The sequence below is a fragment of the Melanerpes formicivorus genome, unplaced genomic scaffold (genome assembly GCF_026170545.1).
Source record: "Melanerpes formicivorus ecotype bairdi unplaced genomic scaffold, bMelFor1.0.p_v2 SCAF_34, whole genome shotgun sequence".
Taxonomy (NCBI): Eukaryota; Metazoa; Chordata; class Aves; order Piciformes; family Picidae; genus Melanerpes; species Melanerpes formicivorus.
The window spans coordinates 4,753,773-4,822,927 of NW_027142386.1; the positions used below are offsets into that span (position 1 = coordinate 4,753,773).

At 52.8% G+C, this 69,155-nt stretch overlaps 1 protein-coding gene across 1 annotated transcript; it reads right to left on the bottom strand.

Moving 5' to 3' along the window:
• Nucleotides 1-7,802: 7,802 nt before the first annotated feature.
• Nucleotides 7,803-44,403, bottom strand: ADAM28 (ADAM metallopeptidase domain 28). Its single transcript, XM_068156559.1, has 24 exons — nucleotides 44,327-44,403; nucleotides 40,034-40,134; nucleotides 38,884-38,960; nucleotides 36,016-36,094; nucleotides 33,162-33,238; nucleotides 32,113-32,308; nucleotides 31,235-31,297; nucleotides 29,350-29,421; nucleotides 27,014-27,183; nucleotides 26,750-26,834; nucleotides 24,813-24,943; nucleotides 24,041-24,218; nucleotides 22,986-23,075; nucleotides 21,600-21,795; nucleotides 18,696-18,798; nucleotides 16,225-16,381; nucleotides 15,254-15,334; nucleotides 14,039-14,117; nucleotides 12,951-13,041; nucleotides 12,031-12,130; nucleotides 11,690-11,755; nucleotides 10,658-10,735; nucleotides 9,453-9,521; nucleotides 7,803-8,822 (listed from the first exon to the last, which is right to left on the bottom strand). The coding sequence occupies exons 1-24, from the start codon at nucleotides 44,376-44,378 to the stop codon at nucleotides 8,790-8,792; spliced, it is 2,424 nt and encodes an 807-aa protein (XP_068012660.1). The 5' UTR covers nucleotides 44,379-44,403; the 3' UTR covers nucleotides 7,803-8,789.
• Nucleotides 44,404-69,155: the final 24,752 nt, after the last annotated feature.

The window sequence follows — 69,155 nt, forward strand, 5'->3', positions numbered from 1 at the left end:
AAGAGGACACAGTCTCAAGCTGTGCCAGGGGAGGTTTAGGCTGGAGGTGAGGAGAAAGTTCTTCCCAGAAAGAGGAGTTTGCCACTGGGGTGTGCTGCCCAGGGAGGTGGTGGAGTCCCCAGCCTGGGAGGTGTTCAAGAAAAGCTTGGATGTGGCCCTTGGAGCCATGGTTTAGTTATCAGGAGGTGTTACAGGATAGGTGGTAGGTTGGTCTTGATGATCTCTGAGGTCTTTTCCAACCTGGGTGATTCTATGATTCAACTATGGGCTTGAGCACCTCCCTGGGAGGCAAGTGAGGACACCTGAGTCCTGAGTGCTGAGGCAGATGGGGAGAGGGTAGAGGAGCTGAAGTCCTTGTTTTGAGCATGCAAAGCTGAAGCATGAGGAACTTAAGCTGGGATTGAGTTTCCAGGTGGGTGAGCTTAAGGTTCTTGGCAGGGTTGGGGGGGTGGAAGATGCTAAGCTCTTCTGAAAAGCCAGCCCTGGGTGGCAGCTGCTAAGTGCCAAGGAATCTGAGCACTGGCACGAGAGGCAGTCCTGTGGCACCATCTTGGGAATCCAAGGAGGTCTGTGGTGGCCTTGAAAGCTGGCTCAGAGCTGCAGGAGCAGTGTCAGCAAGTCAGTGGGGCCTCTCCTGCTGGTCTCAGGCGTGTGTCTGGAGGGAAGGTGTCGTGAGCAGAGAATGGAGAGTCTGACCTGAGTCAGAGGTGACCCAAGTGCCACACAGTCCCACCCCAGGCCATCAGGAGATGGTCAGAGGTGACAAGGGTGCAAAGAGCAGAGAGCAAAGTTTGTAGGTGTTGAGTTGCTGTCTCTGAAGGGAGGGACTCACAGTATCACAGAATCACCAAGGCTGGAAGAGACCTCAAAGATCATCGAGTCCAACCTGGCACCACAGACCTCATGACTAGGCCATGGCACCAAGTGCCACATCCAATCCCCTCTTGAACACCTCCAGGGATGGGGACTCCACCACCTCCCTGGGCAGCACATTCCAATGGTTAACAACTCTGTCAGTGAAAAACTTTCTCCTCACCTCCAGCCTAAACCCCCACTGGCACAGCTTGAGACTGTGTCCTCTTGTTCTGGTGCTGGTTGCTAGAGAGAAGAGACCAACCCCTTCTGCCTCAGTTCCTTGGCTGGCAGGCTGTACTCTCAGTGTCCATCCTCTGCTGTCTTTAAGTCATCTCCTGTCCTGAAGCCTCAGCACAGGATGGGGCTGGGGTGGCAGGGAGTATTGGGTGACAGGGGTCTTTGGGTGCAGGGATTTTGGGGTGTAAGGGAGTTTTGGGTGTCAGGGATTTGGGGTGTCAGGGATTTGGGATGTCAGGGATTTGGGGTGACAGGGATGTTTTTGGCCAAGCTCATTTCTGGAAGGTATTTAGCAATTCACTGCAGCACTCTTGATGAGAAGCACCCACTGATGGGATTCAGGGACATGTCTCTCAGTGATAGCTGGGGAAAGGAACATGGAAAATACATTACTGCAGTGCACTTGAGGACAGGGGAATAGAGGATGCATGGCAGAGAGCAGCTCATTTTTCTCTTCTTGCATGGGCAGATGTAAAAGAGAGACCTTTTGTGTATCTGAGCACACAATAAGTGTGCCTGAGCTCTGTCCTCACCTGCCTTGAGGTGTGCTAAAAAGGTTCTTCAGGCTTTGATCATGAAGATGATGAAAGGGCTGAAGCACCTCCCCTATGGGGACAGGCTGGGAGAGTTGGGGCTGTTCAGCCTGGAGAAGAGAAGGCTCCAGGGAGACCTTAGAGCAGCCTTCCAGTACCTGAAGGGAGCTCCAGGAGAGCTGAGGAGAGACTTTGGACATAGGCTGGGGGTGACAGGGTGAGGGGGGAAGGGTGTCAGACTGGATTGAGGTTGGACATTAGGGAGAAAATCTTCCCCCTGAGGGTGGTGATGCTCTGGAACAGGCTGCCCAGAGAAGCTGTGCAGGCTCCAAGCCTGGAGGTGCTCAAGGCCAGGCTGGATGAGGTCTTGAGCAAGCTGGGCTGGTGGGAGGTGTCCCTGCCCATGATGGGGAGGTTGGGGTAGATGAGCTCTGAGATCCATTCCAGCCTGAGCCATTCCATGGTGCTATGATTTTGAAGGTCTTTCCCATCCAAAACAATTCCTGTGACGCTCTGAAGTCACAGCAAAGCAAGGTAGGAGGAAGGGTTTGTGAAGATGATGGCATCATTGCTGTTCTGGGGAGCAGCAGCTCGGTCTGATAGCCCAACCTGGGCTGCTGGGAGGTGTCCCTGCCCATGGCAGGGGATTGGAACTGGAGGAGCTTGAAGGTCCCTTCCAACCCAACCCATTCTGTGGATCTTCCACAGTGGTTTTTGGGTGCTGAAGGGTGGAGCCTCCATTCCTGAAGGCCCTGATGCTGTGGCATTATTCCATCTATCCTGTTGCTTGGTGCTCTGCACCCACATTGATTTTGTCAGGCGTGGGACCAAGTTTTCCCTCTAGCCCTGGGTGCAGAGGCTCAGAGCAGGCCCATGGAGGCTGCTTCCCTGCTTCAACAGCTCCTGCAGCCATCTGACAACGTTTCAGCCTCTGATTTTTTTGCCCCTAGACCTCCTAAAGGCCAGGCCCACGCATTAAGTGGAATCAGTTATGGATCTAATGTCAGGAGCAGCCTGTCAATATCTGTGCCACCTTTCTGAAGACTATTTGAAAGTGATCTGAGGGCCAGGGCACCACAACAGCCACCCCTGCTCCTTCCTTAGGGGTTTCCATTGCCACAGCCCCAGAGGAAGGTTGGAAGCAGTGCCCTACTCAGGACATTATCAATAAGCTGCTGCTGGAAACCTGGAGTCTCTCAGTCACTGATAAGCCACACAAAACAGTTAGTGGCTGAGGGCCACATTTATTGATGTTGCCAGTCAGTGGCAGAGGCCCTGGCTCTAAGAGCCCTTTGTTTGGTAGCACTGGAGAGCCATTGGGTCCAGCTGGACCTGGATTCTCAGGCTCTGTCAGCTAGGAGAGCTTAGAATCACAGAATCATTAAGGCTGGAAAAGACCTCCAAGATCATCTTCATCTTCAACCTCACCTCAGTCTCATAGTATCACAGTATCATTCAGGGTTGGAAGGGACCACAAGGATCAGCTAGTTCCAACCCCCCTGCCATGGGCAGGGACACCCCACACTAGATCAGCCTGGCCAGAGCCTCATCCAGCCTGGGCTTAAACACCTCCAGGGACAGGGCCCCAACCACCCCCCTGCACAACCCATTCCAGGGCTTCACCACTCTCATGGTGAAGAACTTCCTCCTCACTTCCAGCCTGAATCTCCCCACCTCCAGCTTCATTCCATTCCCCCTAGTCCTATCACTGCCTGAGATCCTGAGCAGTCCCTCCCCAGCCTTCTTGTAGCCCCCTTCAGATCCTGGAAGGCCACAATGAGGTCACCTTGGAGCCTTCTCTTCTCCAGACTGAACAGCCCCAACTCCTTCAGTCTGTCCTATCTTCAACCCAACACTAAACCACATCCCCAAGTGCCACATCTCCATGCTTTTGGAAGCCCTCCAGGGATGGTGACTCCACCACTTCCATACCTTCAATATTCCCCACAGCTCCTCACTGCTTTGCACATCAGGGCACTCAGCCTGCAGCCTTTTAGCCACTTCTTTATTAGGGTGGCAATGATTTATGCAGCGCTATGGAAGACCTCCTGGTTCAAGGAAGCAAAAGGGGGGAAGGGAATGCTTCACTTCATGTTAGAAGTGACATTTATTATTCATTCTGCTAAGGGCTGGTAGGAAAAACGTTTGGCACTCTGGTCAGTAAAACCTGAATCAATTAGGGGCTGCCTCTTGCTGCCTGGAGCTTAAAGCATCTCCTGGCTGTGGTGTCATGTTTGAAGGCTTGGGTTGAGCCTATTTATTAGTTGTCTGGTGCCTGTGTGTCTGACAAGCTGGAAGGGCTCCAGTCTCCCCCACTCTTCCTGCTGGCTGCTGGCGTCCTTGTTAATGTCTCCTGAATCCATAGCCCAAGGTCAGGGGAGGCAGAGAATTCCGAATCGATTGGGCTGAGGCGATAGCACTCACCCGGGAGCCAGCAAGAGGAGCTTCTCCTCCATGCCCCATTGCCCTCTAATGGCTGGAGCTGAATTTGCACAGCTCACAAGGCCAGCCAGGAGCCGCTGAGGACATCTGTCTGTTGGGATGGGTGTGTGGCCCCGTTCCCCCGTCCCCCCACATCTGGTCCCAATGAGGTTTGGTTTAGGAGCAAAAGGTTTGCTCTCTCTCTCTCTCGGTAGCAGCATCGCTCAGGCAGAGGAAGGACAAGGACAAAAAAGAGTGGGGACTTCAGAGACTGAATAGGAACAGGATAAAAAGGGGCACTTTTGGTGTCTCAGGGAGTAAAAGGAGGTGGGGAGCAGAGTGATTGCTCCTACTGAAAGAGCCAAGCCAAACCCAGGGGTAAACTGCTCTGCTTTGGGGCTGGGGGCAAGGCAAGGATCCTGTGTGGCAAATGCAGGATCAAGCCAGTGCCACCTTGCTGGTGGTGACTGCACTGTGCCAAAACCTCCTTCTGTGTCCTCCTGCCTAACGTCAGCAGATGAGCTTGGGCTGTGTTCCCCCCTGAGCAGGGGACACCGAGCTGGGAACGAGGGGAGAGCTGGACCAGAATGGTGTAAGGTGGTGAAAGGTGTGAGGCTCCAGAGGGGTCTGAGGCTCTCCTGCTCCTCCAGGTAGTGCAGGTTGCTGGCAATAGGAGGGGTGAAGATGTCTTCAGCGCTCCTGGGCTCAAGCTGCTCCTGCAGTAGAAGCCTTTGGACAGTAGATGTCACATTTGCATCATGCACCAGGAGATGGCCCCTGTCAGGAAGCCTTGGTGGAGGACACAACTTGTGCCCCATCGCAGGGCTGTACCCTCCCAGAGGGAGGCTGGCCCGAGAAAAGCTGAGCATCACAACCTGCTGTGGGTCTGGGATCTTAGGGACTGGTCTTAGGTTTCACAGAATGTGAGAAATCATTTTCCAAGGATATTATAGACTGGTGGAATGCACTGGGTTGGAAGGGACCTCTGAAGATCATCCAGTCCAGCCCCCTGCTAGAGCAGGGTCACCCAGAGTGAACCACACAGAACCACAAGGTCCAGGAGGGCTTTGAACTGTAGAATCATAGAGTGGCTGAGGTTGGAAGGGACCTCAGAGATCATCTACTCCAACCTCCCAGCCATGGGCAGGGACAACTCTCAACTGCACTCAGCTGCTCAAGGCCTCATCCAGCCTGGCCTTCAACACCCCCAGGCAGGAGGCAGCCACAGCCTCCCTGGGCAGCCTGGGCCAGACTCTCACCACCCTCACAATGAAGAACTTCTTCCTCAGCTCCACTCTAACCCTGCTCTGCCTCAGCTTCAAACCATTCCCCCTTGGCCTGGCTCCAGACCCCCTCAGCAAAAGTCTCTCTGCAGCCTTCCTGCAGGATCCCTTCAGGTCCTGGCAGCAGCACTGAGGTCCCCCTGGGGTCGTCTCTGCAGGCTGCACAGCCCCAGCTCCCTCAGCCTGCCCTCACAGCAGACCTACTCCAGCCCTTGGCTCATCTTTGTGGCCTCCTCTGGCCTCACCCAACAGGGAGGTTGGACTAGATGACCTCTAGAGCTCCCTGCCTACCCAGTGCCTTCCACCATTCTCCAACATCCTTGGAAATTTCATTCTCACAAAGTCAAATGGTTGGAAACTACAAAGATTGTTTTAGGTGGCAGAAAAATTGTGCTGTGTTACCTTCTCAGCCCTTATCCCACCTTTAATTCAGCTTTGCAGGCTAAGTTGGCAGGCTTTGGCTGGAGCTGGGATTGATCTTAGAATCATAGAATCAGTCAGGGTTGGAAGGAACCACAAGAATCATCTAGTTCCAACCCCCCTGCCATAGGCAGGGACACCCCACACTAGATCAGCCTGGTCACAGCCTCATCCAGCCTGGCCTTAAACACCTCCAGGGATGGGGCCTCAACCACCTCCCTGGACAACCCATTCCAGGGCTTCACCACTCTCATGGGGAAGAACTTCCTCCTCACCTCCAGCCTGATTTCCCCCCCCTCCAGCTTCATTCCATTCCCCCTAGTCCTGTCACTCCCTGAGATCCTGAGCAGTCCCTCCCCAGCCTTCCTGCAGCCTCCTTCAGATACTGGAAGGACACAATAACGTCATCTCAGAGCCTTCTTTTCTCACAGAATCACCAAGGCTGGAAGAGACCTCAAAGATCATCAAGTCCAACCTGGCACCACAGACCTCATGACCAAACCATGGCACCAAGTGCCACATCCAATCCCCTCTTGAACACCTCCAGGGATGGTGACTCCACCACCTCCCTGGGCAACACATTCCCATGGCTAACAACTCTCTCCATGAAGAACTTTCTCCTCACCTCCAGCCTAAACTTCCCCTGGCACAGCTTGAGACTGTGTCCTCTTGTTCTGGAGCAGGTTGTTTGAGTGAAGAGACCAACCCCCTCCTGGCTACAACCTCCCTTCAGGGAGTTGCAGAGAGCAATGAGGTCTCCCCTGAGCCTCCTCTTCTCCAGGCTAAGCAACCCCAGCTCCCTCAGCCTCTCCTCACAGGGCTGTGCTCCAGACCCCTCCCCAGCCTTCTTGACCTTCTCTGGACACCTTCAAGAATCTCAATGTCCTTCCTAAACTGAGGGGCCCAGAACTGGACACAAGACTCGAGGTGTGGCCTTACCAGTGCTGAGCACAGGGCACAATGACTTCCCTGCTCCTGCTGGCCACACTATTCCTAATGCAGGCCAGGATGCCATTGGCCTTCTTGGCACCTGGGCACACTGCTGGCTCATGTTCAGGCAGCTGTCAATCAGCACCCCCAGGTCCCTCTCTGGCAGCTCTCCAGCCATTCTGACCCCAGCCTGTAACACTGCCTGGGGCTGTTGTGACCCAAGTGCAGCACCCTGAAGAGCCCCAACTCTTTCAGCCTGTCCTCACAGGAGAGGTGCTCCAGCCCTCTGCTCATCCTCCTGGCCCTCTCTTCTCTAATCTTTTGGGGTCCCAGGTGGTAGTTTCAGGGATTTGGCAATGCTGCTGCTGTGGCCTCCTGTCTCCTGTGCAAATGCTGCTCTTTGAAAAACCAAACCAAGCCTTGAGAGAATACTTTTAATAAAGAAATCTTTCTATATACATTAATTACAGCTCATACAAAATAAGTCCTGGACCTTTCTGTGGCAGTCAGACACAGACTGAGATCCATTTGTGACTCCCAGAAGCAGTTATCCCAAGAGGAAGACAGTGAGGCTCCTCCAGTCAAACCTAAAACCAAACCCCCACTTTGCTCCTGGAATTTCATCACATCTGTGCTTGCAGAGGATGCTTGGATTGGTAAACTCAAAGCAAGCCCAGCCCAGGACAAGAAACTGCTGTTGTCAGGATTCATTTCTGCAGCAGAGAGGTTGGGTCTGCCAGCTCCTGTCGTTAAGAGCAAGGGACTGGACAGTCGTGTGCTCAGCGCCCACACGTCAGGGATGTATCCAGAGCAGCCATGGCCCAAGGGTTCAGCAGCTCTGCTCTGCTCTGCTTCACAGGCTTGAGGAGAAGGTTTCACAAAATCAAAGAGTGTTAGGGGTTGGAAGGGACCTCTGGAGATCAGCCAGGGCAGGGCACACAGGAACTCATCCAGGTGGGTTTGGAAGCTCTTCAGAGAAATAGAACCCACAACCTCTCTGGGCAGCCCCTATGAAATCTTCACTACTTTGGGTGCAGGGCAATTTTATTCCTCCCCTCCCCTCCTCTCCCCTCCTCTCCCCTCCCATCCTCTCCCCTCCCCTCCTCTCCCCTCCCCTCCCCTCTTCCCTATCCCATCAGGTCTGTGTCCTTCCTGTGTTGAGGGCACCATAGCTGGACTCAGCACTGCAGGTGAGGTCTCCCCAGAGCAGAGGAGAGGGGCAGGATCCCCTCTCTCATCTGCTGGCCACACTGTTTTAGATGCAGCCCAGGCTGCCAGTGGCCATCTGGGCTGCAAGCTCACACTGTTGGCTCATGTCCAGTTTCTCATCCCCCAGAGCTCCAGTTCCACCTTCTCAGCAGGAGAGTCTTCTCCAACAGGTAATCTAAGGATGAATGAAAGAATCCCATCCCAAATGATCAATGCACTTCCAGTGTCCAATCTCGTTCCAAGGCCAGCTCCAAAGGGCAGGAAGGACTTCTCTTTTTCCAGAGCTTGCCACCAGCAGGTGAAGGAGAAGGGCTGAGTGGTGCTGGAGAGAGGGCTGGCAAAGAGCCAGAACTGGAGCAACAAGTTTACTGATTTACATCTCCTAGGAGCCCAAACTTTCCTGAGGATCTCAGCTCTGTCCCCAGCACAGCAGGGCAGTCTCAGGACATCCCAGTGCAGCCACAGCCTGTGGGGGTGGTGGCCTAAGAGTTAGGATGTATCAAGCAGCTTCCATAACTTACTCCCAGTTTACACCTCAGTGCAAGCAGCAATTCTACTTCCTTTCCTTTTGGACAGAAGCTTGAAGTCATCTCCAAAGAGTTCACAGATTCACAGGAGGGGTTGGGTTGGAAGGCACCTTCAAGATCATCCAGTTCCAATGCCCTGCCATGGGCAGGGACACCTCCCACCAGCCCAGGCTGCTCAAGGCCTCATCCAATCTGTTTGAAACCCAACTGTTGTTTTTTTCTCCCCCTTCAAAGCAGCTGCCAGTCAGTTGTAGTTGCTTTGAGGGGAACAGGAAGAGTATCTTGGTTGCCTTTGCCGAAAGTGGAGGAGTCAAGGGACAAACAAATTGCCCCTGCAAATTTCAGGCATCTCCATCTGCCCTGCCTCAGCTCCTTCATACCCTGGGGTTAGCTGGAGGTTTCAAAGCCTACGTGACAAAAGAAGAAGTTAAATCACAATCTGTCTGGTGCACCTTCAAGGGGTTGCATGCCAAAAGAGCTGCTCTCCACATCAGTGAACACCAGGTCAGTGAACACCCTGCAGTGCTGGGTTGAAGGTGGGACTAGAGGCCCTTGAAGGTCCCTTCTACAGGCTCACAGGATGTTAGGGGTTGGAAGGAACCTCTGGAGATCTTGGAGTCTAAGCCTCTGCCAGAGCAGGAGCAGAGAATCCAGCACAGGGCACACAGGAACACAGCCAGACAGGGCTGGAAAGGCTCCACAGAAGGAGGCTTCACAACCTCTCTGGGCAGCCTGCTCCAGGGCTCTGTGACCTTCACAGTGCAGAAGTTCCTCCTCATTTGAGGTGGAACCTCCTGTGCTGTAGTTTCTATCCATTGCCCATTTCCATCCATTGTTCTGTTCCAGGGTGCAGCTGAGCAGAGCCTGTCCCCTCCCTCCTGCCCCCCAGCCCTCAGCTCTTGAGAGACATTGATCAGATCCCTCTCAGCCTTCTCCTCTCCAGACTAACCACCCCCAGGGCTCTCAGCCTCTCCTCACAGGGCAGTGCTCAGACCCTTCAGCACCCAGCCAAAGATATTCTGTGTTCTGTGGTTTACCTTTGGTGGGGGTGGAGGTGGAGGCTTGCCCTTGGGAACTGGGGGAGGAGCAGCTTTGCTCTCTGGTATCTGTAACAGAAAAGCAGTTTCAGTGTCATGAGGCTTTCCCACCTGAGCAGCTGCAGAACCTCTGCAGACCTCAGCTGCTGCAGAACCTCTGCAGACCTCAGCTGCTGCTGCTGTTACCTCCTAGGGGAAAAGGCAAAGGTGAATGAATCTGTCACAGGATCACAGGATGTTAGGTGTTGGAAGGGACCCAAAGAGATCATCGAGTCCAACCCCCCTGCCAGAGCAGAACCATACAATCCAGCTCAGGTCACAGAGAAACATCCAGACAGGCCTTGAAAGGCTCCAGAGAAGGAGACTCCACAACCTCTCTGAGGAGTCTCTTCCAGTGGTCTCTGACCTTTACAGTAAAGAAGTTCCCCCTTGTATTCAGGTGGAACCTCCTGTGCTGCAGCTCACATCCCCCTATTGCAGGGAGCAAGTGAGCAGAGCCTGTCCCCTCCCTCCTCACCCCAGCCCTCAGAGATTTATAAACATTTATTAAATCCCCTCTCAGTCTTCTCTTCTCCAGACTAAAAAGCCCCAGGCCCCTCAGCCTCTCCTCACCAGGCAGTGCTGCAATCCCTTCATCATCCTCATTGCCCTCTGCTGGACCCTCTCCAGCAGGTCCCTGTCCTTCCTGAACTGAGGAGCCCAGAGCTGAATGCAGTACTCAAGATGAGGTCTCCCCAGGGCAGAGAAGCAGAGGGAAGAGAACCTCCCTGGATCTGCTGGACATATTCTTCTTAATACACCCCACTTGTATGTGTCTGGCCACACACAAGAGGACACAACAGCCCAAGGGTATGGGGGCCTGAAGAGCTTCCTCTTTCAGAACACCACTGAGCTCTTCTCAGTGTTTAAATTCATCTGCACTGAGTATCCACACTCAGCTGCTTAGGAAGCCAAAGGTGATTGTGTGCCCGAGGTGGATGTCAAGGAAAGCATAGAATCATAGAGTGGTTTGGGTTGGAAGGGACTTCCAGAGGACATCCAGTCCAACCCCATGCAGTGAGCAGGGACATGCTCCACTATATCAGGTTGCCCAGAGCCCTGTCAAGCCTGACCTTGGATATTTCCAGGGATGGGGCTTCAACTAACTCCCTGGGCAACTTTGTCATTTGCAGCTTGGCTGTGAGAAGTGGCAGGGTGGTACTTACACAAATCTGTACTGTGTGTGAAGAAGTTGTCTTGCTAGAAGGCACAGGAGGTGGAGGACCCTTTGGCCTCATGACAGGCTGTAAAAGAAGAGGACATGAACCATCCTGACCCTAGAGACATGCTGGGATATTCATGCTCCCATGGGAACCTACAGGCCTGTTAGAATCATCCAATGGTTTGGGTGGGAAGGGATCTCTAAAGCTCAGCCAGCCCAACCCCCCTGTAGTCAGCAGGGACACCCCCAGCTAGAGCAGGTTGCTCTGAGTCCCAAACCAGCTGACCTTGAATATTTCCAGGGATGGGGCAGCCCCCACCTCCCTGTGCAACCTGTGCCAGTCTCTCACCACCCTCATGGGGAACAACTTCCTAACATCCAATCTGAAACTCCCCACTTCTAGTTTTATTCCATCCCCCCAAGTCCTATCACTCCCTGACACCCTAAAAAGCCCCTCCCCAGCTTTCTTGTAGCCCCCTTCAGACACTGGAAGGCCACAATTAGGCCTCCTGGGAGCCTTCTCCTCTCCAGACTGAACAACCCCAACTCTCTCAATCTGTTGCTCAAGGTTTCATCCAACCTGGCCTTAAACACCTCCAGGAAGGGGGCAACCACAGCATCCCTGGGCAATCTATTTCAGAGTCTTATCACCCTCATACTGAAGAATGCTTTCCAGTGCTTCACCACCCTCACTGGAAAGAATTTCTTCCTTCTCTCCATCTAGATCTCCCCCTGTTTTACACTGACCCCACCACCCCGTGTGCCATACATAAAATGCATCACTAGGGTTAAAAGGCACATTGGCTTCAGAAGCAGAGATGCTTTCTGCTCTCTGGCCCTGAGAAAACCTGCAGGGCTGTGTCTGGAGTGCAGAGATCTCACAGAATCAACCAGGTTGGAAAAGACCTCAGAGATCCTCAAGTCCCAGCCTTTGGGATCAGGCCATCAGTGCGAGCCTCCACCACGGCATGTGCTGCTCTGTGATGCTGCCCCCAAATCCAGAAGGAAGGCAAAGAAATTCTCTCCAGCTACTCACACTCTGGAGCTGTGGTTTGGCCTCCTGTGGTGGAGGTATGGGCAGGAGAAGTTTCTTATCATGGATCTGAAAAGAGGGAACAGGTGAATTGGATGGAGCCCTTATCTCCTGCCTTATCTCCGCCTGCCCTTTTACTGCAGCGCCTCCAGGACGCAGTGCCACGTGCTTTCTCCACTCCCTCTCCACGCTGAGATTCACAGCACCATTCCCTCAGCCACAGAGAAGTGGTTGGAAACCCTGGTGGCAGGGCAGCACACTTTGCCTGAGCAGCTCTGATGGTTCAACCCCTCGCTCACAGTCCCAGGGGGACAATAGCCAAGGCAGTGCCTCCCTGCTCTTACCTTCTGGGCAGGTACTGCCAGCACAGGCTGTTCTCTGTGTCTTTGTTCTTGATCCACAAAGACCTGGTTTGTGGCTCCAGGTCCCCTTCTGGTCTGGCAGCTGAGCAAATATTACATAGAAGTGTAAATCTGACCTGGCTGAGGTAAAAAATCCCAGCTGGTGTGTTACACAGCCAGGGCCTTTGCGTCTCCCCTCTCTTTCTTTCTCCATCCCTTTCTTTTTCCCCACTCTTCCTTCCCCCCTTTCCTTTTTTCTTTCTTTCCTTCTTCCTTTCTTCCTCTTTCTCTATTTCTCTTTCTCTCTCTCTCTTTCCCTCTCTCTTCCTTTCTCCCTTCCTTTCTCCCTTCCTTCCTTCCTTTCTTTTTCTCCCTCCCTTTCTTCCTTTCTCCCTTTCCTTCCCCCCTCCCTCCCTTTCTCCTTCCCTCCCTTTCTCCCTCTTTCTCTATTTCTTTCTCTCTCTCTCTCGCTTTTTCTCTCTCTCTCTTTCTCTTTCTTTCTTCCTTCCTTTCTCCCTTCCTTCCTCCCTTCCTTCCTTTCTTCCTTCCTTTTTCTCCCTCCCTTTCTTCCTCCCTTTTTCTTTCTTTCTCCCTCCTGTTCTTTCTCTCTTTCCTTCCCCCTCTCCCTCCCTTTCTCCTTCCCCCCCTTTCTCCCTTCCCCCCTTCTTTCTCCCTCCTTTTATTTTTCTCTCCCTTTCTTTTCCCCTCTCCTTCTCCCTCCCTCCCTCCCTCCCACAGTTTCAGGACTCCACTCTTCTCCCAGCTATGACCTTTCTGAAACATCTCCCCAAAGATCACAGCCCAAATTCCTTGGCTTCCCAGTGCCTGACTCCCTCCATTCCCTTAGAAAACCCCTGGCTAAAACCTGGGTGGCAGCTGCTTGGCTTTAGGGCACTTTTGGCTCTCTGGGGGCAGCATTTTACCTCTTCTGGGACACTCTGCAGCGGATCAGCAGCACAGCTGTGGTTGCTGTGGCTGCAAGGACAACCAGCACCCCGATAGCAACAGCAAAGCCTGTCAGGAAGAGAGGACACAAGCTGCTGGGTCCTAAATGTTCCACTCTTAATGAGCAGTTTCCCATTACAAGCTTTTTTCCCCCCCTCAAGGTCTAGACCCTCTGTGTCCTCAGGCTTAGGGCTTCTTCTCCTGCCACAGGTGATGGGAATCATAAAGGTTGGAGAAGAACTCCAAGATCATAGAATCAGAGAATGGTTTGGGTTGGAAGGGACCTCCAAAGGTCATCTTGTCCAATCCCCCTGCAGTCAGCAGGGACAGCTCCAACTGGATCAGGCTGCCCAGGGACACATCAAATCTGATCTTGGATGCCTCCAGGGATGGGACCTCCATCAGACCCCTGGGCAACCTGTTCCAGTGTCTCACCCTCCTCACTGTGCAGAACTTCCTCCTGATGTCCAACCCAAACCTGCCCTGCTCCAGTTTCAAGCTATTGTCTCTCATCCCATCCCCACAGGCACTTCTGAGCAGTCCCTCCCCAGCCTGCCTGTAGGTCCCCTTCAGCTATTGAAATGCAGCTCTAAGGTCTCCCTGGAGCCTTCTCCAGGCTGAATAACCCCAACTCTCCCAGCCTGTTCTTGCAGGAGAGGTGCTCCAGGCCTCTGATCTGCTGTGCACAAAGTTACTTTCCTTCAGATGTAGATCAGCTAAAGGCCAGCTCTGTGCAGATCATAAAGGAATGAACTTGCTTGGCTCCATGACAGCAAAGCCTCTGGGAGCTTTCCTGCTCTCAAACCTGACAGTCTGTTTGTTATCTCAGGATGGGGAACAGCAGAGCCTGCTGCTCTGAGCAGTCTCCTGGGTGCACCACTTCTGTCAGCTCAGAAAGAAAAATTACTCACTCCAGGCATTCCTTAAGCTGCAGCAGCTTCAGGATGCACAGAAATCAGAGCCCTGGATGTTTGCAAAGGATGTCTGGCACCCAGTGCAGGCTCAGGCTGCCTGATTGAGGTTAGAGGGGAGGACAGGCCCCCAGGTGTGGCCACGCAGCACTTACTGATGAATGTGGATGAGCTGTCACAGGTTGGTGGTGCCCATCCTTCCTCACACTGGCACTGCAGCTCGTGGTTACACACCTAGGGAAGCACAGAGAGGTTCAGGCTGGAACAGGAGTGAAGGTCTCATGCCAGAAAGTTACAGTGGTGGTCAGGGTCCTGACAGACTTCTTGAAGCCAGGTCTGGAAACCTCCTCTCATTTTCCTTGGGCTGAAATTCAGCAGACAGAGCAGCAGTTCTGGGCTGCAAAGGGCAGGGCTGAGTGTCTGCTGTCTTATAGAATCATAGAAACACAGAATGCTTTGGCTTGGAAGGGACCTTTAAAGGTCATCTAACCCAACCCCACTGCAGTCAGCAGGGACATGCTCAACTAGAGCAGGTTGCTCTCAGCCCAATCAATCCTGACCTTGAATGTCTCCACCACCTCCCTGGGCAGCCTGTTCCAGTGTCTCACCAGCCTCACTGTGCAGAACTTCCTCCTGATGTCCAGCCTAAACCTCCCCTGCTCCAGTTTCAAACCATTGTCCCTCAGGCTGTTACTCCAAGTCTCCAAGTCCCTCCCCAGCCTTCCTGTAGGTCCCCTCCAGATATTGAAGTGCAGCTCTAAGGTGACCCTGGAGCCTTCTCTTCTCTAGGGTGAACAGCCCCAACTCTTCCAGCCTGGGAGATCCTCCAGCCCTCTGATCATCTTTGTACCCTCCTCTAGACCCTCTCCTTCAGGTCCATGTCCCAAGGCTCCACAGGTAGGCACAGTCCTCCAGGTAAGGTCTCCTCAGAGCAGAGCAGAGTGGCAGAACCACCTCTCCTGACCAGCTGGGTGTTTCTGAAAGCTACAGCACACAGCACAAAGTCACTCTTCACACCTGCAGATCTCTCAGTGCTCAAAGAAGGTGAACACAATCATCTTCCCCAAACAGAAGATGTCCTGGGAGAGAATTGCTGTGATGCTGTGGCTCAGAGGCAGGGTTGGGCACAGAATCTGTGTCCATCACCTGTGACCTCCATAGGGAAAATACTGCTGCTGTTAGCAGGTCAGATTTGCTTTGACTGAAAGAAAAACCCCAAAGCACACAGGAAGCTTCTGATGGCACCAGGTGTGCAAATTCCTACCCCAATGGCTGCCTCATCGATGCTGGCCTGAAATGCTGCCACTAACAAAGTCTGTAGCTGATATAACTTTGAAAAGAGTTACTAGAATCGAATGCTGGAGTCTTACAGCATGGCCAGAGCACTTGGCAGAGCAGTTGGTTGACCTGAAGACATCTTCAGCATAAACACATTCTCCATTGCTGCACACCTGGAATGCACAGAGCAAAGGTTAGCCAAGGGGCTGAGCACCTCCAGAGCATGCAGAGCTTGCCTGTGGCTGTGTAGAGAGTGCTGGAGAGTAAAAGGGGGTACAGAAGTGGGGCTGCAAGTCACATAGACCCACATGAAGGGTTTGAGCTTAGAGCCGTGTGGAATCACAGAATTGGCAAGGTTGGAAGGGACCTCAAGGCTCAGCCAGCTCCAACCCCCCTGCCATGGGCAGGGACACCTCACACCACAGCAGGTTGCTCACAGCCACATCCAGCCTGGCTGCAAACACCTCCAGGCATGAGGCAAAGAGTTTCACTCAGGCTGCTTTCTGTTGACTTTGGAGGTGGCCAGGTCAGAGCTGGCTGAAATATTTATCACAGAATCATTTTGGCTGGAATCACACAGAACTGTCAGGGCTGGAAGGGACCTCAAGGATCAGCCAGTTCCAACCCCCCTGCCATGGGCAGGGACACCTCACACTACAGCAGGTTGCTCACAGCCACATCCAGCCTGGCCTTCAAAGCCTCCAGGGGTGAGGCTTCCACCACCTCCCTGGGCAACCTGTGCCAGTCTCTCACCACCCTCATGGGGAACAACTTCTTCCTACAGTCTGATCTCAATCTCCCCTCCTCTAGCTTGGATCCATTCCCCCTCAGTCCTTTCATACTGCCACCCTAAGTCCCTCCCCAGCATTCTTGTAGCCCCTTTCAGATACTGGAAGGCCACAAGAAGGTCTCCTGGGAGCCTCCTGTTCTCCAGACAGAACAACCCCAACTCTCTCTGCCTGTCCACTTCAGTTTAAACATCTCTGTTGTCTGCTAAAGGAGCTACCAGTAAAAGCAAGAGTGAAAAAGGGGAGAGAAGGAGAAAGAGCTCTTCTGTACTGACCATCCCATTGCCACACTTGGTCCCATCCAGAATCATTCCCCGGTCGTCCAGGCCGCTTGGAGGAAAGCTTGCTTTGCAGGACATAAAAGCCACCAAGCTGCCAACACGAGGCATCTCCTCCCCCCCAGTGCAGAACAGCTTCCCACACATGATGTCTCTGGAAAGAGAACAAGAGCTGCTGGAACAGCTGCTGGAATGACATGGCACAGCCAAACCACCCAAACTGCTGCCTCCCCCAGCTCGGGTTTGGTGTGGATGGGAGCTGGCAGGGGAGAGCTGCAGAGAGGAGTTGTGGTTTGGGGGTTGGGTTGTGAGCAGGAGGTGGCAGGGTCTGGGGTTGGGTTGTGAGCAGGAGGCAGCTTCTGGGGTTGGGTTGTGAGCAGGAGGCAGGGTCTGGGGTTGGGTTGTGAGCAGGAGGTGGCAGGGTCTGGGGTTGGGTTGTGAGCAGGAGGTGGCAGGTTCTAGGGCTGGGTTGTGAGCAGGAGGTGGCAGGGTCTGGGGTTGGGTTGTGAGCAGGAGGCAGGCTCTGGGGTTGGGCTGTGAGCAGGAGGTGGCAGGTTCTAGGGCTGGGTTGTGAGCAGGAGGTGGCAGGTTCTGGGGTTGGGCTGTGAGCAGGAGGCAGCTTCTGGGGTTGGGTTGTGAGCAGGAGGCAGGGTCTGGGGTTGGGTTGTGAGCAGGAGGTGGCAGGGTCTGGGGTTGGGTTGTGAGCAGGAGGTGGCAGGGTCTGGGGTTGGGTTGTGAGCAGGAGGCAGGATCTGGGGTTGGGTTGTGAGCAGGAGGTGGCAGGTTCTAGGGCTGGGTTGTGAGCAGGAGGCAGGTTCTAGGGCTGGGTTGTGAGCAGGAGGTGGCAGGCTCTGGGGTTGGGTTGTGAGCAGGAGGTGGCAGGTTCTAGGGCTGGGTTGTGAGCAGGAGGCAGGCTCTGGGGTTGGGTTGTGAGCAGGAGGCAGGTTCTGGGGTTGGGTTGTGAGCAGGAGGCAGGCTCTGGGGTTGGGTTGTGAGCAGGAGGCAGGCTCTGGGGTTGGGTTGTGAGCAGGAGACAGGCTCTGGGGTTGGGTTGTGAGCAGGAGGTGGCAGGCTCTGGGGTTGGGTTGTGAGCAGGAGGTGGCAGGTTCTAGGGCTGGGTTGTGAGCAAGAGGTGGCAGGCTCTGGGGTTGGGTTGTGAGCAGGAGGTGGCAGGCTCTGGGGTTGGGTTGTGAGCAGGAGGTGGCAGGTTCTAGGGCTGGGTTGTGAGCAGGAGGTGGCAGGCTCTGGGGTTGGGTTGTGAGCAGGAGGTGGCAGGTTCTAGGGCTGGGTTGTGAGCAGGAGGTGGCAGGTTCTGGGGTTGGGTTGTGAGCAGGAGGCAGGCTCTGGGGTTGGGTTGTGAGCAGGAGGCAGGCTCTGGGGTTGGGTTGTGAGCAGGAGGCAGGCTCTGGGGTTGGGCTGTGAGCAGGAGGCAGGCTCTGGGGTTGGGTTGTGAGCAGGAGGCAGGCTCTGGGGTTGGGTTGTGAGTAGGAGGCAGGCTCTGGGGTTGGGTTGTGAGCAGGAGGCAGGCTCTGGGGTTGGGTTGTGAGCAGGAGGCAGGCTCTGGGGTTGGGTTGTGAGTAGGAGGCAGGCTCTGGGTTTGGGTTGTGAGCAGGAGGCAGGCTCTGGGGTTGGGTTGTGAGCAGGAGGCAGGCTCTGGGGTTGGGTTGTGAGCAGGAGGCAGGCTCTGGGGTTGGGTTGTGAGTAGGAGGCAGGCTCTGGGGTTGGGTTGTGAGCAGGAGGCAGGCTCTGGGGTTGGGTTGTGAGCAGGGTCACTTCACAGGCAGGGCTGTGTCTTGCTGTGCACACCCCTGCTCCCTCCAGGAGGGGTGGACTGGGTGATCTTTTGAGGTTCCTTCCAGCCCCTGACATTCTGTGAATCCTTCTCAGGCTGATCATTTGGAGGTTTGTTTTCTTGAATTCCAGGCTCCCAGCATGGTTAAGAGCTGGAAGGGACCTCTGGAGCTCATCCAGCTCACCCCCCCTGCTCTAGCAGGGTCACCCACAGCAGCTTTCCCAGGAGCAAAATGTCCAGGGGGGATTGGAAGCTCTCCACACCAGCAGACTCCACAACCTCTCTGGGCAGCCTGCTCCAGGCCTCCAGCAGCCTCACACCAAACAACTTTCTCCTCAGGGGCAAACAGAACCTCCTGACTGCCACTTTGTGCCCATTGGCCCTTGGCACCAGTGAGAACTTGCCCAGGATCACACTGTCCAGTCTCCAGAGAGGGACACTCCACAACCTCTCTGTGGAGCTGCTTCCCAGCAGGTCTCCCCTCACCTGTACTGCTGCAGGAGGTTATTGCTCCCTCCTAGGGGCTGGACCCTACTTCTGCCCTGGTTGAACTTCATGACTTGGCTTTACCACAACATTCAAAGTGAGCAAGGTAAAACACACAAAGGGAGGTGTCTTCTGCCTCTTAACTGAAAGGGAAAGGTCTCTCTCCTCCCAAAGCCCAGCAAGGTCTTACTTCTTCTGGCAGGGGACGTGGCTGCCTTTCTCCTTGCGGCAGTAGCCGTAGTACACTCCCTTCTTGTTCATCTGGTAGCAGGAAGCTGCCCCTTCAGTGGCCTCTGTGGAAGAGGGGGATCCAAAAGGGGTCAGGTTAGGTGAGAACTGATAACAGAGGCCTTGAGCAACCTGGTCCAGTGCCAGTGTCCCCTGCTAGGGGAGCTGCATGACTTTTGAGGTCCTTTCCAACCTAACCCAACCCATTCTGTGCCTCTGTGAATCCTCAGTGTTCTTCACTGGGGAAGGGACATTTGGTAAAGAGCTGAGGTTGCCCAACTCTGACATTTGATGTCTTCATTCTGCAGTGGTGCTGTGTGCACAGAGCAGGACCTCTCCTGTGCTCTCTCTCTCCAGTACAAACCATTTAACCTTGCCCAAGAGAAGCAACACAGTTAGGACTGGGAAGAGGTTAAAGCCACCAGACTCCTTCAGACACACAAAGGAATGCTAAAATTGGGCATTAATTTGAAGCAGAGACATTTGCTCTTCCTACCAGCAAAGAATATTCCCCCAGCTCCATCCCAGAGCTGTCTTACAAGTGCAAAAGAGGAACAGGCTTCCCACTTCCCACTTCTCTGGAAATAGGCTGTGCTGTGTGCTCAGCTCCTGTGGTTATCATCACTGAGTGTCAGACAGCAAAATAAGAACTAAGACCATGCTACAGACCAGGCCTCAATGGCATCCTGGCCTGGATCAAAAGCAGTGTGCCCAGCAGGAGTAGGGAAGTGATGGTGCCCCTTGTACTGGGCTCTGGTAAGTGCAGTGTTCAGTTCTGGGCTCTGGTAAGTGCTGTGTTCAGTTCTGGGTGCCACAGGATAAGACACTGAGGTCCTGGAGCACGTCCAGAGAACATCACCAAGGCTGGTGAGGGGTTTGAAGGGATCATATCAGGAGTGGCTGAGGGACCTGGGGCTGTTTAGCCTGGAGAAGAGGAGGCTGAGGGGAGACCTCACTGCTCTCTGCAGCTGCCTGAATGGAGGTTGGAGTGAGGCTGGTGTTGGTCTCTTCTCCCAAGTAGCCCCTGAGGGGATGAGAGGCAATGGCCTGAAATTGTGCCAGGGGAGGGTTAGGCTAGAGATGAGGAAACATTTCTTTACTGCAAGAGAGGTCAGAGGTTGGAACAGGCTGCCCAGGCAGGTGATGGAGTCCCCATCCCTGGAGGTGTTCAAGCATCTGAACATGTGGAGCTTTGGGATATAGCTCATGGCAGCTGGGTTCTGGCTGGACTCAGTGATCCTAAAGGTCATAGGATGTTAGGGGTTGAAAGGACCTTCAAAGATCATCAAGTCCAACCCCATCACCAGTTTTTTTTCCCAACCTTCATGATTCTGGGAATGATTGATGCAGATTTGCTGTTCCTGACTTACCAAAGCTCTGTGGAGAGGAGAAGGCTGAGAGGGATCTGAGCAATGTCTCTCAAGAGCTGAGGGCTGGGGGGCAGGAGGGAGGGGACAGGCTCTGCTCAGCTGCACCCTGGCACAGGCCAAGGGGCAATGGATGGAAACTGCAGCACAGGAGGTTCCACCTCAACATGAGGAAGAACTTCTTCACTGTGAGGGTCCCAGAGGCCTGGAGCAGGCTGCCCAGAGAGGTTGTGGAGTCTCCTTCTCTGGAGCCTTTCCAGCCCCATCTGGCTGTGTTCCTGTGTGACCTGTGCTGGATTCTCTGCTCCTGCTCTGGCAGGGGGGTTGGACACGAAGATCTCTGGAGGTCCCTTCCAACTCCTAACATCCTGGGATCCTGTGATGATTTACTAGCAGACAAAGCCTCCCTGTCTCTCTCTTTTTCCTTTGAGACCCACCTGGATGCATTCCTATGCAACCTGTGCTGGATTCTATGATCCTGCTCGGGCAAGAGGGGGTTGGACTCCAAGATCTCCAGAGGTCCCTTCCAATCCCTAACATCCTGGGAGCCTGTGAAGCTTTGCTAAGAGACAAGGCCTGTCTCTCTCCCTCTTTCCTTTGAGACCCACCTGAATGCATTCCTATGTGACCTGTGCTGGATTCTGTGGTCTGATTTGGCAGGGGGATTGGACTCAAATATTTCCAAAGGTCCCTTCCAACCCCTAACATCCTGTGAGCTGTGATCCTGTGAGCTGGGCTAGACCTTATGATCCTGCTCTGCCAGGGGGTTAGACTCGAAGATCTCCAAAGGTCCTTTCCAACATCTAACTTCCTGTGAGCTGTGATCCTGTAACCTGGGCTAGATCTTATGATGCTGCTCTGGCAGTGGGGGTTGGACTCAAAGGTCCCACTTCTGACACCAAAGCCATGGTTTAGTTAGTCATGAGGTCTTAGGTATTGGATAATAAATTGGACTTGATGATCTCTGAGGTCTTTTCCAACCTTATTCATGCTATGATCTCCCAAGGTCCCTTCCAAGCCCTAACACCTTTGAGCCTGTGATGATTTGTCTGCTAGACAAATCCTGCCTGTCTCTCTCTTCCCTTTCACCTAGGCAACCTTATTTATTTATTTAGAATAGAATAGAATAAACCAGGTTGGAAGAGACCTTCAAGATCATTGTGTCCAACTTATCATCCAACACCACCTAATCAACTAACCCATGGCACCAAGCACCCCATCGAGTCTCCTCCTGAACACCTCCAGTGATGGTGATTCCACCACCTCCCTGGGCAGCCCATTCCAATGGGCAATCACTCTCTCTGTGTAAAACTTCCTCCTGACCTCCAGCCAAAATCTCCCCTGGAGCAGCTTGAGACTGTGTCCTCTTGTTCTGGTGCTGGTTGCCTGGGAGAAGAGACCAACCTCTGCCTGTTTCAATCTCCCTTCAGGGAGTTGTAGAGATTTATTTATTTATTTATCCCCCCCCCCAAACCCCCCCAGCCCTGGCCTGCACTCACCTGGTCCAAAGGCAGCCTTGCACTGGCTGTCCCTGGTGGGGCAGGTGCCCATGTAGCAGTAGCCCTGGCCGTAGTTGCAGGGGTGGCCGTTGACGCGGAAGCGGTCGGCAGGGCAGCTGGCAGAGGCTCCTGTGCACATCTCAGCCAGGTCGCAGTCGTGCTGCACTGCTCGGCAGATGACTCCTGCCTTCCTGAACTGCAAGTGGGGGATGTGTGCTGGGTTACACCCACCCTCGATGGGGGCTGAAGAAAGAGCCCAGCCCCCCACAGGTGGACGAAAAGAAACTTGACCCCACCAGGAGCTCTGGGTCCAGTTCTGGAGCCCCTATTACAGGAAGGATCTGGAGGTGCTGGAGCATGCCCAGAGAAGGGCCACGAGGGTGAGCAGAGGGCTGGAGCTGCTCTGCTATGAGGACAGGCTGAGAGAGTTGGGGTTGTGAAGTCTGGAGAAGAGAAGGTTCCCAGGAGACCTTCTCGTGGCCTTCCAGTATCTGAAGGGGGCTCCAGGAAAGCTGGAGAGGGACTTTTGAGGGTGTCAGGGAGTGATACCCTAATGGTATCATTATGGTAATGATAGAACTGGGGGGGTTGCTTTCAACTGACCTGGTCTGGCAATTTTATGTTGGGGAGGAATTTCAACCCATCACACAGTGGCACAGTCAACACTCTCTGATGAGTGAACAGCACACTGAGCTGGGGGAGATGAATCCAGCCCCATCCTCGCTGTGCAAGAGCATGAGGAGCCAGACCTGGGCCTGATTTCAGGTTGGTTTTGGCAGCTGGCAACATATTTTTTTTTGCTTGGTTGTGCCTCAGGTTTTCTTTCCAGGAGAAAATGGGTGAGCAGAGTGTTGCTTTGAGCCCTTGTGGCTCTCTCTGATTCCCTGAAAGGAGGTTGGAGCCAGGTGGTCTCTTCTCCCAAGGAATAAATTATAGGACAACAGGAAATGGCCTCAAGTTGCCCCAAGGGAGGTTTAGGTTGGACATTAGAAGAAATTTCTTCACTAAAAGGCTGCTCAAAGGCTTCCCAGGGAGATGGTTGAATCCCCATCCTTGGGTGGGTTTCAAAGCCAAGGAGCTGTGGTGCTGAGGGCCACGGTTCAGCCCCAGCCTTGGTAGAGTTAGAGAATGGTTGGAGTGGATGATCTCAAAGGGCTTTTCCAACCAAAACAATTCTGTGGCTCCATGCCTCTGTGACTCTAAGGTTTCTCCAGGATGTAGAAATATTGAGCAGATTGTTAGCTGTGGAGTGGTTTGGGATGGCCACAGCTCAGCTGGCACTGCAGTGCTCTCTCAGTGATTCCAAGCACAGGGAGCTGGCTCTTTCTAAAGGTCCATTGCTGCTTTCTCCCAGGCACAGAAACAGGAGCTGAGGAGGAGCCTTACCTGGCAGTTCTCACAGCACTCTCCTTGTGCACAGGCAGAACCTGCTGTCAGTTTGCAGGTCTCGGGGTCGCAGCACTCGTTGGTGCACTCCTGTGACACAAGCAGCAGTCAGAGCTCTGCTACCTACCCCAGGCCTTTGTCCCCTCTTGCTCTGCCTTCCCCACCAACCACCCCCTTATTGAGGGAGGGGAGGAATCTTGCACCTGCACTTGGCTTCATGTGAAAAGCATTTTCAGCAGAAGCTGTGGGGAGTGGGCAGACAAAGAACACGAAGTGGGTTTGGTTATGAAAGTGCTGATGGAAGGCATCTGGGGAGCTTCCTTCTGCTGAGGTGGTTTTGTCTGGATGGTGTTTTGTTTTCCCCCTTTCAGTTCCTCTGTCAGCACAGCATCCCCATACCACATCCACCTTTTGGCATGCCCTTTACAGGGGGTGACCACGTCACAGATCAACAATGTGAGGAGCACAGGGACATGGCTTAGAGGTGACCTGGCAGTGCTGGGTTGAGAGCCAGACTTGATGAAGTAAAAAGGTAGAACAGGCTGAGAGAGTTGGGGTTGTTCAGTTTGGAGAAGGGAAGGCTCCAAGGAGATCTAATTGTGGCCTTCCAGTATCTGAAGAGGGCTACAAGAAAGCTGGGGAGGGACTTTTTAGGGGGTCAGGGAGTGATAGGACTGGGGGAGAATGGATCCAAGCTAGAGGAGGGGAAATTTAGATTAGACTTTAGGAAGAAGTTGTTCCCCAGGAGGGTGGTGAGAGACTGGCACAGGTTGCCCAGGGAGGTGGTGGAAACCTCATCCCTGGAGGCTTTGAAGGCCAGGCTGGATGTGGCTATGAGCAACCTGCTGTGGTGTGAGGTGTCCCTGGCCATGGCAGGGGGCTTGGCTCTGGCTGAGCCTTGAGGTCCCTTCCAGCCCTGACAGTTCTGTGTGATTCCAGCCAAAATGATTCTGTGATAAATATTTCAGCCAGCTCTGACCTGGCCACCTCCAAAGCCAACAGAAAGCAGCCTGAGTGAAACTCTTTGCCTCTCCCAGGTGCAGCTGTGCAGGTACCTCAGGAGTGCCACAGTCGCATTCCTCTCCCTTCTCCACGAAGTGGTTGCCGCAGGTGGCCGGAGCCACGATGCTGTTCACGTCTGGCATGTTGGTTAAGCATTCAGGCATTGCACTCATCATGAAGGACTCAAAGCTCTGGAGGCTGCAAGAGCTGAATCTCTTGGGGACGATAGAGCTAGGTTGAGAAAGCAGGAGGATTTGCATTGGTTGGTGTAGGCCTTCAGCACCTCCAGGGAAGGGGCATCCACAGCCTCCCTGGGCAACCTGCTCTAGCCTCTCCCCAGCCTCACTGGGAAGAATTCCTTCCCAATCTCCAGTCTAAATCTGCCCTCTTTAAGCTTCCATCCATTCCCTCTCATCCTATCACTACAAGCCCTTGTCCAAAGCCCCTCCAGAGTTCATCCAGCCTGGCCTTGAACACCTCCAGGCAGGGGGCATCCACAACACCCCTGGGCCCTCTGCTCCAGTGTCTCTCCATCCTCAATGGGAAGAATTTCTTCCTTATCTCCAGTCTCAGTCTCCCCTCTTCCTGCCCAAAGCCATTGTCCCTTCTCATATCACTCCAATCCCTTGCCAAAAGTCCCTCCCCAGCTCTCCTGGAGCCCCTTTAGGTACTGGAAGGCTGCTCTGAGGTCTCCCCAGAGCCTTCTCTTCTCCAGGCTGAACAGCCCCAACTCTCCCAGCCTGTCCCTACTTTTGGAAACCGATCCAAAGCCCATCTTGAACCACCCCATGCAGTCACAGCCTGGTTCTTGACCCAAAGTCCTACCTGACTGTGTCTGTCATGATGCAGACAGCACCACTACATGTGCAGGCTGGGGTGTCATGACTCATGCCAAGGTTGTGTCCCATCTCGTGTGCCATGGTAGCTGCAACTGCAATTTCATTCCTGCTGTGGTCCTGCAGAGATAGGAGCAAGCTCTTGTTTCAGTGAGCACTGTGGCACAGGTAGGAACATGAGAGAAGCCATGTGGGTGAAAAACAGGACAGGTTTTCTTCAAGTAACACTATCCTGACTCCTACTTGGGGGCTGAGATGTTGTTCAGTCCATGCATCTCTGCCACAGCTGATGCTAGGTTGCAGTAAAGCAGCAATGGGATGACAGCACTAATCAGCAGGAGTGAATTGGTCTAATTAAGTCTTTAGATACACAGGAGGAAGTCAGGCTGCCAAGTACCAGCTGACTGTGGAAGGGAACTCAACATCTGAACCTCTGAATCCTCTCTCAGGGTGGCTGTGATTCCACAAGTGCCAGAGAATTATTTGTCATCACACCAAGGTAAAAGTTATCTGCCCCACTCCGATCAGACCCCACCTGGAGCTCTGTGTCCAGTTCTGGAGCCTCTCTTTCAAGAAAGATCTGGAGGTGCTGGAAGGTGTCCAGAGAAGGGCCACAAGGAGGAGCAGAGGGCTGGAGCTGCTCTGCTATGGAGACAGACTGAGAGAGTTGGGGTTGTTCAGTCTGGAGAGGAGAAGGCTCTGAGGAGATCTAATTGTGGCTTTCCAGTATCTGCAGGGGGCTACAAGAAAGCTGGGGAGGGACTTTTGAGGGTGTCAGGGAGTGACAGGACTGGGGGGGTGGAGCAAATCTAGAAGCAGGGGGATTCAGATTGGGTGTTAGGAAGAAGTTGTTCCCCATGAGGGTGGTGAGAGCCTGGCACAGGTTGCCCAGGGAGGTGGTGGAAGCCTCATGCCTGGAGGTTTTGAAGGCCAGGCTGGATGTGGCTGTGAGCAACCTGCTGTAGTGTGAGGTGTCCCTGGCTGTGGCAGGGGGGTTGAGCCTTGAGGTCCCTTCCAACCCTGACAGTTCTGTGATTCTACAGGGTGGTTGTGCATGGAAAGGAAAGGCAGCTCAGGTGCTGTGCTGCATCTTTGTGTTTTGTGTTGCTTGGTGGGAGAGAGGATTTTCCTGGAGGGAAACCCTTGGTGGGAGCAGGATTTCCCTGCTTTTTCTTTCTGAGGGAAATCCAGCTGTATGAACAGCAGGTGAGGATGGAAATGCATAAAGCAGCAGGCAGGATACTGGTTGTCCTCTCCCAGCATAGCAGGGCAAATCTTGATGCAGCAAAGTTCATCCTGACACCTGGAAAAGCATCCTGGGATTTCCTTATGGTGTGGGGAAGCTGGACCTTGATGTGGGTCATTCCTCTTAGCAGCAAGGCCAGTCTGAAGCTGAGTGCCACAGCTGAGCTCTTGGTGCTGCTGTTAAAGTTTGGGTTCTGTTTTCCTGTTCAGGCTGAAGCTTAAGTGGAGTAGGTGTGGAGCTGTAGTTAAATGGCTAAAGTGGGGATGTCTGTCATGAAAACCAGAGCCAATTCCCAGTTCTAAACTGGGCAGAGGCACAGGATCAGTTATTCCTCTCCTCTGATCCTGTTGGAACCTGGTGTCCCCAGTGTGTGTGTCGGTGTTTGCTGTTGGCAGGCAGCTAAGAGAGCTCCCACGCTTTGTGTGTGCCTTATTTCCCCTCTGCCCTTCCATTTCACATCAAATCTTTGCCACTCACTTTCTACAGTCTAACAAAAAGCCATGCCATGAACCAGACAGAGAACTGAAAGTGTGGCACAGGCAATGATTTGCATTCAGAACATTCGCCGGTTGAGCGGAAAAAAGAAACAAAAGAGAACAAAACAAAACCCCTGAGCCCCACCACAGCCAAACCAGAGCAAAGCCTTTAAAACAACCAAAGAAATCAAAACTAAAGCAGACCTGAATAATACCTGCAGAATAAGTCTCACTGCAGATGGATTTCAGAAAGGCCAAGCCAATCGTTGTGCCCTCAAATTTGTAGCCCCTGGAAGGAAGGAGAAAAGCAAAGTGAAATTCACTGCTGCTGCTGCTGCTCAGAAAGCAGCTCTGAAGTTGAGGCTGCTGCCCTAAGCAGGTTGAAGGTTCTGAGCACATCGTGGTGAGCAGGTTTGGAAGGCCTGGAAGGTGGCTGGCAGTGGCAGCAGGGAGCAGGAGGACACCCACGTGATGAGCTGAGCGTTGTCGTTCCTTTTCCTCTTCAGCAAATCCGAAAGGCGCCACTTGGAGAAGCTGTCCAGGGTGAAGCTTGCAGCGTGGCCCAGGAGGCATTTGTCCCCATCTGTCCAGATCTCAAGGCCAACCAAAGCCACGTAGATGTTGATGGGCTTATAAACCTGCAGCAGAGGCAGAGTGCTGCTGTGAGCGTGAGGAACCTTGTGAAGGCTTCGGGAACAACCATCCTGGAAGTTGCTTCACTTGTGTCATAGAATCAGAGCACTGTTTGGGTTGGAAAAGACCTCTAAGATCATCCAGTCCAACCAGCAGCCTAACACCACCATGGCTACCAAACCATGGCCCCAGGTGCCATGGCCACAGGTTTCTTGGACACCTCCAGGGATGGGGACTCCACCACCTCCCTGGACAGCCTCTTCCAATGCCTCTTTCAGGCACTTGCAATACACAGCACTGCAGACCTGAGCTGAGCTTTTTCCTCACTTAAGATGTAGCTCAGAAGGCAAATTGTATCCAAGGCTGCATCCAAAGGAGCAGTGTGGGCAGCAGGGCAGGAGAGGGGATTCTGCCCCTGGGCTCTGCTCTGCTCAGACTTCACCACCAAGTCTACCTCCAGCTCTGCTGTCCCCAGCACAAGAAGGACACAGAGCTGTGGAGTGAAGCCAGAGGAGGCCACAAAGATGCTCCAAGGGCTGGAGCAGCTCTGCTGTGAGCACAGGCTGAGGGAGCTGCGGGTGTTCAGCCTGCAGAGGAGAAGGCTCCAGGGGGACCTCAGAGCTGCCTGCCAGGACCTGAAGGGATCCTGCAGGAAGGCTGCAGAGAGACTTTTGCTGAGGGTGTCTAGAGCCAGGCCAAGGGGGAATGGTTTGAAGCTGAGGCAGAGCAGGGTTAGAGTGGAGCTGAGGAAGAAGTTCTTCAGTGTGAGGGTGGTGAGAGTCTGGCCCAGGCTGCCCAGGGAGGCTGTGGCTGCCTCCTGCCTGGGGGTGTTGAAGGCCAGGCTGGATGAGGTCTTGAGCAGCTGAGTGTAGTTGAGAGGTGTCCCTGCCCATGGTGGGGAGGTTGGAGTGGATGATCTCTGAGGTCCCTTCCAACCTGAGCCATTTTATGATTCTGTAAAAACCCCAACAAACCAAAGAGGAATTCACATCCCACCCCCTCCACCCCCTCCACCCCCACACATTTAAAGCAGCTATAAAAATGGCTTTAAAATACCAAAAAAAAAGCAGCAACATTTCTGGAAGAAGTTTCACTTTCCAACGAAATGGAGAAGGGAGAATCACTGCCTTGCTTTTGAGGCACCACCACTGCCTTGCTTTTGAGGCATCACCACTGCCTTGCTTTTGAGGCAGCATCACTGCCTTGCTTTTGGGGCAGCATCACTGCCTTGCTTTTGAGGCAGCATCACTGCCTTGCTTTTGAGGCAGCATCACTGCCTTGCTTTTGAGGCAGCATCACTGCCTTGCTTTTGAGGCATCACCACTGCCTTGCTTTTGAGGCATCACCACTGCCTTGCTTTTGGGGCAGCATCACTGCCTTGCTTTTGGGGCAGCATCACTGCCTTGCTTTTGGGGCAGCATCACTGCCTTGCTTTTGAGGCATCACCACTGCCTTGCTTTTGGGGCATCACCACTGCCTTGCTTTTGGGGCAGCATCACTGCCTTGCTTTTGAGGCATCACCACTGCCTTGCTTTTGAGGCATCACCACTGCCTTGCTTTTGAGGCATCACCACTGCCTTGCTTTTGGGGCAGCATCACTGCCTTGCTTTTGGGGCAGCATCACTGCCTTGCTTTTGGGGCAGCATCACTGCCTTGCTTTTGGGGCAGCATCACTGCCTTGCTTTTGGGGCAGCATCACTGCCTTGCTTTTGGGGCAGCATCACTGCCTTGCTTTTGGGGCAGCATCACTGCCTTGCTTTTGGGGCAGCATCACTGCCTTGCTTTTGGGGCAGCATCACTGCCTTGCTTTTGGGGCAGCATCACTGCCTTGCTTTTGGGGCAGCATCACTGCCTTGCTTTTGGGGCAGCATCACTGCCTTGCTTTTGGGGAATCACTGCCTTGCTTTTGGGGAATCACTGCCTTGCTTTTGAAGGATTCCATCACTCACTGTCACAAGTGCTAAGACAATGTGGTCCCAACCTGCCTGTACAGAAACTTCCTCTCTGAAGGCAAGGAACATGATAACAGGGGCAGAGGTGTTCACTTTGGTTCACAGATGACAACAAAGTTCAGTTTTCTTTCTTCCCTATGTTCTAAGGATGAAATTTTGTGACATGTGCAAAAGGAGGACACTCAGGACTCCTTTCTGCTGCCAGCAGCTTGCTCTCACCGTGTTGATGTAATTGACTATTCCAAATATCCTTTGCCTCACAGCTGAGACATCTTCCTCATACTTCTTGTACTGAAAGAGGGAATACAGAGTGTTAGGAGAAAGGGAGGGCAAAAAAGGGATTTAGCAAAAAAGAAATATCCTGTGGGATCATAGAATCCTTTTTGTTGGTTCTGCCTCTTTCCTCTGCTCTGCTGAGACCTCATCTCCAGTCCTGCCTCCAGCTCTGCTGTCCCCAGCAGAAGAAGGACACACAGCTGGTAGAGAGAGTCCATAGAAGGCCACAAAAATGATCCAAGGGCTAGAGCAGCTCTGCTTGAGCAAGGGAGCTGGGGGTGTTCAGCCTGCAGAGAAGACTCCAAGGGGACCTCAGAGCTGCCTGCCAGGACCTGAAAGTATCCTGCAGGAAGGCTGCAGAGAGACTTTTGCTGAGGGTGTCTAGAGCCAGGCCAAGGGGGAATGGTTTGAAGCTGAGGCAGAGCAGGGTTAGAGTGGAGCTGAGGAAGAAGTTCTTCATCGTGAGGGTGGTGAGAGTCTGGCCCAGGCTGCCCAGGGAGGCTGTGGCTGCCTCCTGCCTGGGGGGCCACAGAATCAACCAGGTTGGAAGAGACCTCCAAGATCATCAAGTCCAACTAATCACCCAACCCACGACACTAAGTGCCTCATCCAGGCTCTTTTTAAACACCTCCAGGGAGGTCGACCCCACCCCCTTCCTGGGCAGCCCATTCCAAAGGGCAATCTCTCTCCCTGTGAAGATCTTCTCTCTAAGATCAAGCCTAAACTTCCCCCTACACAGCTTGAGGTGTTCAAGGCCAGGTTGTATGAGGCCTTGAGCAGCTGAGTGCAGCTGAGAGGTGTCCCTGCCCTTGGTGGGGAGGTTGCAACAGATGATCTCCGAGGTCCTTTCCAACCTGAGCCATTCTTTGATGATTTCTATGAAAAGCCCTTTGAGCTCATCCAGTCCAACCATTCTCTAACCCTGCCAAGTCTGGGGCTGAACCATGTCCCTCAGCACCACACCTCTGCCTCTTCAACAAGTCCAAGTGCCAGGTGCTGCACTTTGGCCACAGCAACCCCATGCAGAGCTACAGGTTGGGGATGGAGTGGCTGAGAGCTGCCAAACAGAGAGGGACCTGGGGGTGCTGATTGGCAGCTGCCTAAACATGAGCCAGCAGTGTGCCCAGGGGGCCAAGAAGGCCAAGGGCATCCTGGCCTGCATTAGGAACAGTGTGGCCAGCAGGAGCAGGGAAGTCATTGTGCCCTGTGCTCAGCACTGGTTAGGCCACACCTTGAGTCCTGTGTCCAGCTCTGGGCTCCTCAATTTAGGAAGGACATTGAGAGACTTGAAGGTGTCCAGAGAAGGGCAACAAAGCTGGGGAGGGGTCTGGAGCACAGCTCTGTGAGGAGAGGCTGAGGGAGCTGGGGTTGCTTAGCCTGGAGAAGAGGAGGCTCAGGGGAGACCTTCTTGCTCTCTACAACTCCCTGCAGGGAGGTTGTAGCCAGGAAGGGGTTGGTCTCTTCTCCCAGGCAGCCAGCACCAGAACAAGAGGACACAGTCTCAAGCTGTGCCAGGGGAGGTTTAGGCTGGAGGTGAGGAGAAAGTTCTTCCCAGAAAGAGGAATTGGCCATTGGGATGTGCTGCCCAGGGAGGTGGTGGAGTCCCTATCCCTGGAGGTGTTCAAGAGGGGATTGGACGTGGCACTTGGAGCCATGGTTTAGTAGTCCTGAGCTCTTGGGTGACAGGTTGGACTTGATGATCTTTGAGGTCTCTTCCAACCTTCTTGATTCTATGATTCTAGACACCTCCAGGGATGGGGACTCAACCACCTCCCTGGGCAGCCTGTTCCAGGCACTGAGATGAGAACCAAACCATTTCACTACTCACCAAACTGTTGTCTGCAACTATGTAAACTTCCAGGTACTTTTTGGATTTCAGGTATGCTTTTATCTACAAAAAGATAACCAAAAAGGATGCATTTCAATGACTTCTCAGGGCTGTCCTCAGTCTCAAGCTCTGCAATTCCCAACCCAGGTGGGAGTTGTGAGGGTGTTGCTTTGGCCAGGCCATGGGGAATGGGGCTGCCTTGTTTTAAAGGGGTGAAAAGCAGGCTGAATGTTGCTGTGAGCATGGAGATTGTGCAGGGCAAAGAGCATTTAGGTGTTTGAAGAGGTAAAGGTACCCAGGCTGAGAGAGGTGGGGGGGCTGTTCAGCCTGGAGAAGGCTCTGGGGAGATCTTAGAGCAGCCTTCCAGTACCTGAAAGGGGTCCCAGGAGAGCTGGGGAGGGATATTTGACAAGGGCTGGGAGTGACAGGAGAGGAGATGATGGCTTTGGGCTGGAGTGGGGGGAAATTTAGACTGGAGATTAGGAAGAAATTCTTTCTAGTGAGGGTGGGGAGAGCCTGGCACAGGTTGCCCAGGGAGGTTCTGTCTGCCTCCTCCCTGGAGGTGCTCAAGGCCAGTTTGGATGAGGCCCTGAGCAACCTGGGCTGGTGGGAGGTGTCCCTGCCCATGGCAGGTGGGGTTGGAACTGGATGACCTTTAAGCTCCCTTCCAACTCAAAGCATTCCATGAATCTCTGAGTATCTAAAGCTGTAAGTACATGCAGAGAGGCACTGGTTCTTTAGGATCTGCTTGGGCTTCACTGGGCACCATTGCTTCTTTCCAGCCAAAGTGAGATGTGTGCTCCCCACAGGGTGCTCCTATGGCTGTGGTTTCCTTTCTGACATCTCCTCAGGGAACTGCTGTTCAACTCTGTCCTTACCTCTGGGCTGTTGCTGGATTTGAAGATGTCATTGATGGGGTCAGCTGAATCCTCTTCCCAGGTGTTGTTGATCAGGCCACAGGTTTTTATGGCCTTCTGCTCAAGTTTCTCATACTTGTAGACTGCATGCTCCTCTGTGTCTGAAGCTCCCAAGGGTTCAATGAGGTACTTCTGCCCACGGGTCTCAAAGTAGCCACTAAGAAAATCAGAGAGGCCCTGACCACCTGAATCCCCAGGATGGAGTCGAGGTAGCAATGGTCTCCCTGCCAGCATTCAGCCCAAGCTGGTGGACCATTGCACATGGACTTGTTCCATGCCATAGAACAGTTTGGCAGCATAAAGGCAGAATGGGCAACACTTTAAAAGCAGAAGTCAAAGCTGCTGAGTCAGTAGGAGGGAAGTTTAGGCTGGATGTTAGGAAGAAATTCTTTACAGAAAGATATTGGCTCTTGGAATGTGCTGCCCAGGGAGGTGGTGGAGTCACCATCACTGGAGGTGTTTAAGAGGAGACTGGATGAGGCACTTGGTGCCATGGTTTAGTTGATTAGATAGTGCTGGGTGAGAGGTTGGACTTGATGATCTTAAAGGTCTTTTCCAACCTGCTCTGCTCTGTTCTGCTCTGCTCTGTTCTGCTCTGTTCTGCTCTTGTGAGACCCCCACCTGGAGCACTGCCTCTAGTTCTGGTGGCACCAGAATAAGAAAGACATCAAACTGCTGGAGCAGGTCCAGAGGAGACCATAAAGATGAGCAGAAGGATGGAGCACCTTTCCTATGGGGACAGGTTGGGAGAGTTGGGGCTGCTCAGCCTGGGGAAGAGAAGGCTCCAGGGAGACCTTAGAGAAGCCTTCCAGTACGTGCAGGGGCTCCAGGAGAGCTGGGGAGGGACTTTTGATAAGGGCTAGGAGTGACACAATGAGAGACAATGTCCTTGAGCTGGGAGAGGGGAGACTGAGAGTGGAGATGAAGGAAATTCATCCTCATAGACACAGATAACTCTATTATGGGTATTTTGTTCTTGGTACCCTGTGGGAACCAAAGCTCCATCTTACCTTAAGCCTTTGCAAGCGCTGATGCTTGCTATGGAACCAGCATCATCCTGAATGTGGCCTTCATAATAACAGTGATCCTGGTTAGAAAGGGAAAAAAACACCTTGTCAGGGTGGGTCAGGTCTCATTGACTGTACTGAGCTGGCCTAGATCCAGGGATTTTTCAGTGGGAAGCAGCTCCATGGAGAAAGACCTTGGAGTGCTGGTGGACAGCAAGTTCTCCACAGAACAGCAATCTGCCCTTCTGGGGGCCAATGACATCCTGGGGTACACCAAGGAAAGTGTGGCCAGCAGGACTAGGGAGGTTCTCCTCCCCCTCTTCTCTGCTCTGCTGAGACCACAGCTGCCAATCTTGTGTCCAGTTTTGGGACCTCCAGTTCAAGAGGGACAGGGACCTGCTGGAGAGAGCCCAGGGGAGGCTCTGGGGATGATGAAGAGACTGGAACATCTCTGCTGTGAAGAAAGACTGAGAGCCCTGGGACTGTTTAGTCTGGAGAAGGTTGAGAGGGGATCTGATCAATATCTATCAATATCTGAGGGGTGGGGGTCAGGATGAAGGTACCAGGCTCTGGTTGGTGGTGCCCAGTGATAGGACAAGGACCAACAGGGACAAGATGGAACCCAGGAAGTTCCACTTGAAGAGAAGGTTGTTTGGTGTTTTGGTGCTGGAGGGCTGGAGCAGGCTGCCCAGAGAGGTTGTGGAGTCTCCTTCTGTGGAGCCTTTCCAACCCCACCTGGATGTGTTCCTGTGTGCCCTGCCCTGGGTGACCCTGCTCTGGCAGGGGGGTTGGACTGGATGATCTCTGGAGGTCCCTTCCAACCCCTAACATTCTGTGATTCTATGAGTCTTAGGATGTCAGACAAAGACCTCTGAGATCATAACAGTGTCCACAGTGCAGGAACTGCTGCAGCAAGCTGCACAGGTAGACCTGTTTGAGAAGATCTTTGAGCAGGCTTTGGGGCTCTTTACTGTTCACAGAATCCCTTTGGGGAATGAAAGCCACTGGAGCCATCAGCAGTGACATTATATTTCCACCAGAACAGCCACCCCAGAACCTTTTATATCCATTTACTTCACTCTAGATTCTCCTCTTCCTGCTAACTGCTCCATGACAAAGAGCATTGGGCTTTGTGCTCCAAAGAACACAGAGTCAAGGACAGGAGATGGCACAGGACACAAAGCTTCAGGGGAGAGCTTTGTTGAAGGTCAAGCCCATGAGTGCACAGCTGACAAAATGACTTCTGCAGTGACTTCCTTTGTGTCTGCCTCACTCACTGACTGATTTGTCATGGCTGAGAGAAACCACCTGGGCTCAGCCTGCAGTGCCTTTGCTGGGAGCATGGGTGGAAATGTGAGCCAGTGAGGAAATGTGTCCTTATCTGCATGTGTAATCTCACCCAGATAAGGGGCAGGAGCAAGTCAGGGGCAGCTGTGCAGAATGGGCAAAGTCAGGAGGTAGAAAGCAGGGAAATGAGCCTGGCTCCACTCCCTTTGCTGACAGAAGGGAGACCCTTGGCTCAGAGGCTGTGTCCATCACACCAAGGTGGAAAGCTCCCACCTGTTTGCAGGACAAACCTTGTGCCTGATTCTTAACTGGCCTGAATCAGCATGGATCTGCCAAAGCCCTGTCCCCTCAGAGGCATCCTGTGGCCCTGGTGAGACCACAGCTTGAGTGCTGGGTTCAGTTACGGACACCACAGTATGAGAAAGACTTTTAGGCCCTGAGAAGGGCAAAGAAGCTGGTGAGGGGTTTGGAGGGCATCATATGAGGAGCAGCTGAGGGAGCTGGGGGTGTTTAGTCTGGAGAAGTGGAGGCTGGAGGGAGACCTCATTGCTCTCTACAGCTCCCTGAAAGGAGGTTGGAGTGAGGCTGGTGTTGATGAGAGTAAAAGTCCTGAAACTGTGCCAGGGGAGGGTCAGGTTGGAGATAAGGAAAAATTTCTTTGCTGCAAGAGAGGTCAGGGATCAGAACAGGCTGCCCAGGGAGGTGGTGGAGCCCCCATCCCTGGAGGTGTTCAAGATGTGGAGCTTCAGGATATAGTTTAGTGGTTCTGGCTGGACTCAATGATCCTAAAGGTCTTTTCCAACCTCAATGATTCTGTGACCCTAAATTACATTGCTTAGAACCCTTGCTGGAAATCTTTTCTCTCTGTCTGATCTGTGCTGTTATTTCATAGAATCATTTTGGTCGGAAGAGGCCTTTAAGATCTTCAAGTCCAACCCTTAACCCAGCACTGCCAGGCACCACCATACAATGGCCCTCAGCATCACATCTCCATGGCTTTGAAACCCCTCCAGGGATGGAGACTGCACCACTGCAGCTCCTTGTTTCCAGCTCCCCTGGTGCCACCTGAGGCTCTTTCCTTTTGTCCTGTCACTTGTCCTTAGGAGTAGAGACCAACCCCACCTGGCTCCAACCTCCTTTCAGGGAGCTCTTGAGATCCAAAAGGTCTCCCCTCACCCTCCTCCTCTCCACACTAAACACCCCCCAGCTCCCTCAGCTGCTCCTCCCCAGCCCTGTTCTCCAGACCCTTCCCCAGCCTCATTGCCCTTCTCTCGACCTGCTCCATTGAGAAGGAGCAGGAAAGGTCAAGCCAAGAGCTTCAGAAAGCTCATCACAGATACAGCAACAGACAGAAAAATTCCCTCCTCTCCCAGGGCTTTAGAAGTCAAACAAGGAAGAAGGGAACCCAAAGACTGAACAGCAGCAGTATGCTGTGGATGTTTAACCACCCCCAGCCAAACCTGCAGCTGGGGGAACTGCTCAGCCCAGTGAAAGCTGAAGAGAAATTCCAAAGAGCTGTGGATCCTCCTCAGGGCTGCAAGGATGAGGGGAAGAAAAGTTTTGCTGTTACCTGGATCTGAGGACTTGTTGTTATCTGTTGACCATCATCAGAATAAACTGTCTCAGTGTAGTCTGTAGCTAACAGATGCCTGCAAGGAGGCAAGAGCAGCTTGTTATTCACAGCAGGTTGTGGTCATCTGGGGAAGGGACAACTGCACCACACCACACTCTATGCAAGGAGCTCCAGCCACCACTCAGGTTGTTAAGAGTATTTTTGGTGAGCAGCTTACCCACAGTGTTAGTGAGGCTGGAAAGCTGCCCAGCAGATGAGGGCCTCCCTGGGCAGCCTGTTCAAAAGGTTGAGAACCCTTCCAGGGAAGATGCTTCTTCTGCTATCCAGTGCTTAGCTGGAAGCTAAGTCCTACTGCAGCTAGCAGCCAAGCAAGCCTACAGTCACTGCAGCTTGGCCAGCCCCCCCAAGCTGCAACCATCCCAGGGGTGAGACTTAGGACAAGATCATTTCCCTCCTCCTCCCTCCCCTCTTCCAAATATTTAGATTAGAGCCAATTTGGTTGGTTGCAGTCTCTCTCTTTAAGATCAGCTGATTGTAGCACCGTTGTATTTACACAGCCATTAGAACAGTACCTATGGAAGGAAGATGTCTTTGATCCCATCTTAAACACCAGTGGTGGAGCCAGCAAGCAGGAAATGTCAGCTGGGCTTTACTTTGGGTTCATCTGGGCACCTGGGGACTTTCCCCCTGGGTGCTTTGTCTGTAACAAAGCTCTCAGCTCACTGCCTCTTTATCACAGAATCAATAAAGTTGGAAAAGACCTCAAAGATCATCAAGTCCAACCTGTCACCCAAGACCTCATGACTACTAAACTACTAAGTTCCAGGGCCCTCTTGCTTTAGCCCCCCTGCAGGCTGCCTTTCAGTGCTTTGTCATTCATGGAGGCAGGAAGAGCTCTCCTTGCTTGCAGTTTCTGTCAAACATTTTGACACTACCAGGCTGGGGTCAGAGTGGCTGAGAGAGGCCAGGCAGAGAGGGACCTGGGGGTGCTGGTAGGGGGTAGGCTGAACATGAGCCTGCAGTGTGCCCAGGCAGCTAAGAGGGCCAATGGCATCCTGGCCTGCATCAGGAACAGTGTGGCCAGCAGAAGCAGGGAGGTCATTCTGCCCCTGTACACTGCACTGGTTAGGCCACACCTTGAGTCCTGTGTCCAGTTCTGGGCTCCTCAGTTTAGGAAGGAGGTTGACTTGCTGGAGCATTTCCAGAGAAGGGCAACAAAGTTGGTGAGGAGTTTGGAACACAGCCCTGTGAGGAGAGGCTGAGGGAGCTGGGGTTGCTTAGCCTGGAGAAGAGGAGACTCAGGGGTGACCTTATTGCTCTCTACAACTACCTGAAGGGAGGTTGTAGACAGGCAGAGGTTGGTCTCTTCTCCCAGGCAGCCAGCACCAGAACAAGAGGACACAGTCTCAGGCTGTGCCAGGGGAGGTTCAGGCTGGAGGTTAGGAGGAAGTTCTACCCAGAGAGAGTGATTGCCCATTGGAATGGGCTGCCTGGGGAGGTGGTGGAGTCACCATCACTGGAGGTGTTCAGGAGGAGACTTGCTGGGGTGCTTGGTGCCATGGGTTAGTTGTTTAGGTGGTGTTGGATTGGTTGATGGGTTGGACACAATGATCTTGAAGGTCTCTTCCAACCTGGTTTATTCTATTTTATTTAAATGTTGCCAGGCTGCCCAGGGAGGAGTTCCCATCCCTGGAGGTGGTAGAGGGAGTTCCCATCCCTGGAGGGGTTCAAAAAAGATGTGGCCATGGCACTTGGGGACATGGTTTAGTGGGGATAGTGGTGGTGGGTTGAGGGTTGGACTGGATGATCTCAGGGGGCTTAATTAAGTCCTAATGATGCTATGATACATCAGACTACTCAAAGTCCAGCAGCAGCAGAGTGCTGCAAGCCTATTTCTTAAGAGTCCTTGTGGGTTTTACTACTTCCTTTTCCAGTTCTGCAAGGCACACAGAGCCCACCTCAGGGATATTTCTCCTGTTCCCTGCAGTTTCTACCAGCATGGAACAAATAAGTAGAATCAGAGACTGTCCATGGATGCAGACATCACATGAAAACTGTAAACAGTCTGCTCTGCTGAGACCTCCCCTCCAGTCCTGCCTCCAGTTCTGGTGTCCCCAGCACAAGAAGGACACAGAGCTGCTGGAGTGAGGCCAGGGGAGGCCACAAAGATGCTCCAAGGGCTGCAGCAGCTCTGCTGTGAGGACAGGCTGAGGGAGCTGGGGGTGTTCAGCCTGCAGAGGAGAAGGCTCCAGGGGGACCTCAGAGCTGCCTTACAATAGCTGAAAGGATCCTGCAGGGAGGCTGCAGAGAGGCTTTTGCTGAGGGTGTCTAGAGCTAGGCCAGGGGGAAATGGTTTGAAGCTGAGGCAGAGCAGGGTTAGAGTGGAGCTGAGGAAGAAGTTCTTCATTGTGAGGGTGGTGAGAGTCTGGCACAGGTTGTCCAGGGAGGCTGTGGCTGCCTCCTGCCTGGGGGTGTTCAAGGCCTTGAGCAGCTGAGTGTAGTTGAGAGGAGTCCCTTCCCATGGCAGGGAGGTTGGAGTAGATGATCTCTGGAGGTCTTCCAACCCAACCCATTCTATGATTCTATAATGCAGCCATTTAGGAGCTAAATGGGCAGGGCAGGGTGAGCAGAGCAGCTGCCATTCCATCACAATGATGTTGTCTACCTGGGCAGCTCTCTCCCATTACCAAAACAGTGCCATGATGCTTCCTCCCTCCTCTTCCATCAACTGGACTGGAAAGGTTTGATTGACCAAAACACCTGCTTCTTACAGGAGCCTCACTCCTGCTTTTCAGCCCCCCAAATCCCCTACAGAGTCCTTCAGAGTGAGGAATGATGTTGAAGGGAAAAGTGAACCAAACCTACTTATTTTTCTGGAGGTGCAGAATGACTTCCTCTCCATTGGCTCTGATTCCATACTTCATTGTGTCCTCATATTCTGTCTGCAAACAGACTGAAGGGTTAGGAGGTTGCCTGTTGGAATGTCTGCCCTCACTGTGAGCTGCCTCTTAGTTACTGAGCTTGTCAGCTGCATCCTTTTCCTGCTCTTCCCACCACAAACTTGTATCCTGGCAGGTACAGAACTTTGCTTCATCATTCTTTGAATTAGAGGAACCAATTCACCTTTGCAAAGGTGTTTCCATTTCTCTGCATGCTTGGGGAAGAGCTGCAGCAGAGGCTGAAGTTCAAACACTTTTATAACATCTCAGAGCATGCTCAGTTTGAAGCAGCTGATTGAATTTACTTCAAACTCAGCTGTCCCTAGGTTATTGAAAAGCTCTCAGAGCCTCCATCTGTGCAGAGATGGACGTGCAGGAGACCCACTGCTGGCATAAGGTGTCCAGCTCTGGAGCTGTTGTGTCCCCCTCTGGAGCTGTTGTGTCCCCCTCTGGAGTCCTCAACACAGGAACCTGCTGGAGTGAGTCCACAAAGATGACTGGGGGGATGGAGAAGCTCCCCTGTGGGGACAGGCTGAAAGAATTGGAATTGTTCAGCCTGGAGAAGAGAAGGCTCCAGGGAGACCTTAGAGCAGCATTTCAATATCTGAAGGCTGGAGAAGTTGTTTCCAAGGGCTAGGATGAAGGGCAAGGGTTTGAAACTAGAGCAGGGTGGATTTAGGTTGGACACTAGGAACAAGTTGTTTACTATGAGGGTGGTGGAACACTGAAGCAGATTGTTCAGGGAGGTGGTGGAGGCCCCAAGGTCAGGTTGGATGAGGCTGTGAGCAACCTGATCTAGTTGGAGGGTCCCTGCTAGGTGCAGGGGCGTTGGAGCAGAGGACCTTTGAGGGCCCCTTCCAACCCAGTGCATTCTAGGGTTCTGTGATTCTGCACAGGGACCTGACCCCACAGCCCATCTGTACCAGAGGTGGGATCACCCTTCCAGGTTCCCTCTTTCATTTCCCTTTTGAGGATCAAGTGTCTGAGTCCCTTGAAAACTGAGGCTGCTCTGACTCCAGGAAACCCTCCCCCATCTCCCAGCCAAAGCCATCAAACCATCTCATCTCTGCTAGTACCTCTCTGGCTCTTTCTGCAGCTCTTTTCTGCACTGTGTGCAGCTTCCGTGGGTAAACGATGTCGTAGTCCTCAACCCCAGGCAGTTCCTTGCTCCTGCTCCCTAGGGAGAAGCAGATGTGGCTTTATGAAAAGACAATATTGGGTTCTTGACACCACTTTTCATGTCTGCTGAGGGTGATTCTTCTGGGCTCTATTATTGTTCAGCTCTTCCACCCCTTATTTATGGCCTCTGCTCTCTGCTTTGCCTCTGCTGAGTGAGCTTCACCAAACCTTGCGGTGATACACAGCTGGGAGGGGTGGCTGACTCCTCCTTGGGCTGTGCAGTTCAGTGAGCCCTGGCCAGGATGGAGAGCTGGGGGAGAGCATCATAGGATGTTAGGGGTGGGAAGGGACCTCCAGAGGTCTTCGAGTCCAACTCCCCTGCCAGAGCAGGAGCAGAGAATCCAGCAAAGGGCACACAGGGAACACATCCAGATGGGGCTGGGAATTCTCCAGAGGAGACTCCACAACCTCTCTGGGCAGCCTGCTCCAGGGCTCTGGGAGCCTCACAGTGGAGAATTTCCTCCTCATGTTGAGAACCTCGTGAAGCTCAGTGAGAGCAAATATAGGGTCCTGTACCTGGGCAGGAACAACCTCCTGCAGCAGTACAGGTGAGGAGGGACCTGCTGGGAAGCAGCCCCAGGAGAAGGACCTGTGGAGGAGGTGCTGGTGGATAAAAAGTTGCCCAGGAGCCAACAATGTACCCTCATGGCCAATGCCCCAGTGGTGTCCTGGGGTGCATGAAGAAAAGCGTGGCTAGCAAGTTGATGGAGGTTCTCCTCCCCTTCTGCCCCAGTGAAGCTTCATCTGGAGTATTATGTCCAGTTCTAGGCTCCCCAGTCCAAGAGGGACAGGGAACTGGCCTTCCAGTATCTGAAGGGGGCTACAAGAAAGCTGGGGAGGGACTTTTCAGGGTGTCAGGAAGAGATAGGACTGGGGGGGAATGAAAAAAAAAAACTAGAAATGGGTAGATTCAGATTGGATGTTAGGAAGAAGTTCTGAGAGAACTGAGAGACTGGCACAGGCTGCCCAGGGAGGTGGTGGAAGCCTCATGCCTGGAGGTTTTGAAGGCCAGGCTGGATGTGGCTGTGAGCAACCTGATCTGTTGTGAGGGGTCCCTGCCCATGGCAGGAGGGTTGGAACTGGCTGATCCTTGAGGTCCCTTCCAACCCTAACAATTCTATGAACTGCTGGAGGGAGCCCAATGGAGGGGCATGAAGATGCATAAGAGCCTGGAGCAGCTCTGGGAACAGCAAAGGCTGAGAGCCCTGGGGCTGAGAGCCTGCAGAAGAGCAGCCCCAGAGGGGAGCTGAGCAATGCTCAGCAAGACCTAAAGGGTGGGGGGCAAGAGGCTGGGGCCAGACTCTGCTGAGTGGTGCCCAGGGACAGGCCAAGGGGCAATGGGCACAAACTGGAAGCCAGGAAGTTTCATCTGAAGAGGGGAGAAACCTGTTTGGTGTGAGGGTGCTGGAGCAGCAGAGCAGTCACACAAGGTGCAACCTTTGCCTTCATGTTTTGCAGGTGACGTGAATCCAGTTACCACTGCTCTCTGGAATTAATGATCTCCAAACCTTATCACCTGATGACATACAAGTTAAGACTGCTTCTAGATAAGCAAATAAACCCATCCAGTTGCCCACAAGCCTGGACTGAGCCTGGGTTTCCTCTTCACAAAGCCTTTCATCTGGTTCAACTCACATCAGTGGTGGTGACAGCACTTGAATAGAGAGGCTCTTAGAGAAGAGGGCAAGGTAAGACAAGGCAAGGCTCTGGAAAACAGAAGGCTCCAAGAAGACCTTCTGGTGGCCTTTCAGTGCTGAAAGAGGCTGAGAACAAAGCTGGGGACAGACTCTTGAGCAGAGCCTGCTGTGACAGGGCAAGGGGTGATGGCTTGAACTTCAAGACAGAGGTTCAGACTGGAGAGAAGGAAGAAATTGGTGATGCTGAGAGTCTGGCCCAGGTTGCCCAGAGAGCTGGGAGATTCCTCATCCCTGCAACCATTCCAGGTCAGGCTTGGGGCTTTGAACAAACCTGCTGTAGCTGGGGATGGGGAAGTTGACTGCAGGCAGGTTAGACAAGATGACCTTGGAAGGTCCCTTCCCACCCAAACCCATTCTCTATTGAGTCAGGCTGAGGGTGACAGCAGAACTGGAGGAGACACTTGAACAAAGCTGGGGAACATAATAGGACATAGGTAGTGAGGAACCCAGATCATTACTTAACATGCATGACCCTTTTTACTGGTGCAGGGGCTGTAAAAAACGTGCTGAGGAAGTTAAAGTGCTGCTGGAATGTGTTGCTTTTTATTTTCTGCTCCTGAGCCCAGGTGAATCTGGACCCCAGTTAATTTGCAGCATGGCTTGCAGCTTGGTCAGCAGCCTTTGCAACATTTGAAGTCAATTAAGAGCAGCTGATGCACAGCTTTTGAGAAACCAGAGTCCTGCAAGGGGTGTATGAGCCTCCAACAAGGCAAGAGGAGCTTTTGTATGCCTCTTAAGATCTTTAATCTCCTCCAAAAGGTCATTTCACCTCAACAGGCATATTCTTGAGGGCTCACAATAGGCTGGGCTTGGGAAAAAAGCACCAAACTCAAACCAAACCACAAGCACAAAGGGAGAGTGCAACTCCCAGTTTAATTGTCAGCCTCAAGGCCAGAGTTTCACAGGTGTGGGGCATCCAATTCCTGCAGTTTTCTGTGTATGGAAGAGTGGAATAGAAGGGACCTACTTGAGAGAGTCCAAAAGAGGGCTGCAAGGATGATGAAGGGACTGGAGCACTGCCTCGTGAGGAAAGGCTGAGAGCCCTGGGGCTCTGGAGAGGAGAAGACTGCAGAGGGACTTTTGCTGAGGATGTCTAGAGCCAGGCCAAGGGGGAAAGGTTTGAAGGTGAGGCAGAGCAGGGTTAGAGTGGAGATGAGGAAGAAGCTCTTCAGGATGAGGGTGGTGAGACTCTGGAAAAGGCTGCCCAGGGAGGCTGTGGCTGCCTCCTGCCTGGGGGTGTTCAAGGCCAGGCTGGATGAGGCTTTGAGCAGCTGAGTGTAGTTGAGAGGTGTCCCTGCCTATGGCAGGGGGGGTTGGAGTAGATGAGTTCTGAGGTCCCTTCCAATCTGAGCCACCCTTAACCCTATCCTACCCCCTGACCCCTTACCCCTATCCTACTCTAAATCAGAGCACTCTTTATATGTCTAGAAACAGATGTCTATGCTCCAGCTTAATCTCTCCACTCCCTGTTGCAGACTCTTTACAAGGCCAAGTGGTTCAAGCTTAGGCCAGCTGTGAATGGAGCCTCAGGACTCGACCTGTCCCTTCCCTGCAGTGAGAGACAAGCAGCATTTCCAGGAAAAAGGCTTGGTCTGGTCCTGGAACAAACAGTTTCTTAGGGCTCCTTTCCTTATTTCTTTAAATCAGCTCAGTGTGTTGTCCTTGCCTTGCTGCAGGCATTGTCTTGAGTCAGTAGCTGCAAGGAGGAAAGAAATTCCTTGGGCCTCCTACAGCCTCTAGGAAGAGCGCTGAGAAGGAGCTAACAATTAAAGGCTTTTTAGAGCTGTGCACTTCTTCAGCTGCTCTGTGCAGCTGATGGAATCATCCAGGGCCCTGCCTGCAAACAAATGATTTGTCTAATTATGCACCTAAAAACCTGTGCCTGCTTGTGCCTGCCGGGCTGGAAACAAATCTGCTGCCTCTTGACAGGAGTGGAAAGAAACAATGCACGTGGGGGTGAAAAAAACCAGCACTGTGGTCTGCTGAGGTTAAATCACTTCAAAGCTCCTAAGCTGGACTATCACATGGGTAATGAAGGTGCTCTGCTAGCTCAGGTCATGTCATTAATTGAATTCTAATAGAATTCTTTTCTTTTAGGGCCAAAATGCTGCCGGGGCAAGAAGTTGTCCCAATTGGATGCGGTCTCTGCTTGCTTGCCTCGGCACTATGCTATTAATTGGCCCAAAGTCTGTTATTAATTGGCTCCCCAAATGATCCAGAACTGGGGCTTCAGGCAATCCCTGGCCAGTTTTGACACAGTGCTCCTGTAACTGAGGGATTTGAGCTAATCACCTGGAAGAGAGAGAGGCACAAAGCAAACACCTCCTGACCTCAGCAACGCCTTTTCTTTCCCAGCGCCTTTAATTCTTCCCTATTATCTACCTGCTAATAAGTATAACAGCTGCACAAAGGAGGCACCCAGAGCAACAACTGATAAAGGAATAAAACTTCCCCTCAAAAAAAAACCCCCTCCCAAACCCCCCAAACCCATACCTTGCTGGAGGAAATCTAGCAAAAGGAGAGACACAAGCAGGAGGTGAATCATCTTGGCGCGCTTGGCCGGCTGCGGGCTCTGGGGCCAGGGAGAGCCAAGTTCCCAGCCTGTCCCCTTGCTGTTCCCAGTCCTGCCTGGTGCAGTGAATGAGAGGGAGTGAGTTGTTCAGCTTGGGTCTTGCTCTTATATGAGGAAGTGTTTGCTGAAGGTGTTGCACAACTCTCAAGTCACAGAGCGTTACGGCAAGCGGAAGTTGCCGCCGGTTCCTCGGTGTGACAGGAGCGGGGATGGAGTGATTGCTGCTTCCAAAGCAGCTCCCTCAGCTGCTCATCAGGGTGACAGGAAAAGAAACCAACCCCCAACCAGCAAGTAAAGAGGGAGAACAGAGTGGTCCCAGTGTTGTCTTTTTGGTAGGCTGGTTGGCAAAGTGCTCCAACAGAAGCAGTGGTGGCTCAGGGGCTAGGAGGCTTCTCCAGAGGGTGAGGGCACAGCAGGAGCCCAGGGCTGGTGTTGAAGATGTGCCTCAGTTCCTCCTGCTTACCATTTGATCTGGACGGAAGGGAAGGGCTTGGAGCACCAGTCAAGGTCCATGGAATGTGGTATCTGTGAATCATATCTCCAGTACAAACACTGAGTAGGTTCTTTTCTGCCCCGTCCGTGGACATTAGTAATGTTTGCTCGAGCTTCAGGTGGGAGCCCTAAATAAAAGGGGCTGCAGAGGAGTGAGCAATCAAAGTGATACTTGGCCCAGAGCATTCTACAGTCCTGTGGCAGAAACTGCTCACATTGACTCAGCCACTTGGAACAAACCTGCTCTGTGTCCTCCTGAGCACCCCAGGGCTGCTTTCTAGAAATGTAATTTTTCCTAGAGGGATTCCAGAGCACACAGAGCTAGGAGGGATCATGGAAGCGTGGAATCACTGCAGCTGAACAAGGTCTTTAAGAGCTGGGAAACTGGGAGGGGTGGCTGACAGCCCCCCAGGCTGTGCTGCCATCCAAGGAGATCTGGACAGGCTGCAGAGCTGGGCAAAGGGGAACCTCATGAGGTTCAATAAGGGCAAGTGCAGAGCCCTGCATCTGGGTAGGAACAACCCCAGGCACCAGGCCAGACTAGGAGTTGTCCTGCTGGGAAGCAGCTCCATGGAGAAAGACCTTGGAGTGCTGGTGGGCAGCAAGTTCTGCATGGGCCAGCAATGTGTCCTTGTGGCCAAGAGAGCCAGTGGGATCCTGGGGGGCAGCAAGGAGAGTGTGGCCAGCAGGGCTGGGGAGGTTCTCCTGCCCCTCTGCTCTGCCCTGCTGAGACCACAGCTGCCAATCCTGTGTCCAGTTTTGGGATCTCCAGTTCAAGAGAGACAGAGATCTGCTGGAGAGAGGCCAGGGGAGGCTCTGAGGATGATGAAGGGACTGGAGCAGCTCTGCTATGAAGAAAGGCTGAGAGCCCTGGGACTGTTTAGTGTGGAGAGGAGAAGGCTGAGAGGGATCTGATCAATGTCTATCAATATCTGAGGGGTGGGGGTCAGGATGAAGGTGTCAGGCTCTGGTTGGTGGTGCCCAGTGATAGGACAAGGACCAACAGGGACAAGATGGAACCCAGGAGGTTCCACTTGAAGAGAAGGTTGTCTGGTGTTTTGGTGCTGGAGGGCTGGAGCAGGCTGCCCAGAGAGGTTGTGGAGTCTCCTTCTGGGACGACTTTCCAACCTCATCTGGCTGTGTTCCTTTGTGACCTGCCCTGGGTGATCCTTCTCTGGCAGGGGGGTTGGACTGGATGGTCTCTAGAGATCCCTTCCAACCCCTCCCATTCTATGATCCTATGACCATCAAGTCCAACCAGTATCTCACTCTCCAATCCTGCTGTGCACTGCAGTATATCCCTTTCAATCCACAGGAGAACTTCTACTGCCAAAACTAACAGAAGTCCACACTTCTGTGGATTTGATGACCTTAGAGGTGTTTTCCAACCTTAATGATTTGCTGAGTCTAAGGTGAGCAGTACTGGAGAAGGATAGAGTGATGCTAATTAATACCAATTGAAGGGCAGTGCTGATTGCAGTGTCAGCTTAGGTGTGGAACTGGCAATTTAACAGTGAAAGCTGAATCTCAGGCAGAGCCTGGTGAGCTCTGTGTCTTCTTTTAGCCACTCACAGGGAGGCCAAACAAGTTTAAAATGTGGGCAAGGTGCTGCTGAACAGAAGCAGGAGAGCTTCACACTGCTTTGCAGTGGTGCAGGAGTAGGTGAGCTCTAAGGTCCCTTCCAACCTAAGCCATTCTGTGCTTCTCTCCTCCCTGTGCAGAGGTTGCCCCCCAGGGCATGTTGCTTTGGCTGGAGTTGCTCTGGGGAATGCTGGGCTGGATGCACCTGCAAAACCTTTGTGCAGCTTTTCCTTGCCATTTGGCTGCTGGGCCTTCCCTCAGCAGTTTTGTTCTAGGGGTTGTGTCTTCTGCTCTGCTGAGGATTTGCTCCGTGTTGGCAGCGGCTCCACATTGCTACAGGGCATATGGAAGTGTGAAATACTCCTCCAGACAACTTGTCTGGCCTCCAAGCCTGCTCTGAGATGTGCTGGTGCAAGCACTGACTCACTTCATGAGTAACCTTGGGTTGCAAAGATCTGTGCCAGCATCTGAGAGCCCCTGGAGCAGGATTTAGTGGCAGGGAGAGGAGCTTAGGGAGGAAAAGGGTCCTGATAACTACCCTCAAACCTCTTCTCTGCTGTAGGACTGGAAGCCAGGACCTCTGATGAGCTGCAGCAACCGTATCAGAACCTAGGGCAGTGTTAACCCCCCAGCTGCTACAATAACAGCACCGATTTCAGCTGGCACTGCACTCTGCTGAAGGACTCGGGACTCCTCCGAGTGTCTTGGGAGCTGAGCCTTCCCGGGACAGAGCTGCAACCTGACACCCCTGGGACAGGAATGCTTTTTTGGTAGTGACTTGTTTGGGCCACTATAGCTTGGAGACAAAGTGAGCTTAGTTTCTGCAGGAAAAGTCACATACCACACAAACCATGCTGCCAGCCCGGGTTATGAAAGAGCACTCCAGGCAAAGAGTTCAGGAAGGGTTTGGACATAGCCCAGCCAAGGTGTCCATTTCAGCCTCAGTGAGCATCAGAGGGCAGCTGTGCAACTTAATTGATGTCATCAGACATGAGGAGGAAATTCTTCCCCAGGAGGGCAGTGAGGCACTGGAACAGGTTGTCCAGAGAGGTTGTGGAGGCTCCAAGCCTGGCAGTGTTCGAAGCCAGCGGGGATGAGGCCTTGAGCAAGCTGATCTAGCAGGAGGTGTCCCAGGGGTCAGAACTAGATGATCTTTAAGGTCCCTTCCAACCCAAACCATTCCAGGACTCTGTGACTTAGAGCACACCCAGAGAGTCCTCTTCCATATCATAGAATCATTAAGGTTAGAAGAGAGCTCTCAGATCAAGCCCAGCCAGCAGCCCAACACCACTCAGCTCACTAAACCGTGTCCCCAAGCGCCAAGGCCATGAGTCTGTGGGACTGTGATTCTATGGGACTGTGATTCTATGTCAGTGTCATCATAGCTCTGTAAAGATCCAGATAAGATGGTCTGAAGATCAAGCTGGAGAAAGATAAAGATGGTCTAAAAATTGTCCAGTCTTTAGTACTTCACTTGTTCTGTGGATGGCAGCAAGCAGTGTGTTCTTGGACGACACCTTTGCCTTACCACAATAATGAAGGGAAAGAGCTGTGAGGAATTGGTTTTAGCACTCAGTGGCTGCTCTGCAAACATTTCTCTCAGGCCATTCTGATGCAGTCAGATGCATTGACTCCAGCAGTCTCCTGGGCATTAGCTGTGCCTTCAAACAGGAGAGTTCCTAATGAGCAGAACTCCACATCCCAACAGAGCTGGAGTTGAAGAAGGGACTGTGACTATAGAATCATACAATTGTTAGGCTTGGAAGGGACCTCAAGGATCAGCCAGTTCCAAGGCCCCTGCCATGGCCAGGGACACCTCACACCACAGCAGGTTTCTTACAGCCACATCCAGCCTGGCCTTCAAAACCTCCAGGGGTGAGGCTTCCACCACCTCCCTGGGCAACCTCTGCCAGTGTCTCACCACCCTCATGGGGAACAACTTCTTCCTTACATCCAATCTGAATCTCCCCACCTCTAGTTTTGCTCCATCCCCCCCCCAGTCCTATCACTCCCTGACACTCTGCAAAGTCCCTCCCCAGCTTTCTTGTAGCCCCCTTCAGATACTGGAAGGCCACAATAAAGTCTCCTTGGAGCCTGATGTGTTGGATGTCTTGGGTAGAGGCAATTGGATGTAATCTCCTTTTGTGACTGGAGAAGCATTTCAACTTTTCTGCCTTTGCTCCAGCAATTCTGTGCTAGTCTGAAACCTCATGACAGTTTAGTTGGTATCTTTCTCACCCCTGTTTTGCCTTGGAGAGGATGAAGGACATATATGGTGTGTAAAAAGTGTGTTCCTTCCTCCTTTTCTTCCAGTTGTAGTACACAAGAAGAATGGTTCCTTTCACCCTGCTCTCCAGTCCTTCCTCCCATCAGAAGCTGGCTGCTGGTCCAAGGGGTTTTGTCAATGAGAAGTGACAGCAAAGCCAACCCTGAAGGGAAAGAGAGGTCTCTACAACAGCTACAGGTCTGGGCAGCTCCATGCCCTCACCATCCACTCTCCCATGTCACCTCCAGACAGCTCCTGAGCGATGTCGAACTGCTGCCTGACACTGCACCACATGCTTGTGGGCAGAGGTGGCCTAGCAGGTGCAAGAGGACAGGCTGCAACATCCCCTTGATACCAGTTCCAGCTTCACAAGAGGGCAAGAGGCTGAAAAGGATCAGCAGTGCAAAACAAGCCCTGGTGTAGGGGTAGGCTGAGAGGGATGGATTGAAGCTTGAGGAGGGCAGACTTAGACTGGAGATTAGGCAGAAATTCTTTGCAGTGAGGGTAGGGAGACACTGGAACCATCACCAATTAACTACCTCAAGTCCACAGGAGGTGCCTGCTGCAGGTACCACAGGGCAGCAGGCAGGAGGATGAAGCAAAATGCAGCTGATGAAGAGAAATGGAGAAAGAAGATGAAGTAACCATTCTTGCTGTGTCCTACTCTTCTGTTCCCAGAAAAGAGAAGGAAAGAAGGGGTTTTGGTGGTGTGGCTCTCATCAGCTCCCAGCCTGTCATTTGTTTGTGACTAGTGAAGCCTCATGACTGTTTAGTTGGTATCTTTCTCACCCCTATTTTGCCTTGGAGAGGATGAAGGACATATATGGTGTGTAACAAGCATGTTCCTTCCTCCTTTCCTTCCCTTTTCTTCTCACCATAGGAACACAAGCAAAATGGTTACTTCATCTTCCTTCTTACCTCCCTCTTCATCAGCTGCATTTTGCTCCATCCTCCTGCCTGCTGCCCTGTGGTACCTGCAGCAGGCACCTCCTGTGGACTTGAGGTAGTTAATTGGTGATGGTTCCAGTGACTCCCTACCCTCACTGTCCAGAACTTCTTCCTCATCTCCAATCTCAGTTGTCCCTCTCCCTGCCCAAAGCCACTGCCCCTTCTCTTATCACCACAAGCCCTCCTGTGGACTTGAGGTAGTTAACTGAAGGCACAGGACCTCTCTCCATGACCTTTCAAGAGGTTTCTCAAGGCTCACTGACTCCTCATCGGGTCTCAACGTGCTGAAGGGGATGTTTGGGAGGTTAATGCTTCTCAGCAGGGGCATGCAACCCCATTTCTGGCTGTGCCCCGTGTTGTGCAATTTGTGTGCACATGCAGAAGCTGTTTAATGTTCTCCACCTGCACAGCAGGAGGGACAATGCAGATCATTGTGACTTGAGCACCCTGGTTCTTGGTTCTTTTTTGGCTTTTGTTTTGCAAGATGTTGCTTATGGAATTGTTTGGAGGTGAGTACGTGAGGTCTGGCTCAGCTTGGCCAGCAGCAGGGGGATCTTGCCAGCTGAGACGTGGTACCTAGCACGGTCTCCTGGCTGGCCACCATCCATCTGGGGCTCTGCTTGCTATGCACCAGGGTAAAGAGCAACACAGTCCTTAGAGCTGGGGTTTAGGAAGGAGGAAGCCATGGGTAGACCTCCTACGTCATGTCAGAGCCACGCAAGACTAAGTGCTTGCATGACCCAGAATGGCCTTAGACCTCCCTGAGCTGAACCCCATCTCTGCCCACCCTCTCCTTCCTTCACCTCAGTATTGTCCAGGGAAGGTCTTGCACCTGCCTGCCCTGCCACAACCAGGCCTTTCAGCTCAGCTCCTTTCCCTCACCAGGAGTTTGGAGCAAGCTTGGCAAAGCCTGCAGCTGGTTTCTGGTGACCAGAGAAAAGGGGAAGCAGAGCTATTTACCTGGATGACCTGGCAGAGTGTCTACAGCCTAATGGACTCCAACTGCTTCCCACACACATGGAGTACACAGAGAACATTTTAATGAGTCACTTTACCTCTGTGCTCCAGGCAAGGACATGAACAAAGAAGCCACTGTCCAATCTGAGCTACCTCCCCAGCAGGAGATTTTTTTTCCTGGCTTAGGAAACTTGATGTAGATCCTGACAAAGAGCTCCCAGTGTGGACAGGGTTGACCACCAGCCAAGCTGTGCTATGGACTAGCAGGATAAAGGTTCCTTCCACTTGGGTGAAACAAGGGCTGCAGGTACAGGTGTGATAGTGTCTAGGTCAGCTACCATGTGGAGCACATCTGAGTTCTTCACCCCCAAAAACATTCTTCTCTTCCATCTCTGGCCTAAGAGTTCTTCTCAGCCCAGTCTACAGCCTCAAAAGCTTTGTGGAGTTTGCTGCTTGTTGTCAGGAGCTGCCTTTTGCTTTTTAAAGCCTTGCTCCTGTCAAGGAACATCTTCCAAACCCCTCTAGACTGCCCTGACCTACCTCCAAAGTGCAGCCTTTGCCTTCTCCTGAGGCCTATGAGAAATGTCTTCAAAAGATGTAAAGCAGTCAGAATCAAACACACAGAACAGGATCATGGAATTATTAAGGTTGGAAAAGGTCATTTAAGGTCATCAAGTCCATCCATCAACCCAACACTGACTGCCAGGTCACCAGGAAACCATGGCCCTCAGCACCACATCTCCAGGGAAGGGGATTCCACCACTGCTCTGGGCAGCCTCTTGCAGGCCTTGACCACAATTCCTGGGGCCAGAGATTGTTCCTTGTGTCCATCCTGCAGTAAACCCTCCAGCACTGTTGCACTGTGAGAGGCACCTTGAGCTACAGTGAGCAAGGAGGTTCTGTCACACAGGTGTGGGTGCAGAGGTGGCTGAGGAAGGGCTGAGCTGCAGGGGTGAGTCTGGGGAAGAGAAGACTGAGAGGAGATTCAATAAATGTTTAGAAATATCTGAGGGCTGGGGGTCAAGAGGGAGGGGACAGGGACAGGCTCTGCTCAGTTGCACCCTGTGACAGGACAAGGGGCAAGGGAGAGAAACTACAGCACAGGAGGTTCCACCTCAACGAGGGGAGGAACTTCTGCACTGTCACAGAGCCCTGGAGCAGGCTGCCCAGAGAGGTTGTGGAGTATCCTTCTCTGGACACATTCAGAACCCATCTGGATGCATTCCTGTGTGACTTGTGCTGGACTCTCTGGTCCTGCTCTGGCAGGGGGGTTGGACTGGATGATCTTTGGAGATCCCCTCCAACCCCTAACGTCCTGTGATGTTCATCTGTGCTTCACCTTGCAATAACTGAGTCATCTCTGCATGCTTTCAAGATCACTGAGCAAGGAAGCTTGTGAGAAGGAGCAGCCACTGGCTCAGCTGCCTGCCACCTTCTGCTGGCTTCCTCCTGGAAGTGGTTGCTGTGATGAATGGATCCGGAGGTGACATCTGCCTTTTGTTTCCTTCCTAACCACTTCCTCTTTTTGCTTCCAGCTGCATGTGAGTCTCAGCCCAGGACAACCACAGCAGCAGCTTTGTGCTGTTCCTTCAAGTTACCCCTGGAGCCCTTGGAAAGGCTTTCTCCTCAGAGATGACCTCTGCTCACCAGTGAGAGAATTCTCCCCACTCCCTCGCAGCTACAGGCTTCTGGAACAGTCAGTGGCTTAACTCAGCTCTTTGAAAGCCTCTCTCTGCAGCCACAGACATGGTTGTGAGAGGTCCCAGACAGTCTTTGACACTGTCCTTTCAACACAGGGCCACTAAGCAGGTGCAAATGCAGTTAAGACCATCTTACACCTCCTCCTTATTGAGAAGAATCAGACCTCTTGTTCTGTCTTTTGATAGTAGGGAGAAGAGACCAACCCCCACCTGGTTTCAACCTCCTTTCAAGGAGGTGTAGAGAGCCAGAAGGTCTCCCTTCAGCCTCCTTTTCTTCAGGCTGAACAACCCCAGGTGCCTCAGCTGCTCCTCACCAGACTCCCTGCAGCCCCTCAGCATCCTTCTTGGAGTGAGATGCCCAAAACTGAATCCATTATTCAAAGTGTAGCCTCACCAATGCCTTAGAGACAGAGCTGCCTCACCTGGCACAGGTTGCCCAGGGAGGTGGTGGAAGCCTCTTCCCTGGAGATTTTTAAGGACAGGCTGGATGTGGCTCTGAGCAACCTTCTCTAGTGTGAGGTGTCCCTGCCCATGGCAGGGGGGCTGGAACTAGATGATCCTTGAGGTCCCTTCCAAGCCTAACAATTCTATGATTCTATGACCTGCATTTGCACTCAGCTCTTCTCCTTTTACTTCTCTGAGCTGCTCTGCACATTTCAGCTTCTCTCAGGCAGTACCTGAGGCTTCTGCTAGCCTCAGATACTGGATCTGAAATGCTGTGCTGAGTTGGGAGTGTTCTATCCCTTTCCATTTCTGGTGGCATGTGTGAAGGGTGTTGCTTTCCAGTCCTGGTGTTGAAGAGTCAGATGTGCTTTGCAGTGATATTTATGCTGGGATGTCTCCACTGCCGGGATGGATGAGCAGAGAGCTGGGCACTGAAACCCAGTGCTCCTCAGTGTACTTGCAGCATGAGCAGTGAGGGCAGTGCCAGATCAGGCTGCTTCTGTCTTCTGAGGAGGAAGAACCACTTTTAACAACGGCAAGACAGAGGTTCTAAGCAGCTGTGTTTGCTGGGGCCTCATCCTGGGAGACATGGATCATAGAGTCATGGAATTGTCAGGGTTGGAAGGGACCTCCAGGATCAGCCAGTTCCAACCCCCCTGCCATAGGCAGGGACACCTCACATCAGATCAGATTAGGTTGAACACCTGAACACCTGGCCTTGAACACCTCCAGGGATGAGGTTCCACTACCTCCCTGGGCAACCTGTTCTGATAGTGGAATCACAGAATCATTTAGGCTGGGGAAAACCTTTAAGATCACGGAGTCTAACCATTAACCCAAGTCTGCTGCTAAACTACAGAGTGCCTGACAACTCCCAGGGCTTCATGATGAATCTTGGTACATTTATTGTTTTCCCTGAAGCCTTGGTGCCTGCAGCCATGGGAACAGGTTGGAGTCTAATTCAAAAGACAGCAATTTGCTAGGTCTGAAGGATCTAGAGGAATGCTTGCAAACACAAACCTGAGCAATGTAGAACCAAGGAAGCAAACAAAAAGAACACCAAATACTCGATTATTGTTTCCTTTTAATCTCCTGATCTCTTTGTTGGTTTATTTTTAGGCCTGGCTGATGCTTTTGAACGTTCAGGGTTGGCAAGGCTGAGCCCTGATCTGAGCCATGACCTTTTCTGAAGAGGCTGCAAGCCATCAAGGGACAAAAAGATAAACAAAAGCATCTACTGAATCCTGCTTTAGAGATGGAGGACTTTGGAGAGCTTAGGCTTAAAGATTCCATTGAAGTCCGTAGTTGCATAAGGAGCTGATTTCAGCCCTCCTCGCTCTCAGTTTTCCTTGCAGGGAAGTAATCTTGAACCTGCACCAATGTGTTGCTGCTAAGCTGTTGCTGAAGTTAAAACCAAATAAACTGCAGCTAATCCTTGACTTGATCCAAGCCTCAGTGATTTGGGCTTGCAGCTAGTCCCTGATTGGGTACAAATGAGCCAAGCTCAGGGATTTGGGCTTGCAGCTAGTTCTTGGCTGACTGCAAATGATCCAAGCCTCAGTGATTTGGGCTTGCAGCTAGTCCTTGATTGGGTGCAAATGAGCCAAGCTCAGGGATTTGGGCTTGCAGCTAGTCCTTGATTGGGTGCAAATGAGCCAAGCTCAGGGATTTGGGCTTGCAGCTAGTCCCTGACTGGGTGCAAATGAGCCAAGCTCAGGGATTTGGGCTTGCAGCTAGTTCTTGGCTGGTTGCAAGTGATCCAAGCCTCAGTGATTTGGGCTTGCAGCTAGTCCTTGATTGGGTGCAAATGAACCAAGCTCAGGGATTTGGGCTTGCAGCTAGTTCTTGGCTGGATGCCAATGAACAAAGCTTCAGTGATTTGCTTGTAGAGGGCTCAGCTCTAAAAGGATTGTTCCTGGACCCAAGTATATTTACTTCCATAAGCAGTGGTTTCTGCCAGCCAGCTGCCCTCCTCTTGTGCTCAGGAGCTGATTCTATGTGGCTCATGTTCCTCCTGCCACCTCCACATGCCCTGTGAGAAGGACAGGAGCTGAGCAGAGAAGAGAAGGAACAAAGGCAAGGCTCAGTGTGGCTGTTTGCTCACTCCACGCACTGTTGTCTTTGATCAGATAAGCCTCTGGCCGTGTTGTGGAATATTTCCAGATCCAAATCAGCCAGAAAACAAGTGAGGCTAGGAGACAAACACCAGACCTCTCGAGTTTCATCTATCCCAGGTATGTACCTGCCCCATCAAGTCATATGATAGGAACTGGCTGATTCCCATGCAGAGAGAGCCTTCCAGTTTCATCCTGCTCTCTAAGGTGTGCCTGCTGCCTGCACCAGGATTTGTATCTACCAAATGGGGCAAACTGGGGAGGGAAAGGGTTGTCAGGCACTGGAGCAGGCTGCTCTGGGAGGTGGTTGAGTTGCCATCACCTGATGTGTTTGAAAGCCATCTTGAGATCATAGAATCATAGAATGGTCTGGGCCAGTAGGGACCTCCAAAGGTCATCCAGTCCGACCCCCCCGCCCCACACCCCTGCAGTTAGCAGGGACATCCCCAACTAGATCAGGTTGTCCAGGGCCTCATTGAGCCACATCTTGAATATCTCCAGGGATGGGGCCTCAACCACTTCTCCAGACAACCAGTTGCAGTGTTCCACCACGCTCATAGAGAAGAACTTGTTCCTGATACCCAGCCTAAATCTGCTCTTCTCCAGCTCAAAGCCATTGCCCCTGGTCCTGTCACGGCAGCCCTTTGCAAACAGCCTCTCTCCATCCTTATTGTAGCCCTCTTCACATACTGGCAGGCTGCTATCAGGTCTCCTCAGAGCCTCTTTTTCTCCAGGCTGAACAGCCCCAGCTCCCTCAGCCTGTCCTTGTAGCAGAGCTGCTCCAACCCCCTGATCATTCAGTGCTCAGGGACATGGCGTAGTGACAGACTTGGTGGTGTGGGTGAAACAGCTGAACTTGGTGATCTCAGAGGTCCTTTCTGGCCTGGATGATTTTGTGATTCTGATTCTGGGAGGATGAAGGCATTGGGTACTGGGATGTAAACCTGCCCTTTCCATAGGGTAGGTGGTTGCTGCTCTAAAGCTGCCAAGACAGGAGGCACACAGGAGGGCAGCGAGCAGCAGGAGCCAACCTTATGGCCCAGATGAACCCCAGAGGTCCCTTCCAACCCTCCCCCCCCCCAATTCTATGACTCTATGCTTATGAGGCCTGGCTGGTGACACATTCTTGTGTTCACACTCCATAACCTCATCTCCAAAGAGGCAGCAGCTCAGTCCCTTGCCCCAACCTGTCCATGCTCAGCCAGCGTTAGGCAGTTCAGAAGTGGCTCCCTTGCACTTATTTTTCCTCTCTGCACTGGAACACAGCCAGGCTTTAATCGATGTCATTCAGCCCAAACTTCTTCACCACTTTTTTTCCTGGTTTCTCTGTGACTTTCGGCCTGCTTGAGTATTTGACTTGCAGGCAGAGTACAGACTGCTTGCAGACTGCATCTGCACGGGGAGAAGGCTTCAGCCATCCTGTTTAAAGAGCACATTATTCAGAGTGCCAACCCAAACCTCCCCAGGAAAGAGTCCTTTCAGGTTGTTCCCTACAAAAGGTAAAACTCTGAAGATGAAATCAAGTCAAACAAACTTCCAGGTGCTGGTCACTTTTACAGGAGAGGCTGCATTTATTAGCAGGTTGTTTTTGAGCTGCTTGGCTTTCCTGTTGCTGCTGCTGGCTCTGTCCTGAGAAAAGAATGAGAAGCTGCTTTTAAAGAACAGCCTTAGTCAAATACTTCAGAGGGAAGATGCTCTGAAACATAGCCCAGCACAGCAGCACTGTCTGCAATGCCCATGTGCACAGTGGCAGCAGATCCAGGGTTAATTGTTAAATCCTAGAATAGCCCAGGTTGGAAGGGACCTCAGAGATCATCTACTCCAACCCCTCTGCCATGGGCAGGGGCACCTCTCAGCTAGACTCAGCTGACTCATCCAACCTGGCCTTGAACTCCAACAGGCAAGAGCCACACCATGATAACTGTCAGCATTAAACTGTTAGCATCAATATTCAAGGTCCTGCAGCTGAATCAGGCCAGCCCCAGGCACAAATCCAGGCTGGGGGCAGAGTGGGTTGAGAGCAGCCCTGAAGGAAGAGCCTTGGGGGTGCTGGGAGCTGAGCAGCTCCCCAGGAGCCAGCAGTGCCCTCCTGCAGCCCAAAGGCAGCTGGGTGCTGGGCTGCAGCCAGAGCAGGGTGGGCAGCAGGGCAGCAGAGGGGATTCTGCCCCTGGGCTCTGCTCTGCTTAGACCTCACCTCCAATCCTGCCTCCAGTTCTGGGGTCCCCAGCACAAGAAGGACACAGAGCTGTGGAGTGAGGCCAGAGGAGGCCACAGAGATGCTCCAAGGGCTGGAGCAGCTCTGCTGTGAGCACAGGCTGAGAGAGCTGGGGGTGTTCAGCCTGGAGAAGACTCCAGGGGGACCTCAGAGCTGCCTTACAATAGCTGAAAGGATCCTGCAGGAAGGCTGCAGAGAGGCTTCTGCTGAGGGTGTCTAGAGCTAGGCCAGGGGGAAATGGTTTGAACCTGAGGCAGAGCAGGGTTAGAGTGGAGCTGAGGAAGAAGTTCTTCATTGTAAGGGTGGTGAGAGTCTGGCCCAGGCTGCCCAGGGAGGCTGTGGCTGCCTCCTGCCTGGGGGTGTTCAAGGTCTTGAGCAGCTGAGTGTAGTTGAGAGGTGTCCCTGCCCATGGCAAGGATGTTGGAGTAGATGATCTCTGAGGTCCCTTCCAGCCTGAGCCATGCTGTGATTCTTTGAATAAAGCATTTGGGGATGCAATTGCCCAAGGATTCTGTTGATAAGCTCTGGAACTTTCAGCTGTGGAAAAGAGGAAAAAAATGGAATAAGAAGTCCCCAACCTTATGATGTTTCTTTATGTTAAAAGCACCCAGTTTGACAGGAGGTTCTGAGGTCACAGAAGCATAGAATTGTTAGGGTTGGAAGGGACCTCAAGGCTCAGCCAGTTCCAACCCCCCTGCCATGGGCAGGGACACCTCACACCACAGCAGGTTGCTCACAGCCACATCCAGCCTGGCTGCAAACACCTCCAGGCATGAGGCTTCCACCACCTCCCTGGGCAGCCTGTGCCAGTGTCTGAGATGACTCCAACAGGGACAGGAATAAAAGTGGAAAAGGGGCAACTGAAATGATCTGAGTTGCGTTCAAGTCTTACTCTCTGCTCCACCAATGACTCCTATGACCTTACTTGATCATTATCCCCTTTCATCTCTCTTGCATTGAGCAGGAGGAACATAAAAGCCCAACAAACTATTTCTTTTCTTTTGTTTTCCTAAGTCTTTTTGTATTGTACCATAGGTGATGTAACTGTGTCAGCAAAGGCTGAGTTACTCTCTTTGTTTGGTCACTCTCATCCTCCATGAGAACTTGCACTCAAGGTCTTGCTCTTGTAATTCCTGGGTAATTCTGCCTGAGGTGTTTGGTGTCTTCCAGGGAGATAGTATCTTTGCCTGAGCTGAATCTGGGCCAAGGTTTGAGGAGCTCTTTCTTAGCCACCTTGAAACACAGCCACCACAGAGTCCAGCTGGACACCTGGAGAGCACCCAGACTAGGGAAGCTGGAGGGAATCAAGGGGCTTGTGGAAAAGGTGGGGGTCTTGCAGGTAATAGGATGAGGGGCAATGGATTGAAATTGTGGCCTTGAATGGGTTGAAATTGTGGCCTTCCAGTATCTGAAGGGGGCTACAAGAAGTCTGGGGAGGGACTGCTCAGGATCTCAGGTAGTGATAGGACTAGGGGGAATGGAATGAAGCTGGAGGTGGGGAGATTCAGGCTGGAGGTGAGGAGGAAGTTCTTCACTGTGAGAGTGGTGAAGCCCTGGAATGGGTTGTCCAGGGAGGTGGTTGGGGCCCCAGCCCTGGAGGTGTTTAAGCCCAGGCTGGATGAGGCTGTGGCCAGGCTGATCTAGTGTGGGGTGTCCCTGCCCATGGCAGGGGGGTTGGAACTGGATGATCCTTGTGGTCCCCTCCAACCCTGACTGATACTGTGATACTATGAAATTTAGGTTGGACAGCAGGAAAAAGTTCTTTAATCTGAATGTGGTGGAACACTGGAACAGGTTGCCCAGGGGTGTGGCTGAGGCTCCATCTGGGATCTAATCAATGTTTATAAATATCTAAGGGCTGGGGGTCAGGAGGGAGGGGACAGGCTCTGCTCAGCTGTACCCTGGGGTAGGCCAAGGGGCAATGGATAGAAACTCCAGCACAGGAGGTTGCAGCTCAGCATGAGGAGGAACTTTTGCACTGTGAGGCTCACAGAGCCCTGGAGCAGGCTGCCCAGAGAGGTTGTGGAGTCTCCCTCTCTGGAGACTCCCAAGCCCTGTCTGGCTGTGTTCCTGTGTGCCCTGTGCTGGATTCCCTGCTCCTGCTCTAGCAGGGGGTTGGGCTTGATGTCCTCGGAGGTCCTTTCCAACCCCTAACAACATCCTCTGATCCTGTGACTCCAGGCCTGGCTTTCACAGGAAGAAATGGGAGGTTGGGCACTTAACAATCCTTGGATCTTGTAAAACCATGGATATGAATTAGCCAGGGAAGAGTCACAGACTGAATCAGGTTGGAAGGGACCATCAAGGGTCACCGTCTCCACCCCTCCTGCACTGAGCAGGGCCATCTCCAACTAAAGCAGACTGCCCAGGGCCATTTGAGAGTCCCCATATGGCTCTCTACACTTCTCTTGCTTTCTACTTTTTTGGGGGTTTTCAAGTCCCTGCTAGGAGAAGGAGCTTGGTGTGGTTGACATCTCCTGCAGCAGTGTCTGGCTGGCTGAAACCAGAGCTCACAGGACCTTGCCTCTTGAAGGCAGCAGTTCCAAGCTGACTGCAGAGTCGACTTTTCTGTGCCATTATCCTTTGACCATGCAAGAACAGAGAGAAGTGGAAAGAGCCCAGGGCTACTGCTCTACTCTTAATCCCATAAAATGTGCTTTTGCTGGTCTCACTGCCTAATTCTAGATAATCTTGTACCCTGGCAACCCACCTTGTTTCCAGGGAAAGAAGAGTCCTCTTCTTGAAAGAGCAAGTGCTCCAGTGAACAATGCAAAATGCTGTGCTCAGGACCTCCAGCAACAGCTGCAAAAGCTTTCCTGTACTGCATGGGACAAAGCTTTGAGTCTGTGGAGAGGCTGAGGGAGCTGGGGTTGCTTGGCCTGGAGAGGAGGAGACCCAGGGGTGATCTCATTGCTCTCTACAACTACCTGAAGGGAAGTTGTAGACAGGCAGATGTTGGTCTCTTCTCCCAGTCAACCAGCACCAGAACAAGAGGACACAGTCTCAGGCTGTGCCAGGGGAGGTTTAGGCTGGAGGTTAGGAAGAAGTTCTATACAGAGAGAGTGATTGCCCATTGGAATGGGCTGCCCAGGGAGGTGGTGGAGTCACCATCACTGGAGGTGTTCAGGAGGAGACTTGATGGGGTGCTTGGTGCCATGGGTGAGTTGTTTAGGTGGTGTTGGATTGGTTGATAGGTTGGACACAATGATCTTGAAGGTCTCTTCCAACCTGGTCTCTCCTCTCCTCTCCTCTCCTCTCCTCTCCTCTCCTCTCCTCTCCTCTCCTCTCCTCTCCTCTCCTCTCCTCTCCTCTCCTCTCCTCTCCTCTCCTCTCCTCTCCTCTCCGAACCTCTCCTCTCCTCTCCGAACCTCTCCTCTCCTCTCCGAACCTCTCCTCTCCTCTCCGAACCTCTCCTCTCCTCTCCGAACCTCTCCTCTCCGAACCTCTCCTCTCCTCTCCGAACCTCTCCTCTCCGAACCTCTCCTCTCCGAACCTCTCCTCTCCTCTCCGAACCTCTCCTCTCCTCTCCTCTCCTCTCCGAACCTCTCCGAACCTCTCCTCTCCGAACCTCTCCTCTCCTCTCCTCTCCTCTCCTCTCCTCTCCTCTCCTCTCCTCTCCTCTCCTCTCCTCTCCTCTCCTCTCCTCTCCTCTCCTCTCCTCTCCTCTCCTCTCCTCTCCTCTCCTCTCCTCTCCTCTCCGAACCTCTCCTCTCCGAACCTCTCCTCTCCGAACCTCTCCTCTCCGAACCTCTCCGAACCTCTCCGAACCTCTCCGAACCTCTCCTCTCCGAACCTCTCCTCTCCTCTCCGAACCTCTCCTCTCCGAACCTCTCCTCTCCGAACCTCTCCTCTCCGAACCTCTCCTCTCCTCTCCGAACCTCTCCTCTCCTCTCCTCTCCTCTCCTCTCCTCTCCTCTCCTCTCCTCTCCTCTCCTCTCCTCTCCTCTCCTCTCCTCTCCGAACCTCTCCTCTCCTCTCCTCTCCTCTCCTCTCCGAACCTCTCCTCTCCTCTCCTCTCCTCTCCTCTCCGAACCTCTCCTCTCCTCTCCTCTCCTCTCCTCTCCTCTCCTCTCCTCTCCTCTCCTCTCCTCTCCTCTCCTCTCCTCTCCTCTCCTCTCCTCTCCTCTCCTCTCCTCTCCTCTCCTCTCCTCTCCTCTCCTCTCCTCTCCTCTCCTCTCCTCTCCTCTCCTCTCCTCTCCTCTCCTCTCCTCTCCTCTCCTCTCCTCTCCTCTCCTCTCCTCTCCTCTCCTCTCCTCTCCTCTCCTCTCCTCTCCTCTCCTCTCCTCTCCTCTCCTCTCCTCCTTGCTATTTTGACCCTGCTTAGGGCAGAAATATCTTCTCCAGCTTCATAGAATCACAGAATGGTTTGGGTCAGGAGGGACCTTGAGGGTCATCCCATTCCACCCCCTTGGCCATGGGCAGCAACACCTCCCACCAGCCTAGGTTGCTCAAGACCTCATCCAGCCTGGCCTTGAACACTTCCAGGTAGGAGGCAGCCACAGCCTCCCTGGGCAACCTGTTCCAGAGTCTCCCTACCCTCACTGTCCAGAACTTCTTCCTCATCTCCAATCTCAGTCTTCCCTCTCCCTGCCCAAAGCCATTGCCCCTTCTCTTATCACCACAAGCCCTCCTGTGGACTTGAGGTAGTTAATTGGTGATGGTTCCAGTGTCTCCCTACCCTCACTGCAAAGAATTTCTGCCTAATCTCCAGTCTAAATCTGCCCTCCTCAAGATTCAATCCATCCCTCTCAGCCTATCCCTACACCAGGGCTTGTTTTGCACTGCTGATCCTTTTCAGCCTCTTGCCCTCTTGTGAAGCTGGAACTGGTATCAAGGGGATGTTGCAGCCTGTCCTCTTGCACCTGCTAGGCCACCTCTGCCCACAAGCATGTGGTGCAGTGTCAGGCAGCAGTTAGACATCGCTCAGGAGCTGTCTGGAGGTGACATGGGAGAGTGGATGGTGAGGGCATGGAGCTCCCTAGACCTGTAGCTGTCCTAGAGACCTCTCTTTCCCTGCAGGGTTGGCTTTGCTGTCACTTCTCATTGACAAAACCCCTTGGACCAGCAGCCAGCTTCTGCTGGGAGGGAGGTTTGGAGAGCCAGGTCACTAAGACAAGTGCCAAGATAACAGCTTAGCCAAACAGCTCTTGTTTATCCAGCAATTTATTCAGTGAATTGCTCTGCCTGGATGAAATCTGATGAGAAATTATTCCAGGCACAGACCACACCTTACCCTGTGTCCACAGCTCTCTTTCTGTCTGAGTCTGAGCAGATCTGATCCTTGGGAGATGCTGGTTTTAAAAGCTGAAATCCTGGAGCACATTTCAGGGCCTGTCCTGTTGATGGCTTCCATGGCAGCAGATCTCTGCAGCATCAGCAGCTGCCAAAGGCTCAGGCTGTGAGCTCTCTGCCAGCTCCTTGTCATTTGCACTCGTTAGAGGCTAATGACAGACATCTTTCCTTCAGAAGGTTCTGGCCCAGAGGTCAACCCAATGAAGCTGTCACTCAGCTTCAGTTTCATCCCCAGTACAGTGCCCTTTTTAGTCACAGAATGGTTTGGGTTGGAAGGGACCTCTAAAGGTCATCTTGTCCAACCCTTCTGCAGTCAGCAGGGACATCCCTAGCTAGAGCAGGTTGCTCACAGCCCCATTGAGCCTGACCTTGAATGTCATAGAATCTGAGAGTTGTTTTGCCTGGAAAAGCCCTTCAAGATCATCCAGTCCAATCATTCTCAAACTCTACCAAGTCTGGTGCTAAACCCGGGTCCCTCAGCACCACATCTCTGCCTCTTTTAGACACTTGCAGGGATGGGGATTCAGCCACCTCATCCCAGTCTTTAATAACCCTTCCAGTCAAGAGGTTGCTTCTAATATCCAACTTAAACCTCCCCTGGTGCATCTTGAGGCCATTTTCACTTGTCCTGAATGATGGGGTGTGAACCATCACACACCACCTCCCTCACCTCCACAGATGTGGCCTCCACCACCTCCCTGGGCAAACTCTTCCGGCACTCCACCACCCTCAGAGCAAAGAACTTCTTCCTAACATCCAACCTAAATCTCCCCTGATCTATCTTCAAACCTTTGCCCCTTGTCCTAGTGCTACAAGCCCTGAGAAATAGCACTCCCCAGCTTTCTTGTAGTCCCCTTCAAGGTGAGATGTTGTTCTTAGAGCAGGTTGCACAATGGTGGTAAAATAGTCCCTCCCTTGCCTTGTCTACTCTTCCCTTGCCCCTCTGGACCCTCCCTTGCCCCAGTCCACTCTTCCCTTGCCCCAGTCTACTCTTCCCTTGCCCCTCTGGACCCTCCCTTGCCCCAGTCTACTCTTCCCTTGCCCCTCTGGACCCTCCCTTGCCCCAGTCTACTCTTCCCTTGCCCCAGTCCACTCTTCCCTTGCCCCTGTCTGCTCTTCCCTTGCCCTTCTGGACCCTCCCTTGCCCCTGTCTACTCTTCCCTTGCCCCTCTGGACCCTCCCTTGCCCCTGTGTACTCTTCCCTTGCCCCTCTGGACCCTCCCTTGTCCCTGTCTACTCTTCCCTTGCCCCTGTCTACTCTTCCCTTGCCCCTCTGGACCCTCCCTTGCCCCAGTCTACTCTTCCCTTGCCCCTCTGGACCCTCCCTTGCCCCTTTAGACTCTCCTTCAGGAAGTGCTGAGCTGCTCAGGAGCGGCAGAGGCAAGGTGCAGAGGTCCCTTTCGGCTGGACTCATCCCGGGGTGCTTACCCCGCTCTTCAGGCAGAGGATGTGAATGGACACCTGCACCACCGGGGACAAGGCTTCTGGCTGGTGTGCTGCTGCCATCCAGAGCTCGTTGGGGCAAGGTGCATTTGGAGCCAGGTGCTCCGCGGGTGCTCCTCGTGCAAGGTAAAAAGCCATCAATAATAAATCCCATCAATAATGAATCCCATCAATAAATCATGGGGCCTCAGAATAGCTTCTGTTTCCAGCAAGCAAAGGGAAGCTGCATCTGGAACAAGTCTGTTCTCATTTCACATTCAGCCTGTTCCTCCTTCCCCCCAGACACTGGCTTCAAGGAGCAGCAGATGTTTTCCTCAAAAGAAGCTGCAGGAGAGCAGTGCTCCTCCATTTGCATGTCTATGGTCTTGGTCCTTCAAGTTTAAGAGGCTCTTGATAATTCTGTGTGAAAGCAGAGCTGTGGGGTTTGGGCTGCTGGGTGGTAGATCTGGTCAGGTGAAGAGAGGCCCAAGTCTCCCATTTGCATTATTGCATGAAGCCCTCCCCCTCTGCTCTGCCCTGCTGAGACCATACCTGCGGTACCTTGAGTCCTGTGTCCAGTCTGGGCCCCTCAGTTAAGGAGAGATGTTGAGATGCTGGAAGGAGCCCAGAGAAGGGCAACAAAGCTGGGGAGGGGTCTGGAGCACAGCCCTGTGAGGAGAGGCTGAGGGAGCTGGGGTTGCTTAGCCTGGAGAAGAGGAGGCTCAGGGGAGACCTTCTTGCTCTCTCCAACTCCCTGCAGGGAGGTTGTAGCCAGCTGGGGGTTGGTCTCTTCTCCCAGGCACCCAGCACCAGAACAAGAGGACACAGTCTCAAGCTGTGCCAGGGGAGGGTTGGGCTGGATGTTAGGAAGAAATTCTTCCCAGCAAGAGAGATTGGCCACTGGGATGTGCTGCCCAGAGAGGTGGTGGAGTCACCATCACTGGAGGTGTTTACAAAGAGCCTGGATGAGGCACTTGGTGCCATGGGTTAGTTGATTAGATGGTGCTGGGTGATAGGTTGGACTTGATGTTCTCCGAGATCTTTTCCAACCTGGTTAATTCTGTACTGTGTACTGTGTCCAGTTTGGAGCTCCCCAGTTCAAGAGAGGCAGGGGTCTGCTGGAGAGAGTCCAGTGGAGGCTACAAGGATGATGAAGTGACCTGAAAATCTCTGCTATGAAGAAAGACTGAGAGCCCTGGGGCTGTTTAGTCTGGAGAAGAGAAGGCTGAGAGGGGATCTGATCAATGTCTATCAATATCTGAGGGGTGGGGGTCAGGATGAAGGTGCCAGGCTCTGTTTGGTGGTGCCCACCTAGGGTGTCTAGAGACAGGCCAAGGGGGAATGGTTTGAAGCTGAGGGAGAGCAGAGTTAGACTGGATCCTAGGAAGAAGTTCTTCATTGTGAGAGTGGTGAGAGTCTGGCACAGGCTGCCCAGAGGGGCTGTGGATGCCTCCTCCCTGGGGGAGCCAGGTTGGATGAGACCTTGGGTAGCTGAGTCTGGTTGAGAGGTATCTCAGCACATGGCAGGGAGGTTGGAGTAGATGAGCTCTGGGGTCCCTTCCCACCTGAGACATTCTATGATTCTTCCTTATTTTTCTAGTGCTGTTTTAAACCAAGTGGATTAGTCTGAGGGTGGTGGAACGCTGGAGGAGGTTGCCCAGGAAGGTGGTTAAAGCTCCCTCCCCGAAGATCAGGCTTGATGGGGCTGTGAGCACCCTGCTCTAGCTGGGGATGTCCCTGCTGGCTGCAGGGGGGTTGGACAAGATGAGCTTTAAATGGAGCTCTCAGTGTCCCTTCCAACCCAATGCATCCTATGGGTCTATCAGGCCATGCCCTTACTGCTTCCCATAGAGCCAGCAGGCTGAAAGTGCTGCTCTGTTCCTTGCTGCTCTGTTCCTTCTCCCCACCCAACAGAAGGGGCAGATTCTTAGCTGGCAGGCAGCAGGCAGCAGCAGAACTCTGTTGAAATCAGTGCAAAGGCCCCAGGGAGAGTGCCTGGAGTGTTTGCTGTGGTGTTACCTGCACAAAGAGCCACTTGTGCCCCGGGCTTGCCAGGTAAGGTTCGAGCTGCTTCTCTGGTGTAAGAGAAAGTTCAGCTGTGTTACTGGAGAGCAAGCCTGGGTTGTGAGATCCTGCAGGAGGGAAAGGGGAGCAGAGGCAGAGAAAACAAATACCAAGCAAGTGACTCATGAGCTCTTTACTTGAAAGCTTCACACACCCCCTCCAGCAATATTCCAGCTCAGACCCAGACTGTAAATCACTACCTGCATGAACTCATTACTCAGCCATCATGTGTCCAGCCAAGTCATGCCAGGCTCTGTTGTTTGAAGTGGTTAACCCCTCACCAGGGCTGCCAGCACAGGGCTGTAGGCACTCTGCTTGGAGACAAGGGCCTGTGTGGAGAGCCTTGTGCTTTGGGGCATCTGGGGAAGGCAAAGCAGCTCCAGAACAGGGGGAATGGAGTAAAGGAACTTTGGGTCATCTAGGGAAGGGCAAAGCAGCCCTAAAGGAGGGGGAATGAAAGAACTTTTGGTCACCTGGGGAAGGCAAAGCAGCTCCAGAAGAGGGGGAATGGAGTGAAGGACCTTTGGGTCATCTGGGGAAGGTAAGGCAGCCTTAAAGAAGGGGGAATGGAATGAAGGAACTTTGAGTCATCTGGGTAAGGGGGAATGAAGGAACTCTGGGTCATCTGGGGGAGGCAAAGCAGCTCCAGAAGAGGGGGAATGGAATGAAGGAACTTTGGGGAGACAAAGCAGCTCCAGAAGAGGGGGAATGGAATGAAGGAACTTTTGGCCACCTAGAGAAGGCAAAGCAGCCCTGAAAGAGGGGGGAATGAGGGTCACTGATGGGGTCCACTCCTTTTGGTGAAGCCCAGGATAGGATTGGCCTAGGATAGGGATGCTTTCGTTCATCTAGGGGGAATGGAATGAAGCTGGAGGTGGGGAGATTAAGACTGGACATGAGGAGGAAGTTCTTCCCCATGAGAGTGGTGAAGCCCTGGAATGGGTTGTCCAGGGAGGTGGTTGAGGCCCCAGCCCTGGAGGTGTTTAAGCCCAGGCTGGATGAGGCTGTGGCCAGGCTGATGTTGTGTGGGGTGTCCCTGCCCATGGCAGGGGGGTTGGAACTAGATGATCCTTGTGGTCCCTTCCAACCCTGACTGATACTATGATCTGTTGTTGTAACACCTCTGTGTGTCAGTTGCACATTTCTATGGCATTGCTGCTGATGCCTAAGCTCAGGAATATCTTGGTTGGCCAAGTGAGCTCAGGGCTCTGCCAAGGGAAGGCAGGATTGAGGCCCCATCCCTGGGGATATTCAAGGTGAGGCTCTGGCTGACCTTTATTAGAATAAAACCTTTATTAGAATAAACCAAACCAGGTTGGAAGAGACCTTCAAGATCATCGTGTCCAACCCATCAACCAATCCAACACCACCTAAACAACTAACCCATGGCACCAAGCACCCCAGCAAGTCTCCTCCTGAACACCTCCAGTGATGGTGACTCCACCACCTCCCTGGGCAGCCCATTCCAATGGGCAATCACTCTCTCTGTACAGAACTTCTTCCTAACATCCAACCTGAACCTCCTCTGGCACAGTCTGAGACTGTGTCCTCTTGTTCTGGTGCTGGCTGCCTGGGAGAAGAGACCAACATCCACCTGTCTACAACCTCCCTTCAGGTAGTTGTAGAGAGAACCTGATCTGGTTGAGGATGTCCCTGCCGACTGCAGGGGGGTCGGACTGGATGCCCTTTGGCGATCCCTTCCAGGCCGGGGGAGTCTATGGTTCAGTGACTCAGCTGCGGTCTCGGCGTGTGGCTGGTGGAAGTCAGATGCTGCGGGAGGAGAGCAGCCCTGGCGCCCACAGGAGGGAGCCAGACACTTGGCTACCTTCTTTGAGCAGTGTCATCTCCAGATGGTCGTGTGTGAAAAGTGCTTTAAACCAGCCAGTGGCAACCTCTGAATATAGCAGTGGAGCTTCAGCCATCACCTCAAAGGGAACTCGAACTTATCCCGGAGCTTAGCTGAAAAAGCAGCAGGCTGAGCTTTGCAGTCTGCTTACCTTGGACCACTTAGACCTTGGGGCTCTGTTAACCACTTAGAGTGGGAGGCTTTCCTTTGGGTTTTCCTGCTGGGCAAGAAAGCCCTGAAATAACCAGCATGAAGGAGGTGAAGCTTGGGTGAAACCATCATGCCCAAGAGACTCCCATGCCTTGAACCTTTCCAGGCTGGGCAGATGGGAAGAAAGAGCTGGTCTGCTTCTGCAAGGGAGGAAATCAGCTCTAAGTGGTTGGACTCAGTGACTGTAAGGGTCTTTTCCAACCAGAAAGATCCTATAATTCTACATCTCAAAGCCATGGTGCCCTCCTGGGCTCTTCTACTAAGGAACAAGCAACAGGATGGGATGAAATGGCCTCAAGTTGCATAAGGGAAAGATAAGGTTGGACATGAGGTAAAAATCTCTTTCCTGCAAGGGTGGTCAGAGACTGGAACAGGCTGCTCAGGGAGGTGGTGGACTCTCCATCCCTGAAGGTGTTCAAGAAACCTGTGGACGCTTGGTGACATGGTGTGGTGGTGGTTGGATTCAATGATAGAATAGAATAGAATAGAATAGAATAGAATAGAATAGAATAGAATAGAATAGAATAGAATAGAATAGAATAGAATAGACCAGGTTGGAAGAGACCTTCAAGATCATCGTGTCCAACCCATCAACCAATCCAACACCACCTAAACAACTAACCCATGGCACCAAGCACCCCATCAAGTCTCCTCCTGAACACCTCCAGTGATGGTGATTCCACCACCTCCCCAGGCAGCCCATTCCACTGGGCAATCACTCTCTCTGTGTAAAACTTCTTCCTAACCTCCAGCCTAAACCTCCCCTGGCACAACCTGAGACTGTGTCCTCTTGTGCTGGTGCTGGTTGCCTGGGAGAAGAGACCAACCTCTGCCTGGCTACAACCTCCCGTCAGGTAGCTGTAGAGAGCAATAAGGTCTCCCCTGAGCCTCCTCCTCTCCAGGCTAAGCAGCCCCAGCTCCCTCAGCCTCTCCTCACAGGGCTGTTCCAAACCCCTCACCAACTTTGTTGCCCTTCTCTGGACACACTCCAGCAAGTCAACCTCCTTCCTAAACTGAGGGGCCCAGAACTGGACACAGGACTCAAGGTGTGGCCTAACCAGTGCAGTGTGCAGGGGCAGAATGAGCTCCCTGCTCCTGCTGGCCACACTGTTCCTGATGCAGGCCAGGATGCCATTGGCCCTCTTGGCTGCCTGGGCACACTGATCTTGGAGGTCTTTCCCTAACTAAACGATGCTGTG

Coding starts and splice junctions, on each gene's coding strand:
- ADAM28 (XM_068156559.1), bottom strand. CDS start 44,378: ATGATTCACCTCCTGCTTGTGTCTCTCCTTTTGCTAGATTTCCTCCAG. Junction 18,799..21,599: donor CAAGGCTGCCTTTGGACCAG/GTGAGTGCAGGC, acceptor CCTCTTCCACAG/AGGCCACTGAAGGGGCAGCT. Junction 16,382..18,695: donor CACGTCCCCTGCCAGAAGAA/GTAAGACCTTGC, acceptor TTCTCTTTCCAG/AGACATCATGTGTGGGAAGC.